General features: G+C 38.7%; 3 protein-coding genes, 2 non-coding genes and 1 pseudogene across 5 annotated transcripts; 2 read left to right on the top strand and 4 right to left on the bottom strand.

Annotated features, from left to right (window-relative positions):
• Positions 1-14,025: 14,025 nt before the first annotated feature.
• LOC126030053 (olfactory receptor 7A17-like) lies at positions 14,026-14,973 on the bottom strand. The gene has a single exon (XM_049788256.1). It carries the CDS (start codon positions 14,971-14,973, stop codon positions 14,026-14,028), a length of 948 nt encoding a protein of 315 aa, XP_049644213.1.
• Positions 14,974-15,280: 307 nt separating this feature from the next.
• LOC126031952 (small nucleolar RNA SNORA51) lies at positions 15,281-15,413 on the top strand. Its single transcript, XR_007503756.1, has one exon. It is a non-coding gene; the product is annotated as a small nucleolar RNA SNORA51 (small nucleolar RNA).
• Positions 15,414-30,150: 14,737 nt separating this feature from the next.
• Positions 30,151-33,530, bottom strand: LOC126030052 (olfactory receptor 7A10-like). The gene is made up of 3 exons (XM_049788255.1): positions 33,179-33,530; positions 32,735-32,893; positions 30,151-30,164 (listed from the first exon to the last, which is right to left on the bottom strand). Exons 1-3 carry the CDS (start codon positions 33,528-33,530, stop codon positions 30,151-30,153), a joined length of 525 nt encoding a protein of 174 aa, XP_049644212.1.
• A 12,422-nt stretch (positions 33,531-45,952) lies between these two features.
• LOC126031828 (U6 spliceosomal RNA) lies at positions 45,953-46,054 on the top strand. The gene has a single exon (XR_007503650.1). It is a non-coding gene; the product is annotated as a U6 spliceosomal RNA (small nuclear RNA).
• Positions 46,055-49,470: 3,416 nt separating this feature from the next.
• Positions 49,471-50,331, bottom strand: LOC126030050 (olfactory receptor 7A17-like). The gene is made up of 2 exons (XM_049788254.1): positions 49,984-50,331; positions 49,471-49,698 (listed from the first exon to the last, which is right to left on the bottom strand). The coding sequence occupies exons 1-2, from the start codon at positions 50,329-50,331 to the stop codon at positions 49,471-49,473; spliced, it is 576 nt and encodes a 191-aa protein (XP_049644211.1).
• A 6,815-nt stretch (positions 50,332-57,146) lies between these two features.
• LOC126030049 (olfactory receptor 7A17-like) lies at positions 57,147-58,002 on the bottom strand (annotated as a pseudogene).
• Between the last annotated feature and the right edge of the window lie 14,087 nt (positions 58,003-72,089).

Here is a 72,089-nt window from a genome sequence, read left to right as displayed (position 1 = left end):
AGGCTACAAAATTAACACACAAAAGTCAATGGCCTTCTTATACACTAATAATGATAGAGAAGAAATGAACATTAAGAAAACAATTTCTTGGGGCCGGGAAGGTGGCGCTAGAGGTAGGTGTCTGCCTTGCAAGCGCTAACGTAGGAGGGACCGCGGTTCGATCCCCGGTGTCCCATATGGTCCCCCAAGCCAGAGCAACTTCTGAGCACATAGCCAGGAGTAACCCCTGAGCACTGGGTGTGGCCCAAAAACCAAAAAAAAAAAAAAAAAAAAAAAAAAAAAAAAAAAAAAAAAAAAAGAAAACAATTTCATTAACATTAGTGCCCCACAAACTTAAATATCTTGGGGTGAACTTAACTAAAGAGGTCAAGGACCTATACAAAGAAAACTACAAAACCTTACTTCAAGAAATAAGAGAGGACACACGGAAATGGAGACACATACCCTGCTCATGGATTGGCAGAATTAATATCATTAAAATGCCAATATTCCCCAAGGCATTGTACAGATTTAATGCAATCCTTATGAAGATATCCATGACATTTTTCAAAGAAGTGGATCAAACACTCCTGAAATTCATTTGTAACAATAAACACCCATGAATAGATAAAGCAATCCTTGGGAAAAGGAATATTGGAGACATTACTTTCCCCAATTTTAAACTGCATTACAAAGCAATAGTGATAAGAACAGCATAGTATTTGAATAAAGACAGATCCTCAGATCAGTGGAATAGACTTGAGTATTCAGAGAACATTTTCCAGATATACAATCAACTCATCTTTGATAAAGGGGCAAGAAATCCAAAATGGAGCAAGGAAAGCCTCTTCAACAAGTGGTGTTGGCACAGCGGGTTAGCCACTTGCAAAAATGTGAACTCAGATCCCATTGCAACACCTTGCACAATGATCAAATCCAAATGGATTAAAAACCTTGATATCAGGCCTGAAACTATAAGATATACATAACAACACGTAGGTAAAACACTATATGACATTGAGACTAAGGCATCTTTAAGGAGGAAACAGCACTCTCTAAACAAGTGGAAGCAGAGATAAACAGATGGGACTATATAAGCTGAGAAACTTCCGCACCTCAAAGGAAACAGTTCCTAAGATACTAAAGACACATACAGAATGGAAGAAACTATTCACCCAATACCCATCAGACAAGGGGCTAATCTCCAAAATATACAAGGTACTAACAGAAATTAATAATAAAAAAAATAGCTCCATCAAAATGGGGAGAAGAAATGGACAGACATTTCCTCAAAGAAGAAATACAAATGACCAAAAGACACATGAAAAATGCAAATCAAAACAACAATGGGGTACCATCGCATGCCACAAAGACTGGTACACATCCCAAAGAACAAGAACAATCAGTGATGGAGGGGATGTGAAGAGAAAGGAACTCTTATTCACTGCTAGTGGGAATACAGTCTAGTCCAGCCTTTATGGAAAACAATATGGAGACTCCTCAAAAAACTAGAAATTTAACTCTTATATGATCCAGCTATTCCACTCCTAGGGATTTACCCTAGGAACACAAAAATACAATTCAAAAATCCCTTCTCACACCTATATTCATTGCAGTGCTTTTTACAATAGCCAAACTCTGGAAACAACCAAGATGCCCTTCAACAGATGAATGGCTAAAGAAACTGTGGTACATATATACAATGGAATATTATGCAGCCGTCAGAAGAGATGAAGTCATCAAATTTTTTATACGTGGAAGTACATGGAATCTATTATGTTGAGTGAAATAAATAAGATGGAGAGAGATAGGCACAGAATAGTCTCACTCATCTATGGGTTTTAAGAAAAAACAGACATTAATGTAATAAGGCCCAGTGACAATAGAGTTAAGGGCTGGAAGGGCCGGAAGGACTGGCTCACAATTTGAAGCTCACCACGAAGAGTGATGAACGCTGTTAGGGAAAAAGCTACACTGACAACTCTCATGACAATGGTTAAGAATAAGATATTTAGAATGCCTGTGGCGAATACAGGCGGGGGTGGGGAGAAGGGGGTTATTGGTAGTGGGAATATTGTGAACGGAGGTATTCTGTTTATGACTGAAACCCAACTATGAACATGCTTGTAATCATGGTGCTTAAATTAAGATTTATATAAAAATAAATAAATAAATATTTAAACAAACTTAAAACAAGCCTGTTGTACTGGTAGGCTTTGGAGTAGGTGTGGTGAGATGAGATGCACTCTGGGAATATTGGTGGAGAAAGGTAAACACTGGTGTTGAAATTGGTCCTTAAACATTGTATGTTTGAAACCTAACTATGATTCACTTTGTGCTACTTCTATGCTCTAGGATTATTGACTGCCAAACTGCAACTTTTTATATGCGTGTGGTCATTTTTGGAATTTTGGTAATTATTTTATAAAATGGGTTCACATAGGTAGTACAGTAAGGAAGGAAATTGTTATGCATGCAGCCAACCATGTACAGCATACAATCTGCCAAACCTGTCACACATGAATCATGAGCACAGAGGTAGGAATAAACCCAGACCACAGTCAGTTAAAGCTCATTCCACTCAAAATATTCTTGGCAGCAAGGTATAGTTTTTGTCTGTTTTTTATTGTGACCAATGAGAATTACAAGTCTTCCACAGTTATATTTAAGGTACAAAGTGACAGTGAATTAGGGCCATTCCCACCACCAGTGTTGTCTTCCCTCCACCCGTTTCCAGCATGCCTCCCATATCTCCCCCCTTTGCTCCCTAGACTGCTATTGTAGTTGATATCATTTATCTTGATGTAGATTGAATATCTTTTTTTTTCTTTTTTTTCTCTTTATTTGAATATCTTGATTACATAAATGATTGTGATAAGGTTTCAGTCATATAAAGATCACCCCTCTTCACCAGTGCAACATTCCCGCCACCAAAGTCCCAAATCTCCCTCCATCCCACCCCACCCCCACCTGTACTCCAGACAGGCTTTCCAGTTCCCTCATTCATTCACTTGATTATGGTAGTTCTCAGTGTAGTTATTTCTATAACTGTGCTCACCACTCTTGTGGTGAGCTTCATGGAGTGAGCTGGTGTTCCAGCTCTCCTCTAATTGTCTCTGAGGATTGTTACAAAAATGACTTTTATTTTTCTTAAAACCCATAGATGAGTGAGACTATTCTGCGTCTCTCTCTCTCCCTCTGACTTATTTCACTGAGCATGATAGATTCCATGTACATCCATGTATAGGAAAATTTCATGACTTCATCTCTCCTGACGGCTGCATAATATTCCATTGTGTATATGTACCACAGTTTCTTTAGCCATTCGTCTGTTGAAGGGCATCTTGGTTTTTTCCAGAGCCTGGCTATTGTGAATAGTGCTGCAATAAATATAGGTGTGAGGAAGGGGTTTTTGTATTGTATTCTTGTGCTCCTAGGGTATATCCCTAGGAGTGGAATAGCTGGGTCGAATGGGAGCTCAATTTCCAGTTTTTGAAGAAACCTCCATATCGCTTTCCATAGAGGCTGTACTAGACGGCATTCCCACGAGCAGTGGATAAGAGTTCCTTTCTCTCCACATCCCCGCCAGCACTGATTGTTCTCATTCTTTGTGATGTGCGCCAATCTCTGTGGTGTGAGGTGGTATCTCATTGTTGTTTTGATTTGCATCTCTCTGATGATTAGTGACGAGGAGCATTTTTTCATGTGTCTTTTGGCCATTTGTATTTCTTTTTTATCAAAGTGTCTGTTCATTTCTTCTCCCCATTTTTTGATGGGATTAGATGGTTTTTTTTTTGTAAAGTTCTGTCAGTGCCCTGTATATTTTGGATATTAGCCCCTTATCTGAAGGATGTTGGGTGAATAGTTTCTCCCACTCAGTGGGTGACTCTTGTATCCTGGGCACTATTTCTTTTGAGGTGCAGAAGCTTTTCAGTTTAATGTATTCCCATCTGTTAATCTCTGCTTCCACTTGTTTGGAAAGTGCAGTTTCCTCCTTGAAGATACCTTTAGTCTCAATGTCATGGAGTGTTTTACCGACATGTTGTTCTATAAACCTTATGGTATCTGGTCTGATATCAAGGTCTTTAATCCATTTGGATTTTACCTTCGTACATGATGTTAACTGGGGGTCTATGTTCGCTTTTTTGCAAGTCACTAACCAGTTCTGCCAGCACCACTTGTTGAAGAGATTTTCTCTGCTCCACTTAGGATTTCTTGCTCCTTTGTCAAAAATTAGGTAATTGTATGCCTGGGGAATGTTCTCTGAGAACTCAAGCCTATTCCACTGATCTGAGGGTCTGTCTTTATTCCAATACCATGCTGTTTTAATAACTATTGCTTTGTAGTACAGTTTAAAGTTGGGGAAAGTAATGCCTCCCATTTTCCTTTTCCCTAGGAGTGCTTTAGCTATTCGAGGATGTTTATTGTTCCAGATGAACTTCATAAGTGTTTGATCCACTTCTTTGAAGAATGTCATGGGTATTTTTAAGGGGATCGCATTAAATCTGTATAATGCTTTGGGGAGTATTGCCATTTTAATGATGTTAATCCTGCCAAGCCATGAGCAGGGTAAGTGTTTCCATTTCCGTGTGTCCTCTCTTATTTCTTGGAGCAGGGCTTTATAGTTTTCTTTGTATAGGTCCTTCACATCTTTGGTCAAGTTGACTCCAAGATATTTGAGTTTGTGTGGCACTATTGTGAATGGGATTGCTTTCCTGACTTCCATCTCTTCCCTATTATTATTGGTGTATAAAAAGGTCATTGATTTATGTAGGTTGATTTTGTAGCCTGCCACCTTGCTATATGAATCTATTATTTCTAGAAGCTTTTTGGTAGAGTCTTTAGGGTTTTCTAAGTAGAGTATCATGTCATCTGCAAACAATGAGAGTTTGACTTCTTCCTTTCCTATCTGAATTCCCTTGATATCTTTTTCTTGCCTGATCGCTATAGCAAGAACTTCCAGTACTATATTGAAGAGGAGTGGTGAGAGAGGACAGCCTTGTCTTGTACCCGAATTTAGAGGAAAGGCTTTTAGTTTTTCTCCATTGAGGATAATATTTGCCATTGGCTTGTGGTAGATGGCTTCAACTAGATTGAGAAAGGTTACTTCCATTCCCATCTTGCTGAGAGTTTTGATCAAGAATGGGTGTTGGACCTTATCAAATGCTTTCTCTGCATCTATTGATATGATCATGTGATTTTTATTTTTCTTGTTGTTGATGTTGTGTATGATGTTAATAGATTTACGGATGTTAAACCATCCTTGCATTCCTGGGATGAAGCCTACTTGGTCGTAGTGTATGATCTTCTTGATGATGCATTGGATCCTATTTGCCAGGATTTTGTTGAAGATCTTTGCATCGGCATTCATCAGGGATATTGGTCTGTAATTTTCTTTTTTGGCAGCCTCTCTGTCTGGTTTTGGTATCAAGGTAATGTTGGCTTCATAAAAGCTGTTTGGGAGAGTTCCCTTTTTTTCAATTTCATGGAAGAGTCTGGCTAGGATTGGTAGTAGCTCCTCTTGAACGATTTGAAAAAATTCATTAGGAAAACCATCTGGGCCTGGGCTTTTCTTTTTTGGTAGATGTTTGATTACAGTTTCAATTTCCTCAGTAGCGATGGGGGTGTTTAGATATGCTACATCCTCCTTACTTAAATGTGGAAGGTTATAAGTGTCCAAGAATTTTTCCATTTCTTCTAGGTTCTCATGTTTTGTAGCATAAAGTTTCTCAAAGTAGCCTCTGATTATCCTTTGGATCTCTGCAATTTCTGTTGTGATCTCCCCCTTTTCATTTCTAATACGGGTTATCAGATTTCTCTCTCTCTCTTTCTTTGTGAGTTTTGCCAATGGTCTATCAATCTTGTTTATTTTTTCAAAGAACCAGCTTCTGCTTTCGTTGATCTTTCGGATTGCTTTTTGGTTTTCCACTTCATTGAGTTCCGCTTTCAGCTTTATTATTTCCTTCTGTCTCCCTATTTTTGGTTCATTCTGTTGGTCATTTTCTAATTGTTTAAGCTGTGCCATTAAGTTATTCAGGTATGCTCCTTCTTCCTTCCTGATGTGTGCTTGTAGAGCTATAAATTTTCCTCTCAGGACTGCTTTTGCTGTGTCCCATAGATTCTGGCAGTTTGTGTCTTCATTATCATTTGTTTCCAGGAAAGTTTTGATTTCCTTTTTGATTTCATCTCAGACCCACTGGTTGTTCAGTAGCAGGGTGTTTAATTTCCAATTGTTAAAGTTTTTCTTCTGTGTGGCTTTGTAGTTCACATCTAATTTCAGAGCCTTGTGGTCAGCAAAGGTAGCCTGCAAGATTTCTATCCTCTTGATTTTATGGAGGTATGTTTTATGTGTCAGCATGTAGTCTATTCTGGAGAATGACCCATGTACATTGGAAAAGAATGTGTATCCAGGTTTTTTGGGATGGAGTGTCCTGTATATATCTACTAGTCCTCTTTCTTCCATAACACTTTTCAGGGCTAGTATGTTTTTGTTGGGTTTCAGTCTGGTTGACCTATCAAGTGTTGATAGGGCTGTGTTGAAGTCTCCCACAATGATTGTGTTATTATTGATTTCTTCTTTCAGATTTGTCAGTAATTGTATTAGATAATTTGCTGGTCTCTCATTGGGTGCATATATGTTTAATAGTCTGATTTCTTCCTGTTGCACATATCCCTTGATTAGTACATAGTGTCCATCTTTGTCCCTTACCACTTTTCTGAGTATAAAGTTGGTGTCATCTGATATTAATATGGCCACCCCAGCTTTTTTCAGGGTGTTGTTTGCTTGGATAATTTTCTTCCAACCTTTGATTTTGAGTCTATGTTTGTTCTGACTATTCAGATGTGTTTCTTGTAGGCAGCAGAAGGTTGGATTCATCTTTTTGACCCATTTTGCCACTCTGTGTCTTTTAATTGGTGAATTTAGTCCATTGACATTGAGGGAGATGATTGTCATAGGATTTAATGTCATCTTTGTAGATAAGTTTGCTGTGTTTGTTGGTCTCTCTTGTCTTAGAGTAGACCTGTCAGTTTTTCCTTTAAGGCTGGTTTATCATCTGTGAAGTTTCTGAGCTGTTGTTTATCCGTGAAGCTGTGTATTCTTCCTCCAAACCTGAATGTGAGTCGGGCTGGGTGCAGTATTCTTGGGGAGGCATTCATTTCATTCAATCTTGTCACAATATCCAACCACTGTCTTCTGGCCTTGAGAGTTTCTTGTGACATGTCTGCTGTAAGTCTTAGGGATGCTCCTTTGAATGTAATTTCCCTTTTTGATCTTGCTGCTTTCAGTATTCTATCCCTATCTATGGGATTTGTCATTGTAACGAGGATGTGTCTTGGGGTGTTTTTCTTTGGGTCTCTTTTAGCTGGTATTCTTCGGGCATGCAGTATTTGATTGCATGTAGGCTTTAACTCTGGGAGTATCTCTTTGATGATGTCTTTGACAGTTGATTCTTCTTGGAGATCTCCTTCCTGGGTTTCTGGGACTCCAATGATTCTTATGTTGTTTCTGTTGAGTTTATCAAAGACTTCTATTTTCATCTCTTCGCATGCCTTGAGTACATTTTCCATTGCCTGTTCGTTTGTCTTAATGTTCTTTTCCAATTTCTTCTGTTGTGTTGAGCTTTTCTGCATCTCATCTTCCAGTACTCCGATTCTCTCCTCAGCTGCTGATACCCTGTTGGCGAGGCTATCCATTGTGGTTTTCAGTTGAGCAACCGTATTTTTCAGATCTGTTATTTCAGTTTGGAGTTTTCTGATTTCTGTTTTTGTGTTCTCTTCAGATTGATCTATGCTCTTTTTGAGGTCTACAAACATATTCCATATTTCTACTCTAAACTCCTTATCTGAAAGGTTAATCAGGTGGTTGTAATTTATTAGATCAACCGAGCTTCCGTCTTCATTCTCTATGGATGGTGTTTGCCTACGAGTTTTCCCCATTGTCACGCTTGTAGTGTGGTTTTTCCTGCGTGTTGTGGTGGGGTTCATTGATTAGGAAGAGTTCGCGGCTGCAAAGGGAAGCGAAGCGGCTGAGCGCTTCTGCTGCCTCTAGTTGCAAGTCCTCAGAGTGAACAAAGACAGGGCAGGGCAGAGCGATCCCGCAGCCCCAGAATGCAGCTGCTCACCAGCTTCAAAATACAGTTTTTTTGGGGGTGCGCTCCCTAGGCCCCTGAGGAAACCTTCGGAAGTTCAGAAGCACAGTTTCAGGCAGACAGAGATAGGAGTTTTCCCCGAAGTCCTCAGAGTGAACAAAGGCAAGGCAGGGCAGGGCAGAGCGATTCCGCGGCCCCAGAATGCAGGCACTCACCAGCTTTAAAATGCAGTTTTTTGGGGGGTGCGCTCCCTAGGCCCCTGAGGAAACCTTCGGAAGTTCAGAAGCACAGTTTCAGGCAGACAGAGATAGGAGTTTTCCCCGAAGTCCTCAGAGTGAACAAAGGCAGGGCAGGGCAAAGCGATTTCGCGGCCCCAGAATGCAGGCACTCACCAGCTTCAAAATGCAGTTTTTTTGGGGGTGCGCTCCCTAGGCCCCTGAGGAAACCTTTGGAAGTTCAGAAGCACAGTTTCAGGCAGACAGAGATAGGAGTTTTCCCCGAAGTCCTCAGAGTGAACAAAGGCAGGGCAGGGCAAAGCGATTCCGCGGCCCCAGAATGCAGGCACTCACCAGCTTCAAAATGCAGTTTTTTTGGGGGTGCGCTCCCTAGGCCCCTGAGGAAACCTTCGGAAGTTCAGAAGCACAGTTTCAGGCAGACAGAGATAGGAGTTTTCCCCGAAGTCCTCAGAGTGAACAAAGGCAGGGCAGGGCAAAGCGATTCCGCGGCCCCAGAATGCAGGCACTCATAGATTGAATATCTTGATTCCATTGTTAATGACTTTGGGTTTGGTGTTTGGGTCTGATCATTGATTATTTCCACTCAGTGTTCATACGACTGTTTGCTCCTGGTATCATCCATTTTTACTTCCCCCTTCATTTACAAGGCAAAACAAGATGATCCAAGCCCTGTAGGTCTGTTGGAAAAAGGAAAAGAAAAAAAAAGGGATGCTGGGAGGGGATCTGTATAAGAGCTATCAATATCAATTTAAAAGGAGAAAAGGGGGGCAGAGAGATAGCATGGAGGTAGGGCCTTGCATGCAGAAGGACAGTGGTTCGAATCCCAGCATCCTATATGGTCCCCCGTGCCTGCCAGAAGCGATTTCTGAGCGCAGAGTCAGGAATAACCCCTGAGCGCCACCAGGTGTGACTCTCCTACCCTCCCCCCAAAAAAGGAGAAAAGGGAAAAAGAAAGAGAAAAAAAATAAAAAAGCGAGAAAGAAAAGGAAAAAAGAGAAAAGAACCAAGCACTGACAAGAAACATGACAGCAAAAATAAACACCAGCTGAAATAGCTACAACTGAGAGAAAGGAGGAAGGGAGGGAGGGAGGGGGAGAGAGAGAGAGAGAGAGAGAGAGAGAGAGAGAGAGAGAGAGAGAGGAGGAGAGGAGGGGGGAAGGTATCACAAGGTTTTGTGTCTTTTGGGGAAATTAGAAAGGAAATTTCCTTGACCTAAAAGATACCGGGTTCCTCCACTCTTTAAGAAGATTGTTATGGGAATGACTACAGACTCCAGGCAGAACCGCAAGACCCTTTTCTGATGTCAGAAAACGTTCTCTTCAGTTGTAGCTGACAAAATCAGTCCTTTGTAATTGGATATCTTGGTATTTGCACAGCTTATAAGACAAAGTCTAGGATCTAGTCTTCCTTTATGGTTCTAGGAGTTCTGCTCAGTCATGGTTGTTGTAGTCAGTCTTCTGTAATTATCTTGGTTTTTACACAGATCCTAGGACAAAGCCTAGGGCAGTAGTGGGCAACCATTTTTTTTAACCAAGCCAAATCTCATCAAAACCATGATTGAAATTTATTTTGAGAGCCACATTTTAAAAACCAAAAATAGGATGGTACACTGTTTTTAGTTTCAATAAATTTTTATTGAGAATATTCTGCATGCAAGTATCCACATAGGTCAGGAGGACACAAATAACACAACTAATAAAACAAAAACTTTAGAACGATATTATTTATCGATAACATTAATTTCCATAAAATTTACCTTACAATGTAGGAAAATTACATCTTGACGATGACTGATAAAGTCACAAGCACTAATTTAAACATTGGCCTTGCATTTCCTTGAATAGTTTGAGTAAGTCAGGTTTGTATGTCGTTATTTTTAATTTTAGGCATGATTCCAGGTTCTCATCGATGAGAAAATTTCTCAATTTACTCTTGATAAGATTCATGCTTGAAAATGATTGCTAGCATAAATATGTAGACCCAAACATGGAAAGAACAGCAAGCACTAGCTTTTTTAGTTGATTATATAATATATATAATGATTATATATAAATATAGTCAGGAATACTATTCCAGGTGTTAAAAATCAACATATCTTCCTTTTCCAGGAAACCCTACAATATGGAGATGAAACAGGTAAAAGAGAAAAACCTTTTAACAATCTTTAAAAGCAAGAACAGTATTCTAGAGAAAAGTAGTGATTTCACTAAAAGAAAAAATATCTATTGACACTTTAGTGTGTGCTGCAAGAAATCAAACTAAAATGCACACAAAAACAAAAACAGCACTTTGTTAAAGGCATATATCATATCATAAAGGAATTATGATAGAGTGCCTGAAACATTTTAAAAATAATTTTTATTTAAGCATATTTGTTACAAAATTATTCATACTTGAGTTTCAATCATAGAATTTACACCACCCTTCACCAGTGCACTTTCCCCACCACCAATGTTCCTTGTTTCCTTCCCCTTCACCCTTCTCTGCCTATGTCAGGGGCAGGCAATTTGCTTTTTTCTCTCTATCTCTCTTTTCTTTTTTTTTCCTTTATCTTTTTTTAAACACCATGATTACAAACATGATTATAGTTGTATCTATCTCTCTTTTCCTTTATGACACTGAGGTTTGAAAATTTTCCTTTATGACACTGTGGTTTGCAATATTGTTAATTAAAGGGTACCATGCATGTCATTTATCCATTTTTAGCATCCAGTTCTTGTCCAGAGTGTTAAGTTCCAACTATCAATGTCATAACGTACCTTTCTTTAGTCTAACTGAACTCATCACTTTTTATGGCTAGCTTCCTATCATGGACAAGTCCTCCTGTCCCTCATCCCTATTTTCTCTAGTTATTTTTATCATATTGCCATTTATTATTCTTATATGCCACAAATGATTATTCGTGTCTATACTTCTCCTTCTGACTCATTTCACTCAGAATAATAATCTGATGTGTTGATGTATGTACAGATGATGCACTGTGCATGGCTCAGTGTTTTTGAGTAGTCACAAAAAAAACCAGAAGTTGCACACCCGTGCATTGTATCCACTCATTGTATGATAGACTGGATTCAAAAAAAAAAACTCCCTGTTGAAATAAACTCCTTACAGATGACACAGTAAAGATAATTTGTGAAATTCACAATTGTGATCAAATCTAGGCTATTTACCACCCTGGGTGAGAGTATGGATGCCCACTACTAGCATCTTCTCCTTGAGGAAGTGAAGTGGCTGTTAAGGGGAAGGGTGCTCTCGCCTTTTTGGCAAGAGGGAGGAAGTAGTGCAGTTCCTGTGAGAGTAGAACTCTGACTTTGTACAGCCCCAGTTGGCCAAGGAATGGGTAACTAAGCTTGTGTATTTGGCAGACATTGTTCATTTTCTCTATGAACTTAATATTTCTCTGCAGGGGAGTTTCACAAGTAGTTTTTACAGTGAGAATTAAGATGGATGTGTTCAAAAAAAGAATCTGATTCTGGGATAGCTATGCCTGAGAAGGAGATATTGAAATGTCTCCACTCTTGCAAAAAAAAAAATCTGATTGCCACTTATATTATGCAGAAAGTCGTAATCAATATGAAAAACAGCATTTAAGGCATTAGCTTTAATCATAAGTACTCTGAATATTAGAACCCACGGAAAATAAAACTCTGGGTTGAGAATCCTTTCATGGAAGATGCCCACTCTTGTGCAAAATAAAATAAATGTTTTAAGATCACTCCAGGCACCGACCCAACCTGGTCTGAAGAAGCAGGGTAGCAGGGAAAAAATAATAAAACAAGTTAGCCAGAAAAGGATGATAATGGAGTCCACGGCCTTTTACCTTGTTCTCTCTGCTTCAAGCCCAAAAAACTAGAACACCTCTTTATTAAAACCAATTCCCGGGGCCGGGCGGTGGCGCTAAAGGTAAGGTGCCTGCGCTAGCCTTGGACGGACCACGGTTCGATCCCCCGGTGTCCCATATGGTCCCCCAAGCCAGGAGCAACTTCTGAGCACATAGCCAGGAGTAACCCCTGAGCGTTACTGGGTGTGGCCCAAAAAAAAAAAAAACAATTCCCAATACCAGGAGGCTTCAAGTCAAGAGAGAGACAAAAGTACATACTCAGTGGCCTTTTACATATCAAAGGAAGAAGGGGAACACCTTTGTTTGGGATTGATACTGGGTATCATCTTACACTCTTGGTGCCGGCCACAGGGGTTTCACACAGGGCACGCACTGACAGAGGCTAGGAGCAGAGTTCTGACTCCTGGAGCAGCAGCCCAGCACACAGAAGAGCCACATTAAAAAGTGTAAAGAGCCGCATGTGGCTCTCGAGCCGCAGCTTGCGGACCATTGGCCTAGGGTATTATTGTCTTTCCTTGTGGTTCCAGAAGTTCTGTTTAGTCACGGTTGTCAAAGCCAGACCTCTGGAATTAGAGCTCTTGGTTTTTGTATAAATCTTAGGCTAAAACCTAGGCTAGGGTCTTTCTTAATTGTCTCAGGAAAAGTTCTGCTCAGTCACGATTGTCAGTCTTCTGTAATTTGTGATCTTGGTTTTTGCGCATATCAAGAACAGAGTGTATTCTGATTTCATCTTACTGTTAGGTGATGAAGTAGGGCAGTCTGCTCTTAAGTCAAGTTGTTGCTGTTTCCTCATTGTCAGGATGTCATATCAACCTGGCGCGGGCTGTTGCCATAGCAGTATTAGGGACTGCGGGGGCGGGGAGGGGGATTTGATTCCTGGTGTTGTTTCAGGGAACTGTGTTGGCTTTATGGTTAGGATCTGGGGTTCAGGGTTGGATGGTCGCTGTCTGATCACATGGTCGAGTCCCCATGACAAATGTTCATGGTGGGAGTTACCCCTGTACTATAAAATGTATGGGTTCTTATCCCTAGTAGATAAGATCTTGTTTCTATACTTAAGATATCCCCCTTTTTTATTGTGCTTATGCAAAAGGGAACTTTGCCATATTATATTGCCGGTCCATTTGGGGGTAAGAATGACAGGCTGTACAACCTCTTTTCCTGGTTTAGACCTGAGCTTTTATCCCAAGCAAGACTTTTTCTTCTATAATTTCATACCAAGCAGAACCAAAACAAGCAAAATTAAAAAAATAGAGAGATAAAAATAAATAAAAAATAATATAATAATTCAAAAAATAAAAATAAATAAATAATAATAGTATATAAAAATGATGGAGGAGGCTACCTTTACTTTTGGTACTAAACACACTAAGAGGTATGACTATTGAGGTATTAAACATGCCAGGAAAATATAAATATCCCCATTAAGTCTTTTGAGATATTCTTGGGAGGGGGCTGAGATCCAGGGTGCATTTTAGCAAGGTATAGTTGTATTCATTAAGAGTATAAAGCCTATTACTGTGCTTTCAGTAAAAGTGCACAGAATCTAATTTGATTGCTTAATTGGAATAATTTATTCTCACAGCATCCTCATAACCCCAAAGCACTGCTGAAGAGCCCAAAACAACCTTTCAAAATAAAAACCTAAACATCATCTAAAATGCATTTGCAAACTTCTATTATTTAGATGCAAGTTAAAATTTTTTCAGAGTACTCAGAAAAGCACCTACAACTAGAATTCAAAAATCTAGATGAAATGAATTTTATATACAATATATTACATAAAATAAACAAATTATAAAATAAATTGAAGTACAAATTCATGATTTCTAATTATAATAATGCTCTGCACCATAAAAACAAATACATTACTTTATCTTCAAGAAAAGTGATGTGTTCTTCTTTCTTTGCCTAGGAGAACACTTAGAGCCTCTTTTATGTCTTTGTTCCTCAGACTATAGAGAAATGGATTCAGCATGGGAGTGACCACAGCATACATCACCGAGGCTCTTGCAGTGGAGTGTGAGCTGAGGGTACCAGCAGAGCTCAGGTACACACCTATGACTGAACAATAAAATAAGGACACCACAGAGAGGTGAGAGGCACAGGTAGAAAAGGCTTTATACTTGCCCTGAGCTGATGAGATTCTCTGTATAGAGGAAATAATCTTAGCGTAAGAGTAAAGGATACCTATCATGGGGCCACCACCCAAAAAAACAACCACTAAATACATCACCAAATTGTTCAGAAAGGTGTCAGAACAGGCAAGTTGGATCAGCTGACTGAGTTCACACCAAAAATGAGGGAGTTCCACTACTTTGCGAAAGGACAACCGTAACACCAACAAACTCTGTGAAACAGACAACAGGATGCTTATAATCCAGCATGTCAGAACCAGCAGTCCACAGAGCTGTGGGTTCATAATGACTGTGTAGTGCAGGGGGTGGCAGATGGCCACAAAGCGGTCATAGGCCATCACAGTCAGGAGAAAATCATCCAATCCAGCAAAGATGTTGAAGAAACACATCTGAATAATGCAGCCCTCATAGGTAATGCTTTTGCTCTCAGTGTGAATGTTGTGCAGCATCTTGGGGACAGTGGTAGAGGTGACACAGATGTCCACAAAGGACAGATTGGAGAGGAAGAAGTACATGGGGGTGTGGAGGTGAGAATCTGAGCTGACAGCCAGGATGATGAACAGGTTTCCAAAAACAGTGATCAGGTATATGAACAGGAAAAGCCCAAATATGAAGAGTTGCAGCTCTGAGTCCTCTGAAATTCCTAGCAGAAGAAATTCCGTCCTTCCAGTTACATTCTCTGGATCCATGTGTTGGATGGTACTATATGCCATGGGGAAAATAACGTAAGTTTTGTAATAAGTAATATATAAATTTAGTTGTATATTTTGACTTTTGATGTGAATTAAATTCATTTCATTGTGTTGTGGATGGATTTGGCTACCTCAAAAGAATTCCTCTAAGTATAAGAATTCTGAATTATTTTTCAAAATTAATGCCATTTTTTCTGCAATATTTTTTGCAATTTTTTTAAGAAATTTGGCCATGGGAATGTTGCACTGGTGAATGATATATATATATATATATATATATTTTAATCAAAAAAAGAAAAGATAAGACCTCCCAATTCTTACCACAGGCTGTGTTATTTACACTGACTGTATAGAAAGAGGAGGTATAGTAAATGCACCCCATATACACCTCAACACAGGCTCTTTGGCTGATCTGTATTGTGAATTGGGGGACAAAAAAAAGAAAGGAAAGGAAAGGAAAGGAAAGGAAAGGAAAGAAAGGAAAGGAAAGGGAAAGGAAAGGAAAGGAAAGAAAGGAAAGGAAAGGAAAGGAAAGGAAAGGAAAGGAAAGGAAAGGAAAGGAAAGGAAAGGAAAGGAAAAGGAAAAGGAAAAGGAAAAGGAAAAGGGAAAGGGGAAAGGGAAAGGGAAGGGGAAGGGGAAGAAGAGGAAGGGAAAGAAGAAGGAAAGGAAAGGAAAGGAAAGGAAAGGAAAAAGGAAAGGAAAGGAAAAAGAAAAGGAAAAGGAAAGGAAAGGAAAAGGAAAGGAAAGGAAAGGAAAAAGAAAGAAAAGAAGCTAGAAGGAAGGGAGGGAGGGGTGGAGGGAAGGAGAGAGAAAGGAAGGGAGGTAGAGAGGAAGAAAGGGAGAGAGGAAGGAAGGAGGGAAGAGAAAGAAAGAAAGAAAGAAAGAAAGAAAAAGAAAGAAAGAAAGAAAGAAAGAAAGAAAGAAAGAAAGAAAGAAAGAAAAGAAAGAAAGAAAGAAAGAAAGAGAAGAGAAGAGAGAGAGAGAGAGAGAAGAGAAAGAAAGAAAGAAAGAAAGAAAGAAAGAAAGAAGAAAGAAAGAAAGAAAGAAAGAAAGAAAGAAAGAAAGAAAGAAGAAAGAAAGAAAAGAAAGAAAGAAAGAAGAAAGAAAGAAAGAAAGAAAGAAAGAAAGAAAGAAAGAAAGAAAGAAAGAAGAAAAGAAAGAAAGAAAGAAAGAAAGAAAGAAAGAAAGAAAGAAAGAAAGAAAGAAAGAAAGAAGAAAGAAAGAAAGAAAGAAAAAAGAAAGAAAGAAAAGAAAGAAAGAAAGAAGAGAGAGAGAAAGAGAAAGAAAGAAAGAGAGAGAGAAAGAAAGAAAGAGAGAGAAAAAAGAGAAGAGAAAGAAAGAAAGAAAGAAAGAAAGAAAGAAAGAAAGAAAGAAAGAAAGAAAGAAAAGAAAGAAAGAAAGAAAGAAGGAAAGAAAGAAAAGAAGGAAAGAAAGAAAGAGAAAAGGAAAGAAAGAAAGTTACAAAGAAAGGAAAGAAAGAAAGAAAGAAAGAAAGAAAGAAAGAAAGAAAGAAAAGAAAGAAAGAAAGAAAGAAAGAAAGAAAGAAAGAAAGAAAGAAAGAAAGAAAGAAAGAAAGAAAGAAAGAAAGAAAGAAAGAAAGAAAAGGAAGGAAGAAAAAGAAGAAAGAAAGGAAGGAAGGAAGAAAAAGGAAGGAAGAAGAAAAGACTAGAAAGAAGAGAGAAAAAGAAAAACTGGTTTAAAAGATTTTCTTAGTGAGTACAATTTTAGGAGACATTTTCAGAGATCACAAGAAATACATGAACCAGAGGGGGACCTACAAAAATGTGTTCATAAATGCACCTGGATTACTCCAAACCTCAGAACAAGGAGATTGTTTCTGAAAGGGGGAAAGGAAGTGAATGGAAAGGAGTGTGATAAGAGATGGGATCCAGGGATGTGGAGAAAGGAAGCCATCCATCCACTGCTGCTGTGAAATTTTCCAGAAAGAGGGATTTCCTCACCCACATCGTGTTCTGTGTGCTCATTAATTTATTACCCAAGGCAGCTCGTGAACTAAATGAGATTCTCTCCTGAGTACAATCTACTGGTTTGTTTTTGCTCTCCATAAAGTGAATTATCTTTGAAGATAGAATCCAGAATTCTTCAGTTTGAAAAGGCCTTAATCCACAAGTTAGCACAGAAACATACCTTTATACATAAACTTATACTCAAAGTGGGACATGAGTCCCCCCCAGCTCTTTCCCACCATGCCTTTCCCACTCTAGTCCCAAACTTTAGACAATGAGTGGATTCGGTGCAAGTGGGTCAACCAGATACATGACTCCTAGGACTCACCTAGGTGGGGTTTCAGATACAAAATCATCTGATTTGAGACACAAATCCCTCCCTGGATGGTTGATGATAGAGACTGGTGTCCACAGAAGACAGCAAAAAGGGAAGAAGTATTGGTCCCTCCGAAGGAACCATACTAGAAATAAGACTTCACAGAAATGATGCTCCTCTGACCAGACCAGGTGGATCCAAGTGAAGGACTGTGCAGAGGAGATATTTAACAGCTCTCTTTGTCTACTCCTTAGGCACACTGCCATTTCATTATTGGAGCCACTGCATATGTGATTTCCCAATGGGTCCCTGCTCTGGCAAAAGCAATATTTGCCTCCTGGAACTCTGTTCCCTGGAGAGCAAATCAAAGTTGTTCAACTCCTCCATATATGATCCTATATTCCAAGAATCTGTCCACCCAGAAACATTCTACAAAATGAGTTTTCTCCAAAATCTACAATGTAGTGGTCTTTTTGCTAGCATTGTAATTATCTACAAAACACAACGTTGTTTTAAGGATCTAGTACATGATTTTGGAAATTGTTCCTTCCTTTCTTTGATAGGGAAATAAGAAGTCAGAAAATTCTCACTCTGTGTGATAATTGTGTGCTGAAAGGAGAGAAATGATACCCCTTCAACAACAGTATAGAAAACCACATTTTCAATAAGGAAGAAAAAGAGAAAGAGAAAAATGTCTTTTCTAGAGTCAAGTAGAGGAAAGAATGAAAGAAAAACTTGAAAATTCACTGGTGAAGAGTTTGGTACATTTTATGATTGAAACTCAATCATGAACAATATTGAAACTTTGAAAAAACTATGATGAACAACTTTGTAACCAAAGTGCTTAAACAAAATAATTATTTTTTAAGTCAGGGGATTCACTGAATTTATTTCTCCGGTGTGTTTGTAAAAAAAATTGATTTTATTATCTGTGCATTTAATTGAAAACGATAACTATATTTCGAACTATCCTAATAATGAGAATGTATGAAGGAAATAGAAAGCCTGTCTAGAATACAGGAGGGGATAGGATGGGGAGCAGGGAAACTTGGGACCTTGGTGATGGGAATGTTGCACTGGTGATGGGTGGTGTTCTTTACATGACTGAAACCCAAACAACACAATCATGTATGTAATCAAGGTGTTTAAATAAAAAATATATTAAAAAAAACTATTTTACTAGTTTGATTATTCATTAACTAAAAAGTCAAGAATCAGATCAGGTGAAATGGTGGTTTTTAACACAAATGCATTTTATAAAGCATAACAAAAGAAATTAACAGAAACAAACTATGCATGTATGTAAGTTAATTTCAAACCAAGACAACAATGAGATATTATCTCACACCAGTGAGATGCTACATATCAGTACCATCTGATGTGTAAAAAAAATAGTAGGAATGATCTGTAGTGTCAGGGATGTGGTGCAAAGGAATTCTCATCGACTGCTGAATGGAATATTTTCTGGTTCAAGTCCTTGGAAATGGGAAGGAGAGTTCTCAGGAAATTTAAAATTGAGCTGCCATATGATCCAGAAATTTCACTTTTGGGTATCTATTCCCCATTCATTCAAGGAGCTAGAGCAATAGCACAGTGGATAGGACATTTGTTTTCCAGGAAGCTACCCCAGGTTTGACCCCAAGCATCCTATGTGGTCCCTTGAGCCTGCCAGAAGTCATTTCTAAGTGCTGATCTGGAGGTAACCCATGAGCACCACTGAGTGTGGTCCCCAACAGGCAAAAGGATATTGGTGTCTTTTTATGACTGAAACCCAACTACAATCATGTTTGTAATCATGGTGTTTAAAGATATTATTTTAAAAAATAAAATAAATAGTAAAAAAAAAAAAAGAACGTATGTACACCATTATACATTGCTGCAATGAGTACAAAAGCTAATACGTGGAATCAACCTAGATGTCCAAAGACAGATGAATGGATTATCAAGATGAAGATGTGGTGCATGTAAACAACAAAATAATATGCAGCTACAAGGAACAATAAAATCATGCAATTTGCTTCAGCCTGTCTGGAACTGTGAGATATGCTGAGTGAAAAAAGCAAAAAAAAAAAAAAAAAAAAAACACAAGATGATATCATGTATCTGTGGTATATAAAATAATTATATTAGGAAATGTCATGTAGTGAATGGGGACTGTCTAGATCGCCCTTGACCACAAAACCTAGGGAGGAAAATAACAGAGAAGAAACAAAAGTTAAGTGGGAAGGAAGAAAATGAAGATGATAAAGGGAAGTATGGGAGAACAGGAGTCTGGATTTCAGTTATGATGGGGATGTGAGAGCTATATATTTAAAGCACAAACTCAATAATGCTGAAAACATGAGATCAAGGTTTGAAAGCACCAAACTTTAATGTGCTTGCCAAGATAGCAAGGTCAGGGAGTGGTAGAGGTTGGCTGTGGGGTGGGAGATGACAGATTATGAAAGCACTGGTTATGGGTGTCACACGGGTTTTGAGACTGGTGCTAAATTATGATATATCTAAAACACAACTGGGTCACACCAGGCAGCGCTCAGGGGTTACCCCTGATTGTATGCTCAGAAATCTCTCCTGACAGACTTGGGGGACCATATGGTATGCTGGGATTAGAACCACTGTGTTCTGCATGCAAGGCAAATGCCTTACCTCCATGTTATCTCTCCAGCCCTTAAACCACAATAATTTAATTAAATGAAAAGTGTTTTAAAATGTGTGTAAGTCACAGAGACTGACACATATCACAAAGAACAAGAATAATCGGTGCTGGTGGGGATGTGGAGAGAAAGGAACTCTCATTCACTGCTGGTGGGAATGCCATCTAGTCCAGCCCTTATGGAAAACAATATAAAGATTCCTCAAAAAACTGTAAATTGAGCTCACATATGATCCAGTTATTCCACTCCTAGGGATATACCCTAGAAACACAAAAATACAATACAAAAATTTCTTCCTCACACCTATATTCTTTGCAGCGCTATTTACGATTGCCAGCCTCTGGAGACAACCAAGATACCCTTCAACAGATAAATGGCTAAAGAAACACATATACACAACGGAATGTTATGCAGCCAGCAGGAGATAAGAAGCCATGAAATTTTCCTATACATGGATGTACATAGAATCTATTATGCTTAGTGAAATAAGTCAGAGAGAGAGATAGACACAGAATAGTCTCACTCATCTATGGGTTTTAAGAAAAATATAAAAGATTTTTTGTAATAATTCTCAGAGACAATAGAGATAATGGCTGGTAGGTCCAGCTCCTGATATGAAGCTCACCACAAAGAGTGGTGAGTGCAGTTAGAGAAATAACTACAATGACAACTATCATAACAATGTGAACGAATGAAGTAGAAAGCCTGTCTCACAAATCCCACAGAAAGAGATAGAATACTAAAAGCAGCAAGATAAAAAAAGGAAATTACATTCAAAGGAACATCCCTAAGACTTACAGTAGACATGTCACAAGAAACTCTCAAGGCCAGAAGACAGTGCTGGGATATTGTGACAAGACTGAATGAAATGGGTGCCTCACCGAGAATACTGCACCCAGCCCAACTCACGTTCAGGTTTGAAGGAAAGATACATAGTTTCATGGATAAACAACAGCTCAGAAACTTCACAGATAAAAAACCAGTCTTAAAGGAAAAACTGACAAGTCTACTTTAAGACAAGAGAGACCAACAAACACAGCAAACTTATCTACAAAGATGACATTAAATCCATTTACAACCATTGCCCTCAATGTCAATGGACTAAATTCACGAACTAAAAGACACAGAGTGGCAAAATGGGTCAAAAAGATGAATCCAACCTTCTGCTGCCTACAAGAAATACACCTGAATAGTCAGAACAAACATAGACTCAAAATCAAAGGCTGGAGGAAAATCATCCAATCAAACAACACCCTTAAAAAAGCTGGAGTGGCCATATTAATATCTGAAGACACCAACTTTATACTCAGAAAAGTGATAAGGGACAAAGATGAACACTATGTATTAATCAAGGGATATGTGCAACAGGAAGAAATCAGACTATTAAACATATACGTACCCAATGAGAGACCAGCAAATTATCTAATACAATTACTGACAAATCTGAAAGAAGAAATCAATAATAACACAATAATTGTGGGACACCTCAACACGGCCCTGTCAACACTTGATAGGTCAACCAGACTGAAACCCAACAAAAACATACTAGCCCTGAAAAGAGTAATGGAAGAGGACTAGTAGATATATAGAGAGATATATATATATATATAGGACACCCCACCCCAAAAAACCTGGATACACATTCTTCTCCAATGTACATGGGTCATTCTCCAGGATAGACTACATGCTGACACATAAAACATACCTTCATAAAATCAAGAGGATAGAAATCTTTCAGGCTACCTTTGCTGACCACAAGGCTCTGAGATTAGATGTAAAATACAAAGGCACACAGAAGAAAAACTTTAACAATTGGAAATTAAAGAGTCTGCTACTGAACAACTAGTGGGTCCGAGATGAAATCAAAAAGGAAATCAAAACTTTCCTGGAAACAAATGATAATGAAGACACAAAATCTATGGGACACAGCAAAAGCAGTCCTGAGAGGAAAATTTATAGCTCTACAAGCACACATCAGGAAGGAAGAAGGAGCATACCTGAATAACTTAATGGCGCAGCTCAAAAAATTAGAAAATGACCAACAAAAGGAACCAAAAATAGGGAGACAGAAGGAAATAACAAAGCTGAAAGCAGAACTCAATGAAGTGGAAAACCAAAAAACAATCCAAAAGATCAATGAAAGCAGAAGTTGGTTCTTTGAAAAAATAAACAAGATTGATAGGCCATTGGCAAAACTTACAAAGAGAGAGAGAGAGAGAGAAAGAGAGAGAGAGAGAGAAAAACCTGATAACTCGTATTAGAAATGAAAAGGGGGAGATAACGACAGATATTGCAGAGATCCAAAGGGTATTAAGAGACTACTTTGAGAAACTTTATGCTACTAAACATGAGAACCTAGAATAAATGGATAAATTCTTGGACACTTAAAACCTTCCACAGTCAAGTAAGGAGGATGTAGCATATTTAAACACCCCGTCACTATTGAGGAAATTGAAACTGTAATCAAGCATCTGCCCAAAAAGAAAAATCCAGGCCCAAATGGATTTACTAATAAATTCTTTCAAACCTTTCAAGAGAAGCTACTACCAATCCTAGCCAGGCTCTTCCATGAAATTGAAAAAAGGGGAACACTCCCAAACAGGCTTTATGAAGCCAACATCGCCTTGATACCAAAACCAGACAGAGATGCTGCCAAAAAAGAAAATTACATACCAATATCTCTGATGAATGCAGATGCAAAGATCTTCAACAAAATCCTGGCAAATAGGATCCAATGCATCATCAAGAAGATCATACACTATGACCAAATAGGTTTCATCCCCGGAATGCAAGGATGGTTTAACATCCATAAATCTATCAACATCATACACAACATCAACAAGAGTTTATCATATCAATAGATGCAGAGAAAGCATTTGATAAGGTCCAACACCCATTCTTGATTTTAAAAAAAACTTTCAGCAAGATGGGAATGAAAGGAACCTTTCTCAATCTAGTTAAAGCCATCTACCACAAGCCAATGGCAAATGTTATCCTCAATGGAGAAAAACTAAAAGCCTTTTCTCTAAATTCTGGTACAAGACAAGGCTGTCCTCTCTCACCACTCCTCTTCAACATAGTACTGGAAGTGCTTGCTATAGCGATCAGGCAAGAAAAAGATATCAAGGGAATCCAGATAGGAAAGGAAGAAGTCAAGTTCTCACTGTTTGCAGATGACATGATACTCTACTTAAAAAACCCTAAAGACTACCAAAAAGCTTCTAGAAAAATAGACTCATATAGCAAGGTGGCAGACTACAAAATTAACACACAGAAATCAACAGCCTTTTTATACACCAATAATGATAGGGAAGAGATGGACAGGCAATCCCATTCACATTAGTGCCACACAAACTCAAATATCTTGGAGTCAATTTGACCAAAGACATGAAGGACCTATACAAAGAAAACTATAAAGTCCTACTCCAAAAAATAAGAGAGGACACACGGAAATGGAAACACATACCGTGCTCATGAATTGGCAGGATTAACATCATTAAAATGGCAATACTCCCCAAAGCATTGTACAGATTTAATGTGATCCCTAAAGATATCCATGACATTATTCAAAGAAGTGGATCAAACACTTATGAAGTTCATCTGGAACAATAAACACCCTCGAATAGTTAAAGCACTCCTAGGGAAAAGGAAAATGGAAGGCATTACTTTCCCCAACTTTAAACTGTACTACAAAGCAATAGTTATCAAAACAGCATAGTATTGGAATAAAGACAGACCCTCAGATCAGTGGAATAGGCTTGAGTTCTCAGAGAATGTTCCCCAGACATACAATTACCTAATCTTTGACAAAGGAGCAAGAAATTCTAAGTGGAGCAGGGAAAACCTCTTCAACAAGTTGTGCTGGCAGAACTGGTTAGCCACTTGCAAAAAAGCGAACATAAACCCCCAGTTAACATCATGTACAGAGGTAAAATCCAAATGTATTAAAGACCTTGATATCAGACCTGATACCATAGCAGTGGTCCTCAAACTATGGCCCGTGGGCCACATATTGTATTTGTATCTGTTTTGTTTCTTCATTGCAAAATAAGATATATGCAGTGTGCATAAGAATTCGTTCATAAGTTTTGTTTTTACTATAGTCAGACCCTCCAATGGTCTGAGGGACAGTGAACTGGCCCCCTGTTTAAAAAGTTTGAGGACCCCTGCAAGGTATATAGAACAACACATTGGTAAAACACTCCATAACACTGAGACTAAAGGCATCTTCAAGGAGGAAACTGCACTTTCCAAATAAGTGGAAGCAGAGATAAACAGATGGGAATACATTAAGCTGAGAAGTTTCTGCACCTCAAAAGAAATAGTGCCCAGGATACAAGAGTTACCCACCATGTGGGAGAAACTATTCACCCAATACCCATCAAATAAGGGGCTAATATCCAAAATATACAGGGCACTGACAGAACTTTACAAGAAAAAAACATCTAATCCCATCAAAATGTGGGGAGAAGAAATGGACAGACACTTTGATAAAAAAGAAATACAAATGACCAAAAGCCACATAAAAATGCTCCTCATCACTAATCATCAGGGAGATGCAAATCAAAACAACGCTGAGATACCATCTCACACCACAGAGATTGGCACACATCACAAAGAATGAGAACAATCAGTACAGGTGGGGATGTGGAGAGAAAGGAACTCTTATCCACTGCTGGTGTGAATGCCGTGTAGTCCAATCTTTATGGAAAGCAATATGGAGATTCCTCCAAAAAACTGGAAATTGAGCTCCCATTCGACCCAGCTATATCACTTCTAGGGCTATACCCTAGGAACACAAGAATACAATACAAAAATCCCTTCCTCACACCTATATTGCAGCACTATTCACAATAGCCAGGATCTGGAAGCAACCAAGATCCCCTTCAACAGACAAATGGCTAAAGAAACTGTGGTACATATACACAATGGAATATTATGCAGCCGTCAGGAGAAATGAAGTCATGAAATTTTCCTATACATGGATGTACATGGAGTCTATCAAGCTGAGTGAAATAAGTCAGAGGGGGAGAGAGAGATGAAGAATAGTCTCACTCATCTATGGGTTTTAAGAAAAATAAAAGTCATTTTTGCAACAATCCTTAGAGACAATGAGAGGAGGGCTGGAACTTCCAGCTCACTTCATGAAGCTCACCACAAAGAGTGGCTAGTGCAGTTATAGAAATAACTACACTGAGAACTACCATAATCATGTGAATGAATGAGGGAACTGGAAAGCCTGTCTAGGGTACAGGTGGGGGTGGTGTGGGATGGAGGGAGATTTGGGACATTGGTGGTGGGAATGTTGCACTGGTGAAGGGGGTTGTTCTTTACATGACTGAAACCTAATCACAATCATATTTGTAATCAAGATGTTTAAATAAAGAGAATAAAGTTTTAAAAAAGAAACCAATGGAAAAATAAAAAGAGAAAAATAACATAATCACAATCATATTTGTAATCAAGATGTTTAAATAAAGAAAAAAGATAAAAAAAATTAAAAATAAAGTTCTGAATGAAAAGAAAGAAAGTCTGTCTCAAATATAGGCAGGAGTGGGGTGGGGAGGAGGGATATTTGGAGCATTGGTGATGGGAATGTTGCACTGGTGAAGGTGGGTGTTCTTTATATGACTGGAGTCCAACTACAATCGTGTTTGTAATCAAGGTGTTTAAATAAAGATCTAAAAATAAAAGTTTTAATAAAAATCTAAAAGAAGAAATAAATGTGTGTAAGTAAATAAAATCAACATGGATGAATAAATCAAAAAGGTAAACATAGTCATATACAAAATGTAAAAAAAATGGTTTGGGTTTTCTTTTCTTTTTGGGGGGGTCACACCCTGTGACACTCACGGGTTACTCATGGCTCTGTGCTCAGAAATCACTCCTGGCTTGGGGGACCATATGTGATGGCAGGGGATCGAACCGTGGTCCATCCTAGGCTAGCGCCAGCAAGGCAAACACCTTACCACTCTTCTCCACCGCCCCAGGTCCTAAAAATGTTTTAACTAATTAAAATTAATTTAATTAAAACTAATTAAATTTAAATTATTGTTTAAAACTTAATTTAAATTTTTAATAAATATCAAAAATAAAATTATTATTTTAAAAAATATCTATTATAGTTTAGATAATTGAGAATCAAAACATTTGATAGAGAAGAATATTAGTGTGTGACATGAAAGGAAAGCCTCTTCAATAAGTGATGTTAGGAAAACTGATCAATTACATGCAAAAGAAATGAACTCAGACACCTCTTTAATGCCATGCACAAAAGTCAAGTTAAAGTGAATTATAGACCTTGGTACCTACCTGAAACCTTGAGGTACATAGAAGAAAATGTAGGCAAAACAATCTATGACATTGAAACTAAAGGCATCTTCAAGGATGAAACACCACTGGCCAAAAAGTAAAAGAAAAAATAAACAAATGAAACTACTTTACGCAGAGAAGCTTCTGGACCTCAAAGGAAATGGTTACTAGGAGAAAAATACTGCCTATGGAATGGGAGAAACTATTCACCCAATACCCATCTGATAAGGGTTTAATATCCAATATTTACAATGCACTAGTATATTTAACAAGAAAATAAGGGACAAGAAATAAATAGACATTTCTTTAAAGAAGAAATACAGATGCCCAAAAGACACATAAAAAATGTCCCATATCACTAACCATTAGGAAGATGCAAATCAAAATAACAATGAGATATCATCTCATACCACAGAAACTAGCACACATCACAATGAACAAGAATAACCAGTGCTGGTGCAGATGTGGGGAGAAAGGACTCTCATTTACTACTAGTAGAAATGCTGATTAATTAGGCCTTTATGGAAAACAATATGAATACCCCTCAAAAAAAACCTAAAAATTGAAATTTCATATGACCCAGAAATACCATTCCTAAAAATATACCATAGAAATCTAAAAACACAAGGTAGAAAATCCCTCTACATTTCTATGTTTGTTTCAGCATTATTCACAATAGCCAGAAACTGGAAACAATCCAAATGCCCAACAACATATAAGTAGATAAAGAAACTGTTGTGGTAAATCCACATAGTGGAATATTATGTAGCTGTTAGGAAAATGAAGTCATGAAATTCACTTATATATGGATGGATATAGAGAACATTATGTAAAACAAGTCAGAAGGAGAAGGAAAGACATTGAATAATCCCATTCCTTTGTGGGATTTAAAAAAGGTAGTATGTTCCGACCTGCCTGAGATGGGTTCCATGATCCGTGCACCCTGGCCTGATGGAGATGGATTCCATTATCTATACATTCCATTCTACTTGCTGATGGGTCCTGTTATCTGGACAATATAGCCTGTTCAATGTATCCATTTCCTATCAACATATTTACAAGCAGAACTGTGCTCACAAAAAGTATATAAGCCGGGTCTTGAGTTTCAATAAACAAAATTGGATTTGGATTTGGCTGGAATCCTTTTCCCAAAGAAAAAAAAAGGTAGTGTAGTAATAGTATTCAGAGATAATAAATACCTGGGGCAAGAGAACAAGTTCATAATAGGACTTGCCACAAATAGTGAGAGTGCAGTTAGGAGAGAGAAGAGATCCCTATGACAAGGAGAGTTGGAAATTATCACTTTGGACAAGAACTGTGCTGAACTAAAATAAAGTGATAGGCATGATACCCCTTCAGTAAACATATTTCAAATCATAGTGTCTGAAAAAGAAGAAAAATAAAGAGAAAAGAAAAATGTTTGTTCCAGAGAAAGGCAGATGGGAGAGCAGGAGGGGAAATTGAGAAGATTGGTGGTGGGAAGTAAATTTGTTTGTGCCTGCAAGGAGGCAGGGTACGTGGTATGTTGGAAATTGGGGACACAGGAGAAGGAAAGGTCGTAGTGGTAGTGAGATTGGTATTTGAACATTTAAAGACTGAAGTAACTGTATAGTGAACAACTTGGTAAATCGTAGTGTTATAATAGAAATGTGTACAAATGAAAAAGAAATGGTGTGAAATGTCCACCTCTGTGCAAAGAACAAACTTTATTCATCTATGTAATATCAAATGCAGAATACTCAGGAACCAGCATTTTTCAGAGCCAACAGTCTTCAGAGCCAGGCTTCATGATGACTATGTGGAACAAATGACCACCCAGAAAAGGCCATCATGGTCAGGAGAAAGTTGTGCAACACTCGAAAAGATAAAAGAATTAACATGGGGATTGGGCATCCTTTGTTAATGATGACTTTTCTCTGTATCTGGATGTTCATGAGCATCTGGGGATGATGAAGGTGAAGCAGAGAACCACAAAGGACAGGTTGGAGAGGAAAAAGAACACAGGGGTGTGGAGGTGGGAGTCTGAGCTGACAGTCAAGATGATGAGCAGGTTCCCAAACACAGTGATCAGGTATATAGAAATATCAGTTGGATGGTTCTCCTCTGTAATTCCTCTTAAAGTCCAAGAAGTAATTCTATAATTTGAATTTTTTTTGCTAAACGGACTACACAAGTATTTTTTAAAATAAAAAATTTTGTATATGAGATATATGTCTATATGATTCTAATATGATATGATAGAATCATATGATATATGATTCTAAGCAACTTTTGTTTTCCAATTTGTTCTTTTGGGTGGGCACATCTGACAGTGCTCCTGGGTTACTTCTGGCTCTGCACTTAGAAATCAATCCTGAAAGACTCAGAGGACCATATGAGATGCCACAAATAAAACATGGGTTTGTAAGTCAAGTTCTTTTTCACTATTCTCTCTCTCAGGCCACTAAGCACCATACACTGTTGTTTGTTGTGAGGTCTACCTATGCCCAGGAGTTACTTATGACTCCTCACTCAGGAATTACTCCTGGTGGTGCATGGGATCCATATGGTATGTCAAAAATCAAACTCAGGTGAGATACATGCAAGGCAAGCTTCCTACATACCATGCTATCACTCAAGCTCCAAAGAGCCGTTTTTATTTAATGTATTGTGATTTACGAAGTTATTCATAATTAGGTTTTCAACATATAATCTCACCACTAGTCTCAACTTCCTTCCACCAATATTCCTAGAATCCATCCCCTGCCCTAGCCTGCCATCATAACAGGCCTGTTTTTAAAGTTGGTTGTCCCCACTAAAACTTTTGAGGCTAACTTAAACTAGTAAGCATGTGCATGGAACTAGAGAAATGTACTTTGCCCTCAATGTTTAAGGAGTTACATAAGTCTAATGTCTTTAGATTATATTGTGTGCTGCTAAGAAATAGTATGTACTACAACTGGGGATTTGAGGGACAAAGTAACTGTATTGTACATGGGTTCAGTTTTGTTTTTCTTAATGTTCTTTGGCTGAAAGTTCAAGGCTGGGATATCATCGATGGGACTACCGAGAATTCTGTTTATGGGTGATTGGGCTTCCACTGTAACTTTACCCTATCCTCTTTCTTTGCATCTTTGTTGTCATAATTAAAATTTAAAAAAAATACAGTGAAAAAAAAATAAATAAAGTTGGTTGTCAAAGTTTGGGTGTCAAGATTTCATTGCTGTTGGCTCTGTAATTTGGATATTTCGTTCTATCCTTTCTTTCTTTTTATTTCTTTACTTATTGGGGTGGGATAGGGCCATACCCTGGTCATAGTTCTGCCTTTCTTTTTTGTTTGTTTGTTTTTGTTTTGTTTTGTTTTGTTTTAGGGTCACACCCAGTGGCGCTCAGGTGTTATACCTGGCTCTACGCTCAGAAATCACTCCTGGCAGGCTTGGGGGACGATATAGGATGCCAAGATTCAAACCATCATCCATCCTTGGTCAGCTGCATGCAAGGCAAACTCCTTACAACTGTGCTATCTCTCTGACCCCAGTTCTGCTTTTCTTAACACCAACAATTCACCTGAGTCCCTTTGAACCTTGTCCCCCATTATTTAACATATGTCTTTCTCCTCCTCCACTTTCCTTCTCCTCACTATACTCTGGGGCCAAGAGTGTTCTCAGCCATCCTCATTTAAATTTTTGCATTCCTTCATGCAATTAATATAAATACCATATGTAAGTAATATCATTCTGTATTTACCTTTCTTCTGGCTTACTTCATTTAACATTTTTATTTCAAAATGGAACTTCAGTGTTTTGTGGATGAATCTTTTATTCTTTAAGGAGGTTCCTCTTAAAGTTTGAATATTTATCCTAAAAAACACATGTTCTTCCATTTTTAACATGAAACTCAAGTTTGTGGAGATATTAATTGACTGCAAATTGTTCCTAGGACTATCTAGCGGTAGGATGCTGAAGGGAAAAAAAACAGTTTACAAAATTAATATGAAAAACTCCTGTCATCACTCACACATGTTCAGAGATAACTTTAATGTCAATAGAATTAAAGGAAACATCTTGATACCAAGCACTGTTCTTATTCCAATTTCATTCTCTTTTATTTTAAATATCTTTATTTAAACACCTTGATTACAAACATGATTGTAGTTAGGTTTCATTCATAAAAAGAACACCCCCTTCTCCTGTGCTACATTCCCATCACCAATGTCCCCATCTCTCTCCTCCCCACACCTGCCTGTATAAGAGACAGGCTTTCTACTTTCCTCACTCATTGATAGTGTTATGATAGCTCTCAGTGTAGTTGAGTCTTATGACTCATATAAAAAGTACCTTGGCCCATGGGGCTGGAGAGATAGCATGGAGGTAAGATGTTTGCCTTTCATGCAGGAGGTCATCAGTTCGAATCCCAGTGTCCCATATGGTCCCCTGTGCCTGCCAGGAGCAATTTCTGAGCATGGAGCCAAGAGTAACCCCTGAGCACTGCGGGATGTGACCCAAAAACCACAAAAAAAGTACGTTGGCCCAAATATGCTTCCATTTCTTTCACTTTTATTCTTTTTGGAATTTTTTAAATTTATTTAAATAAACACATCACACAGTTGACATAGTAGATTATAATACATTTGTTTCTGATAGGTGAAAGCAAAGTTATTTAAAATAGAAAGAAAAATATAAAATGGAAAAAAAGAATGTTTTAAAGAAGAAAAGATAAAAAGTACAATAGCAAGCACATTTGTAAAAATTATTGTATCTCCAATTAAGTCATAAATACAATGGCAGAAGGTTTAGTAAGCTCTTGTTAGCTGTCCATTCTGTTAAATTGGTGTGTTCTTATAGGGATAACAGCCTCAAACAAATAAATAAAGTTGTCTAGAAATTCAAAGTAATATTACTGATGCTATGACTTTTAGGGGTATGTATCCAGCTACCAGACCTACTGAAAGAAGGAAGATATGGGGTGAAGGTACTCACACTCACTCCAAAAATATCAACTCCTGGTGATATCAGCCCAAAGACTGACATACCTGAAGTTTGATCAGGTCAGTGTCCCCAAGGGGAATCATAGAGGATCAGAGATGAGGCAGGGCCAATGGGAAAATAGTGATTCTGGGTGATGGAGGCAGCAAGTATGACTTTGGCAGGACAGAAGACTGATCCACCTTCTCCTCTCAAGATGGCTACTTTTCTGCTGCTTGGGCTGGTGTACCCATGATCTTTCACAGCTCAGGTTACATATCGTTTGAGAAAAGAATGAGTCTATGGAGCTGTCCCAGTTCAAACATGATGACTGCATTTGTGGCATGATTATAGTTGACCTTAATTTCTAATTGCTTGTTATTAGGCTACATCTGGATGCTCAGTGCTCACTCATGTTTTTTGTTCTCAGAGATTAGCCCTTCTGAGGATCATATGAAATATAAGTTTCAAACCCAGGTTGGCCACAAGCAAGTCAAGCACCCTACATGCCATACTATTTTTCTGCCCTACTTCCAAATTCTTGAACTGATTACATGACCTATTTTCTCTTTATTCCAGAACCATTATTACAACAAATATGGTCTTAAAATAATATTTTTAAATCAAGAATTTTGATGTCTCTCATTATTATGATTCTTTCTGCTCCAGAATGACTGGCTACCAACATACTTTTTTTTGTATATTTTGATCACTATTGTAATTTTGGTAACAGTTTTATAGGTTAGTTACAGAGAAAGAATACAGTGGGTAAGTCACTTACCTTGCATGAAAACAATGGGGTACCACATACAGTCCCCCAAATCCTTTCAAAAGTGAGTCTTAAGCAGTCAGGTAAGGATCTGAAAAATATTTCTTCACTAAACTCGTTATATTTTTATATTTATATTTGTATTTTTATACTTTATATTTAGTATATTTCATATTTCAATTATCCCAATAAAGGTGGGAAAACCTACTTTGATCTACTCAATTAGAATAAGTTATTCTCAATATATCTGCATAGCCCTTGAGCACTGTTGGAGGTTGCCCTAACTGCCCCCATCAAAAAATCAAAAATAATTGTAGCTAGAAAGATATATATTACATGTAAGTAACTTGTCTTGCATGTAGCCCACTGAGTTTTATTCCAGGCATTCAATATGATTCACTGAGCTAACCAGGAGTGCTTCCTGAACACAGCAAGAAGTAATCACAGGGACTCACTTGATGCAGCCCAAAAGATAAGTTTACACACATAATCCAAACGAAATATTCAAGCTTTCTATATTTTAGATCCAAGTTTTAAAAAATTAGAGGAGATAATTACAAAGAAAAGCCTTTCGCACTACAGATAGAAAGCTTACGCAAACCAATTTTATAAAATATAGAGAACAGTTATATTTTTACAAAAGCAAGTTGGAAAGTCACTCAAATAGTAAGCTATTCAAAATTCAAATAGTAAGATACAACTCTGGAAAGAAATCATAGTTTTAGTGTTCAGATTCTATAGCATCATTAAAATAATTAATATACTCTTTCTTTTCTGAAAAGAAAACACAGAGCACCCTTTATGTCTTTGTTCCTTAGACTATAGATAAAGGGATTCAACATGGGAGTGACCACAGCATACATCACTGAGGCCCTTGCAATAGAGTGTGAGCTGTGAGTAGCAGCAGAGCTCAGGTACACACCTATGACTGAAAAATAAAATAAGGACACCACAGAGAGGTGAGAGGCACAGGTAGAAAAGGCCTTATACTTTCCCTGAGCTGATGATATTTTTAGTATGGAGGAAACAATCTTAGAGTAAGAGTAAAGGATTCCAGCCAGGGGACCACCACCCAGAAAAATAGACACAATATACATCACCAAGTTGTTCAGAAACGTATCAGAACAGGCAAGTTGGATCATCTGATTGAGTTCACAAAAGAAATGGGGAAATTCCACTTTTTTGCAAAAGGACAACTGTAACATCAATAAACTTTGTGAAAAAGACTGCAGAAAACTTGTGAGCCAGCACATCAGAACCAGCAATGCACAGAGCTGGGGGTTCATGATGACCATATAGTGCAGGGGATGGCAGATGGCCACAAAGCGGTCATAGGCCATCACAGACAAGAGAAAGTTGTCCAATCCAGCAAAAAGAAGGAAGAAAAACATCTGTGTGATGCAGCCCTCATAGGTGATGGCTTTGCTGCGTGTCTGGATGTTCACCAGCATCTTGGGGACAGTGGTGGAGGTGAAGCAGATGTCTACGAAGGACAGGTTGGAGAGAAAGAAGTACATGGGGGTGTGGAGGTGGGAGTCGGAGATGACGGCCAGGATGATGAGCACATTCCCAAACACAGTGATCAGGTACATGAACAGAAAAAGCCCAAATATGAGGAGCTGTAGCTCTGAGTCCTCTGAAATTCCTAACAGAAGAAATTCCGTAATTGCAGTTACATTCCCTGGATCCATGTTGTGGAGGAAACTATATGGCTTAAGAAAAATAACATGATTTTTTTGTGATTCTATTTATACTCTCTCAGTTCATGTTATGAGGTAGACTGAAGGGCTTGAGGAAAATAATTTTAATAGCCAATACATATACTAAGTGATACATTACAACCACTGTGTGAAATAAATATATTTTAATGTTGTGATGTATTTTTGTTATCTCAAAGGAACAATCTCAGTAGTATAATTTTTAATCTATTTCAGACTTTATACCATTTTCTCTACAATATCACAATTAGCTGACCCCAAAACCATGTTTCCAAGATTATGAGTCAATGAATATGAGCCTATAAAGTTAAATGACAAGTTTCAGCATATGAAAAATATCTCAACAAATAAAATTTTGACTGGATTGTTTGGCACACTTGGCAATGGAAATGACTTACTCCTGGCTCTGCTCTCAGCACCTAGTGGTGTTTAGAGAACCATACGGGGTGCCAAGGAACAAACCTGGATTAGTCGCAAAGTAAACATCCTATCCACTGTACTATCTCTCCTATTTCTCAACTACTAAAAAAATATTTCATGGGAGAGGATCTCTGAAGAAAAATGAAACAAGTTTCATGGAAGACTATGTGGTGAGTATTAGGTTTAGGACTTTTTGTTCAGTGATCATAGGAAATACAGGAACCAAATGGAGACCTACCAAAATGTGTTAATAAATGTTTAGGGGATACATGGAAACCTCAGAGCTAGGAACTTGTTCAAAAAATATGGAAAAGGAATAAACAGAATGAAACAAGATGAGGGATGGGGTCAAGGAATATGTACAAAGGAAGCCATCCACACATTGCTGCTATGGAAATTTCTAGAATCAGAGCTTGACAAACACACACACACCATGTCCTACTTGTTTCTTATTCATTTATTACCTGAGAAGCTCATGAACTGAATGAATTCTAACTACCATCTGCTGGTGATTTTTTGCTCCTAGTAATGGAATTCATCTTGGAAAATATAATCCAGATACTTTGCAGATTGAAAAAATCTTATTCCATTAGGTTGCTACATGAACATACATATATTCATCCCATCATGGGAACATGCCCACCCAGATCTTTACAACCATGCTCTGAGCATTCCAGTGCACCATGTTAGGCAATGAGTGACTTTAGTGCAAATTGATCAGATACAAGGCAGGTAAACTCACCTGGGTGGAATTTCTAATACAAAATCTTGTGAGTTAAAACACAAATCTCTCCCTGGGTGGATGGTAATAGATACTGAAGTCCAGACAAGACAGAAAAGTGGTAGGGAGCACTGGTCTTTAGATAGACCCACGACTCCACAGAAACACCTCTCTGACCAGCTCAGGTTGATCCAAGTGAGGGACTATGTAGAGGAGATATTTACAGCTCTTTATTTTTCTTTTTTTTTTTTTTTTTGCTCATTAGGCACAGAGCCATTTCATTGTTGTGGCCAGTGCCATCATGATTTCCCTATGGATCATTGTTCTGGACAAGACTAAATTTTGCCTCTTGAGTCTCTGTGCCCAGAGGAACAACACTGCATTTCTCTTTCATAAATTTCTATATTCAAGGTATCAGCTCACCTAAAAAATTTCTCCAAAATTAGTTTTCTACAAAATCTGAAGCAAAGTGGTCTTTTACTTGCTTTGCTTGTATTTTGTTTTATTGAATCATCAACCTATCTTTTTTTAATTTTTTATTTAAACCATTGTGATTTGCAAAGCTCTTTCTAGTTGTTTCAGAATCCCAGCATATGAAGGCCAGTCCCACTACCACCACCAGTGACAATCTCCCTCCACCAACATTCCCAGAATGCATCCCATGCCACCATCCCTACACTCACCCACAGCCTGCCATCATAACAGGCCCATTTTAAGATTTGCTTGTCTAAGTTTGGGTCTCGTGATTTCATTGTTGTTGACTCTGGCATAGATATTTAGTTCTATCCTTTGTAAATACCACCAATGCACCTAAGAGCACTTGGCCCCTCTCCCCTACCCTTTCATATTTTTGCTTTTATTTTGAAAGCATTAAATTATCCTAGATACCCAGAACATAAATTCTAAATATTCTCTTTTTTCTTTTATGAGCTTGGTAAAAAAATTTCAGAAAATTCATTGATTTCTTTCCCTCGTGTATTTGTAGAAAATAATGTTGATATCTCTGCATTTAATTGTTTAATTTATGAACTTGGGCTTTTCTAATAAAACTTAAGTATAACTAAGAGGAAAAGGGACCAACAGGTAACCAGTTCTCCTCAGCATCCACCAGGGAACTCTCTCACTATATAGTGAGTATCCCCTGCCCTGAGATAGAGACCAACAACTAACTTCCTCTGTGTCTGCCCAGACATCAATTGCAGTGCAGGTCAGCACTGTCCTACCCAGAGGGGAAAAGAGGATCTGCTAACAAAATCAGAAGATTCTCTGCTCCACTCTGGCTTTGCACTTGTAGTCAATGAACTCCAGCATGGCATGCAGCATGGCACACACTACGAGTGTGATAATGGGGAAACAATGCAGACCCCCATCATGCTTAGAGAATTAAGATGGTAGCTCTGAATACCTGACAGATACCAACTATTTATTTAGCCTCTCAGATAAGGACTTTAGGGAAGAAATATGGAAAATATTCAAATAACTCAAAGAAACCATGGAACAAACTGAATGAACCACAAATAATAATCAAGAAAATGTGAGAGCTTCGTGAAGGATCTCTCCTTCTTGGGAGCCGGCAGTCTAGCAGGAGGGGGTTTGGCAGGCTCCCGCCATGCCAGAGGCCTTCCTAACCAGGCCTAGTGGGGGTGTGGGACTTGGGTAACCCCAGCACCCCTCTACCACCTTGCTCCAGATCTCCAGGGCTTCCCCGGGCCACATACCTTGGCAAGCCGGTGAGTTGGGTCTCTTGGTGGAGCTCGAAGGTACCCTAGGCTTTCCCCCATTATCCATTCAGCTCCTTAGGGAGGGTCTGGGTGGGGCCCTGAACTTCTGGCCTCCCAGTTTCTTGAAGTCACTGGTAATCTCTGTCCAGTCTATATTTTCAAAATTGCGCAGGGGCAATAGCCCCACGCGCACAAGAATCATTAATAGTACTATCATTGAATTATGTTTTTATATATGCAGAATGTCCATTTTGTACTCTGCCCTTTTGCATACCCCTTCATAAGATCATATTTCTCTTTAACTTCCTTAACTCCTATCATTATTACTCCTCGTTTACCCTTTCTAACTTAAGTACTGTAGAGTCCTAAGTCACATATCAAAGTGGTGCCCTGGAGTTAACACCCACCCAACTATTTTAAAAGGCATAAAAAAGACACTTATGTCTCTTCAACATTTTATGGGTGTTTTCTTTGATGGCTATAACTTTTGCTGAATATTTTCTTATACAGTGACAAACCCCCCCCCCATGTTTTTTATCTTCTCTTTGTGAACTGCTCAATATGAAATTTGGTGTGAAAGAATCCCTCAGTTTAATGCTTATGTTTGAACCAAGTCATGGGTATTGTTGGAAATGTTCTTACATCCCCATATATCTGATAGCACCACGTGGCTTTATTTCTTGTTTGCTTAGGCACACTAAAATGGGAAAATACTATACATACCAATAAGTTCTTATCTAATAGAGATGGGAACACACAAATCTTGTAGTGCAATGAGACCTTATACCCTGAACATAGACATAAAGACCTGGTACAGCCTCAGAAGAATGGGCATTCTCCATTCACCCCTGATCTAGAGAAGACATCTACAAAACATCCAAGGTTGTATATAACATCACCTGGAGGCATTCCTCTACCAGGGAAGACCCTACAGCTGCTCTGACATCGATCTACTCAAAAGAGACTTCCCTTAACACTAAGAAGACTTAACAAAAACAATGACCTGCTTACTGGACAGGGCTTGCTGTATTGCCCCTTAATTGTGAGGTTTGTCTATAACATCACCTGGAAGCAATCCTCTACCACGGAAGACCCTACCATTGCTCAGACATCGTCCTGCTGAAAAGAGACTTCCCTTAACACTGAGAAGACTTAACAACAACCTGCTTACAGGACAGGGCTTCCTGCATTGCCCTTTCATGGTGAGGTGAAACGAGAAGACACTCCACATCATTACTTCACTTTAGGATATGCAGATTCCAGAATATTTAATACAGAAACATGATACCAACAGCAGAGACTGTGTGAAAAGTGTGTTGGCACTACTGACAATGTCTTGGATTGGACGATAACTTGCCTGAAGTCTAGAGTTGGTCTTATGCCAGGAAACTTCAGGGATAGGATCTCTTTGTATTTAGGCCAAGGTTATTCCTTTCCATGCCTCTCATATTTTGGTGGGCCTATGCAAACAACAATTGCCACTCTAACACCGTTTTTACTGTGCTCCTTTGACTCTAATCCTTAAAATGCACCCACTTAAAATTTGAGGTTAAATGCACCCACTTAAAATGTGAGGTTAACTTAAGCTAATATGCATGTACATGGAAATGTAAAAAGTACTATGCCTCTAATGTTTAAGGAGTTACATAAGTTTTATGGCTTTAGATTGCCTTGTGTGTTGTTAAGAAATATTATAATGTGTTCGGGGTTGGAGAGATAGCATGGAGGTAAGGAGTTTGCCTTTCATGCAGGAGGTCATCAGTTCGAATCCCAGCGTCCCATATGGTCCCCCGTGCCAGCCAGGAGCAATTTCTGAGCGTGAAGCCAGGAATAACCCCTGAGCACTGCTGGGTGTGACCCAAAAACCACAAAAAAAAAAAAAGAAATATTATAATATGCTACAATCTGGGGACTTGAGGGACAAAGTAATTGTACATGGATTCTGTTTTATTTATCTTAACGTTCTTTGGCTGAAAGTTCAAAGTTAAGATATCAGCAAGGGTACTTCTTCTGAGAATTATGTTATGGCTGATTGTCCTTCCACTGTAACTATACCTTGTCCTCTTTCTTTGCATCTTTTGTTCTCATAATTCAAAATAAAAAAATTAAAAAAAGAAAAAAGAAAATATGAAAGTAGAAATGAGAAATTTTCAAACTGAAAAAGTAGGGCTACAAAACTTTGTAGGAGAAAGAGCCTTAAAATAAATTACCAATTGGGAAAGACTGAGGGACCTGTCACCTGTGCTCATTTCTCTACTGTTTTGTCTCCTGAACCTCTCCTGAGTGGGCCTAGAAGGGCCCAGAAAAATCACTTTCCTAGAGGCTCCAGAACAGCACGGCCGCGAAGCTAAAACTGCGTGAGATCTTTGTAATGAATGAACCCCACCATAATACACAGAAAAAATCACACAACAAGCATGACCATATGAAAACCTCTCAGGCAAACAACATGAACAGAGACTGAAGATAATAGCTCTGATGAACCAAAAAATAACAACCATCTGATTAATCTCTCAGATAAGGAGTTTAGAATAGAAATATGGAGGATCCTCCTAGAATTCAAAGAAAACATAGCTCTAGCTGAATAGAACACAAAGACAGAAATCAGAAAACCCCGAACTGAAATAACAGATCTGAAAAACATGGTAGCTCAACTAAAAAACTCAATGGAAAACCTCTCCCGCAGGGTAACAGCATCCAAAGACAGAATCAGTGAATTGGAAGATAAAATGAAGAACAACTCCATACAGCAGAAGAGATTTGGAAAAGAACCTTAAGGCAAATGATCAGACCATGGAAAAGTACTCAAAGAATGTGAACAGATGAAAATAGAAGTCTTTGATAAACTCAACAGAAATAACGTAAGAATCATTGGAGTCCCAGAGGCCAAGGAAGGGGATCCACAGGAAAACAGTCAAAGACATTATCACAGAAAACTCTCAGAGACAAAGAAAGCATGTAATCAAATCCTGCATGCCCATAGAGTACTAGCTAAAAGAAATCCAAAGAAAACACACCAAGACATATCCTAGTCACAATGAAGAATCCTACAGAGATAAAATACTGAAAGCAGCAAGATCAAAAAGGGAAATTACATTCAAAGGAGCATCCATAAGATTTACAGCAGACATGTCACAAGAAACTCTCAAGGCCAGAAGATAGTGGTAGAATACTGGAATAAGATTGAATAAAATGGATGCATCACCTAGAATACTGCACCCAGATCGACTCACATTCAGGTTTAAGGAAAGATGCATAGCTTCACGAATAAGCAACAGCTCAGAAACTTTACAGATGCAAAACTAGCCTTAAAGGAAAAACTGAACTTACTCTAGCAGCCTGGGGGGTGAGGGTGGGGGAAATGGGACACAGGATGGGAACGGGGATGGAGGAAGGACAAATTTGGTGATGGAAATTCCTGTTTTAATGTTAATGTGTACCTAAAATACTACTGTGAAAGATATGTAAGCCAATTATATATATATAAATTATATATAATAAAAAGGGAAAAAAATAAAGAAAGAAAGAAAAAACTGAAAGGTCTACTTTAAGACAAGACAGACCAACAAACAAGCCAAACCTATACAGAAAGATGACATTAAATCCTATGACAATCATCTCCCTCAATGTTAATGGACTAAATGTACCAGTTAAGAGACACAGAGTGGCTAAATGGATCAAAAAGATGAATCCAACCTTCTGCTGCCTACAAGAAACACACCTGAATAGTCAGAACAAACAGACTCAAAATCAAAGGCTGGAGAAAAAACAAACAATACCTTTAAAAAAGCTGGGGTGGTCATATTAATATCAGATGACACAAACTTTAGACTCAGAAAAGTTGTAAGGAACAAAGATGAACATTTTGTAAAATCAAGAAATATGTGCAACAGGAAGAAATGACATTACTAAACATATATGCACATATACACAATGGAATATTATGCAGCTGTCAGGAGAGATGAAGTCATGAAATTTTCCTAAACATGGATGTTCATGGTATCTATTATGCTGAGTGAAATAAGTCAGAGGGAGAGAGATAGACACAGAATAGTCTCACTCATCTATGGGTTTTAAGAAAAATAAAAGACATTTTTGCAATAATTCTCAGAGACAAAGAGAGGATGGCTAGAAGGTCCAGCTCACCACATGAAGCTCACCACAAAGCGTGGTGAGTGCAGTTAGAGCAATAACTACACTAAGAACTATCAAAACACAGAACCAAAGGTGGTTGGTTCGAATCCCGGTGTCCCATATGGTCCCCCGTGCCTGCCAGGAGCTATTTCTGAGCAGACAGCCAGGAGTAACCCCTGAGCACCGCCGGGTGTGGCCCAAAAACCAAAAAAAAAAAAAAAAAGAACTATCAAAACAATGTGAAGGAATGAGGGAGGTAGAAAGCCTGTCTAGAGTACAGGTGGGGCTGTGGTGGAGAGGAGGGAGATTTGGGACATTGGTAGTGGGAATTTTGCACTGGTGAAGGAGGGTGTTCTTTATATGACTGAAACCCAACTACAATCATATTTATAATCAAGGTGTTTAAATAAATATTTTTATATAAATATTAAAAAAAGAAATGTCCATTGCTTTCATTTATAACATTTTTAAGTCTAAAGTCTGTATCATCTGAAATTAGTATGGCCACTTCAGCCTTTTTAAGGGAGTTATAAAATAAAAAAAAAAAAAAGAATTGTTTAAGTTGCGTTTCTCCCTTAACAAGAGAGGCCACTCCTGCACAAGTGGAGCTGACAATACAGCTTCTACAAGAGCTGGGATAAAAAGGGAAATTTTATCTCTCTCTCTTTTTTTTTTCTTTTTTTTTTTTTTAAATGTTTGCCCTACATATATATTTGTGGGCACATACACTTTTATTTCTTTTTTTTTTTTTAAATCGTTTTTGGGTATGCGACCTATTTTTGTTACCCACTCTGTCCAATCCAAATACACCGACAGTATAATGGAGCACCACTTCCCTCTGCAAAGGCACACTAAATAAAGGGGAAATCTTACATATAAAAAAAAAAGAGAGCTTATCTACTAAAGATAGGAACTCATAGTTGTTTACAATACAGGGTTATCTCCTACCTTGAAAATATGTCATGTGGAATCAACTTAGACCTCAGGTGATTAGACACCACTCAACCAACCTTGAACCCTGGATCCCAGACATAGAAACGGCACAGCTCTTCACAACAGCTGCAAGAAACAAACTCCATCTGGGACAGCATTAGTACTGCAGGGTCAACAACAAGGGCCAGCCTAAACACGATATCCCGACAATGAGGAAAATATGAACAACTTGACCTCAGAGCAGTTTATCCTACCTCACCAGCCAACAACAAGACAAAACCAGAAGACGTGGCACCCTTTGGTAGGTCCAAAAGCCAAGATTGTGTTTTACAGATGACTGGATACGAGAACCACGACCAGACTGTATACATCTTGGGACCAATAAAAAAGCCCTAGTCTAGGGTTTGAACTAAGACCTGCACAATAAGCATGATCCTCAGTCCCAAAGATCCGACAGAGACAATTGTAACGGAAAGGGGCTTCTGGAAGCACAAAGAAAGACGCTATCCTAGATGCCATCCTAGGTTCAGGGCAAAGACTAAGATCACCAACCACAGAAGACGGATTAAAATGGCACTGAGGTAACAGAACCTCTAGATTCACAAAGACTGACTTCACCATAAGTCCCATCTCAGGATCTGTACGGATACTGAGACCTCTAAACACAGAGCTCTGATTGCATCACCCTGGACAGAGCAGAAGTCTTCCACACACCAAAAAAAAAATAAATAAATAAAAAAACCCACCACCGGGAGAGTAATGATCCTGAACAAAGACTAGAGTTGATCCCATGACAGTATACTCCAAGGACGGAGAAACCCCATATCGCATAGGGCAAGTGAATTCCTTTTAGAATGACCCCAATATTTACTGTGCCAGGGCAGAAGGGAAAAAAAAAAGAAAAAAACACAAAACCTTGGACATTTATATATATATATGTATATGTATATGTATATATACATTACCTTCATTTATTATTGTTATTATTATTTTTATTTACCTAGCTATTTTGGTCGATTTCTCTGTTTGGATGTGATTATTGAAATCGTTGTCCCCAGATATCCTTATTTATTTATTTATTTACTTTTCTTCTTTTCTCTCTTCCTTTTCTTTCGAGAGGGGCTACGCCAGGTTTCTTATTTCAAGACCACGGCGTGTTTTTTGTTTTTTTTTTTGTTGTTGTTTTTGGTTTTTGTTTGTTTTGTTTTATTTTGTTTATCTGTCTTTAGTGGTGCTTATCGATATAGCTGGAGTCCTCACTGGATATTTGACACTTTTTTTTGGTACTGGTGGAGTGTTTCACATTCTTTCTCTCACTCATTTCCCAAATCGATGATGAGAACCTCTAGAAGGATTCTGCCCATCTTCGGGGTATTAGACTTTTACCCCCAGTTTATATATTTTCACCTTTTCAGGCAAAACCACGCAACTTGAACTAGCTAGCCCTGCCCCCACTTAGAGGGGGAAATCAGGGAGACATCAAGACCAAACTGATGCAAGACTACTAAGTAGTAGGTTAGATACAGAGGGGACCACATATTCTAGACGCCCTGGGGGAGAGGGAAGAGGAAAAGGGAGGTAGGACAAAAACGGAGGTGTAGGGAGGACAATTTAGGGATGGGAATCCCCCCGGATTTTATGTAAATATATACCTAAAATATTATCGTCAACAATATGTAAGCCACTATGATCAAAATAAAAATTACATTAAAAAAAAAAAAAGGGAAATGGCCCTTTTCCGGTGGGGATGATAATTCTGCTCGACTTGTCCCCACCCATCTTCTCCAGCCTGGTATGACACTGCGGGTAGAAAAATTACCATGATGCAAAATGCATCATGGTTTGCAAAAGCAGTGACAAAATACACAAGGGGTCAGTCCCTTGGTACATGCAAGCCATGTCCCATTTGGTCCCCAGTGGGAATTACTTCCCCATGCAGCTATATTGGCCTCTTCAGTCTCATTTCTAAAGCCCAGATAAGAGGAGGGAACCCTGTAGCCCCTCGAGGGCTGGGTAAGAGGAATGTTCGTGTGCCTTATATACCTGCCCGGTGATCTTCCAGGGGCAGTCAGAGTCTGTTTGCCGAACCACTGCCCCCATTACTCCCACTCCCATGAAATATGGGGGTCTAAGGTCCAATAAAAACCAGCAATCTTTGGCCAGCCCTGGCCAGCACACCCACCATCTTTTCCAGCAGATAAACAACCCAACTCCTCTCAAACTCTAAATGGAACATAATAGCTGCCACCTCTTCCCAAATACTTTGGGCTGACATCTCTGAGGCATTCACAGAAGGTGTGGGTACAGATTCCCCTTTCTACATAAAGCAACAGTAGTCCAGCACCACACCTAAGCCCTCCTACAGATATGATCCAGAAGCCAGAGAGATAGCATAGAGGTAGGGCATTTGCCTTGCATGCAGAAGGACGTTGGTTCGAATTCCGGCATCCCATAGGGTCCCCTGAGCCTACCAGGAGCAATTTCTGAGCACAGAGCCAGGAGTAACCCCTGAGTGCTGCCCGGTGTGACCCCCCCCCCAATAAAAAAAGAAAGAAAAAGAAATAGTCCAGCTACACAACTTAACATTATCAAACTGCCAAGTTACCAAATTTATTTCAGATCTATAAATCCTGGGATATGAGGCCAACACCTCAAAATTCATTATAGTGCCATCCCAGTAGTATTATATGGTGTAGCAGTAGTCACACATGATCAGAAAATTACAGAAATATCAAGCTCAGAGAGCCTAAATGGCAACACAGAAGGCTCAACTAGCACCAGCAACAGCCCAGTAAACTCTTCGACAATTAGTTTAGTAACACCATGGAGAGATATAAAAATTATTTCAAATTGACCCTGTTGATCTATGTTTTGATCATTCCATTTGCCTTTGTTTTGTAACAAACTATATGCAGTCAATTAATTTGTGCCTGCAAGGGGGAAAGTTAGTGGAAAGGGGTGGTTTTGGGAAAATTAAAAACACTGGTGGAAGAAAGATCACATTGATAGTGGGATTGGTGTTGGAAAATTTAATGCCTGAAACAATGATATTATGAATAACTTGGTAATTCACTTTATTGGTGTGATAACTTAAAAGAAATAAGAAAAATAATTCGTGCTGAATTTCCACCTTTATGAAAAGGACAATTTTGACTCTATTAATTAATTAATAGTTATTTATATGTTATTCCTCGAAAATACAAGAAGAGGTTCTATGACTCCTGATTCAATACTGTTGAGTGGACTAGAGGAGTTTTAAAAATTAACAAGTTTTGGTATGCCTGGAACCCAGAGTCTGTCTTATGCCAATAAACTTCTGGGGTGAGACCTTTTTGTAATCAGGTCAAGGGCTTTTTTTCCATTTTCTTCATTTTTCTGGACCTATGCAAACATTGGCGATTACCACTATCACACCTTTACTATTTTTTTTTTACTCTTATCCTTTAAGGAAAAAAAATACAACTTACTGAACTTAAATTACTGTAGTAGAATGCCTGTCTCGAATACAGGTAGGGGATGGGAAGGGGGGAGGGGGTAATGTTGCACTGGTGAAGGGAGGTGTTCTGGTTATGACTGTAACCCAAATATGATCATGTTACTTAAATAAAAAAATATATTTAATAAAAAATTAACAAGTTTTGAATTTAAGACATGTATAAATATGTACAGATTTAAGATATGTAGAGTTAAGATATAATGATTGAGTCTTAATTCTATTCCATTTATCTTAGTGTATATTTTATTCCAATATCATTCTTTATATTCTAGAGCTTTATAAAATAGTTTAAATGGGAGCATATGGCCTGTAGTATGCTTCAAGAGTGGAGAAACCAATTATCTCTTAGGCCAAAAAAATTTTCTTTCTAATTTTCCCAATACTTACTGTGCCTATGCAAAAAAAAGAAAGAAAACAAAAGAAAGAAAAAAACCTTGCCACACCAGCCCTCCTTCTTTTCTCTCTTTTTTCTTTCATGTTGTTTTCTGCTGCTGTTGTGTTTTTTTGTCGTTGCTTGTTTTGTTTTGTTTTTTCCTTTCTTCTTTTAAGTTGATATTGATAGCTTCGAGACAGACTCCTCCCAACTTTCTTTTTTTTTTTTAACAGAACCACAGAACTTGAATCATCTTGTTCTGCCTTAAAAATTGAGTGGGGGTGGAAATGTGGAAGATATCAGGAGCAAAGAGCATGAACACTGAGTAAAAATTAAAAAAAATGATCAGACCTAGACACCAAACCCAAAGTCAATGGAACAAAATCAATTTATATACAAAGGGGACTTGTTACACTAGCAGTCCCAGCATCACACATGAACTCTGAGCCTACCAGGAGTAATCTTGGTACAAAAATAAATAAATAAAAATTAGTTCAAGTGCTCACTTCAGCAGCACTTATACTAAAATTGGAATGGTACAGAGATTAGCATGGCGTGTGCAATGATGACATACAAATTCATGATGCATTTCATATTTTTGGTTGGTACACAGATTGTGTTGGAACTTGAATAACCAAAACCCTATTATGAATAACTTTTTTACTTGGTATTTCACAATGATTTAATTTTTTTAAAAAAAAGTTGTTCAACAATTATAAATAGTTTTTATGAAAATAAGCAGAGGGTAATATAATATGAATGTTAATAGAATTGAAGAAACAAAAGTTCTAAGCTGTCATATAGTCTCCTTGTACATATGGAAATGACTCCAATAGAGAACAGCTAGATGGTTGTTTGAAATAGTATTCCCTTTAGAGAAACAGATTTTGGAGGCCTCGCTGTATTCAAAAGTATGCAATTTGGGGAGCTAGAGTGATAGCACAGTGGGTAGGGTATTTGCCTTGCATCCAACCAACCAGGGTTCAAACTCTGGCATCCCATGTGGTCTCCTGAGCCTTCCAGGATTAATTTTTGAGTGCAGAGCCAAGAGTAACCCTTGAGCACCGCCAAATGTGATCCAAAAACCAAAGAATAAGTATGCAGATTTGGATATCTATAGAATATAGAATATAATATAGATATAGAGAATATATCTATATAATATCTCTAAGAATATCTATGAGACAAAATTATACATATCTAGTAAACCCGCAAATGTGTCCATCAGGGCAGAATGAGATAAGTTAGAAAGAAGGCTAATTTTCCAGTTAGGGTATTTTGTTTGCACACAATTAATATTCATTTCCCAGCAATCTATATAATTCCCCAAGTTCCACCAGGAGTCATTCCTGAGCATAGAGACAGGAGTAATCCCTGAACACCACAGGGTGTGGCATCCAAAAAAGGGTAAAAAAAAAATTAAGCTAATTTTATTACCTGGAAGTCCCCAGTATTACATGACAACATTACTTGTTTGTATTATGTAGTACTGATACACAATAATATCATCAAGCATTTCTTAGTCTAGAACTTTCTCATCTCTTGGGAAACATAATCAAACATGTCCTTTCTCAAAATAAGATGCTGTTTCACTACAGATTCTCTAATGTTGTTATGACATTTTCATATTCTCATCAGTTGCAAGTTTTCTTGCACTTCTGCTCCCCTTTTACTATAACCAGGCTGGAGTGATAGGACAGTAAGTAGGGCACTTGCCTTGCACATGGCTAACAGGATTAAATCCTTGACATCCCATATGGTTCCCTAAAGCTGCTAGGAGAGATTCATGAGCACAGATCCAAGATTAAGCCCTGAACACATCCTGGTGTGGCCCCAAACAAGAACATTCCCATTCCCTCCTATATTTTTTTCTAGTAATACTATTTTATTATCAACATTTCCCCCCTCCTTTCATGGTCTATTTAGCAATCATTTCTATTTGATTCACATAGGCAGGCATCAATTAATCATGGAACTATCAACCAATAATAACAGCTATTAGTTCTGACTAGATGAACTTTAAGGTGATTATGAGTAAATGTTTCATTCTTTCTGCAGCATATACATGACATTTGGGCTCGTCGGGGAAGATGTGAGGTAAAGACTTTAGCTGGCAATGCAAGTTGAAAGCCTTTTTTTTTTTTTTAAACATTGTTGGAACTAAGGCAGACGTTGCTAAGGGAAGAAAGTCATCAAAAGAAAGACAAATATATATTATCTCAGCCCTCTCTGTAATATAACAAGCAAATCTAGGAGAAAAAAAAGAAACCTTTGCATTCTCAATGAGAGACCAAGGTCACAAGAGCTAGCAAGTGAATAGCAGAAATTCAGTGGACAGTGGAACAGTCAAATTGGTACTTAGACAGTGCTTTGGGGAGGTAGCCTGCATTTTGAAAAGCTGTGAAATTATGTGTATGCAATTTATGAGTCTATATAAACTCCTTAAAAATATAAAATAGTGAAAAAAACTTTAGGAGCTGGAGTGATAGTACAGCAGGTAGAGCATTTACCTTGCATGCAACCAACCAGGGTTCAATCCTAGACATCCTATATGGACCTTTGAGCACCACCAGGAGTAATTTCCTAGTACAGAGCCAGAAGTAACCCCTAAGCATACAGGTGTAGCCTAAAGACCATATATAATATATTATATATAATTGGCACTGGTGAGACAGTACAAAGGGTAAGGTTCTTGCCTTGCATGTGACCAACCCAGGTTTGATTCGTGACATCCTATCTGGTCATCTGAGTCATGCCAAGAGTGATTCCTGAGTGCAGAGTCAGAAGAAAGCCCTGAGCATTGCCATATGTGGCCCAAAAATATATAAAAGAAGAAAAATAGGGGCCGAAGTGGTGGCACTAGCGGTAAGGCATTTGCCTTGCAAGTTCTAACCTAGGACAGACAGTGGTTCGATCCCCCAGCGTCCCATATGGTCCCCCAAGCCAGGAGAGATTTCTGAGCACACAGCCAGGAGTAAGCCCTGACTGTCATCGGCTGTGGCAGAAGAAGAAGAAAGAAGAAGAAGAAGAAGAAGAAGAAGAAGAAGAAGAAGAAGAAGAAGAAGAAGAAGAAGAAGAAGAAGAAGAAGAAGAAGAAGAAGAAGAAGAAGAGAAGAAGAAGAAGAAGAAGAAGAAGAAGAAGAAGAGAAGAAGAACAAGAACAAGAAGAAGAAGAACAAGAACAAGAAGAAGAAGAAGAACAAGAACAAGAAGAAGAAGAAGAAGAAGAAGAAGAAGAAGAAGAAGAAGAAGAAGAAGAAGAAGAAGAAGAAGAAAAGAAGAAAGAAGAAAAACAAGAACAAGAAGAACAAGAAGAAGAGCAAGAAGAACAAGAACAAGAAAAAGAAGAACAAGAAGAAGAACAAGAACAAGAAAAAGAAGAACAAGAACAAGATAAATATAACAACAAAACATGGGTCTGAAGAAATAAAAAAGTGGTTAGGGCACTTGCTTAGTGCATGGTGACCCAGATTCCATCCTTGACACCCCATAAGGTCCCCAGAACACCTCTTAGAGAGACCCCTGAGCAAAGAGAAAGGAGCAAACTCTAAGCTCCACTGGATGTGGCCAAAGAATCAAAACATTATAATAAAATTAAGACCAAAACAACAAATACATTTTAATATATTTAGAAGGAAAAGAAATTAATGAGGGGTAGTAAAGATAGTACAGGAGTGAAGGATTATACCTTCAATGCCAACCCCAGGTGGATCACTAGCACCACCTGGTCCCCCAAGCATCTCCAGATACAACCATGGTGAGACCTCAAGCTTCTCTAGAATAGCCCAGGTAATCCCCAGCATTTCAGGATCCTACCAAAACCACATTCTCAGACCTATACATTGCAGGTGGTTTCTGAGAATTTACAGGACTTCAGAAACACTACTTTAAAGACATTCCAACTCCTCCCCCCGCCAAAAAAAAGAACAAAATAAAAATGTCAAAATATAAATTAAAAGTTATACTACTACCATCTGACAATTCTGGTTCTCGAGTGAATGTCTGTAGTCACTGCATTATTTCAATGCCAAGAAAACTGGCCCCTTTAGAAATGCCATCCCAATGACATTTTTCAGTGCTCTCTTGATGTCTTTGTTCCTGAGACTATAGATGAAGGGGTTCAGCATGGGAGTCACCACTGTGTACATCACTGAAGCGATTGCATTAGACTGTGAACTATGAGTAGCTGCAGAGCTCAGGTACACGCCTATACTTGTGCAAAAAAATAAGGAGACCACGGAGAGGTGAGATGCACAGGTGGAAAAGGCTTTATACTTGCCCTGAGCAGAGGAGATTGCACGGATGGAGGAGACAATCTTTGAGTAGGAGTAAAGGATCCCAGCAAAAGGACCACCACCCATCACCACCACAACCAAATATTTGACCACATCGTTAAGAAAGGTGTCAGAACAGGCAAGTTGGAGCACCTTATTGAATTCACAAAAAAAGTGGGGGATTTTCAAGTCCATACAGAAGGACAATCGCAAAATCAATGCATTTTCTAACAAGGAATTTAAGGCACTCAGAATCCAGGAGAGCAGAAGCAACAATCCACAGAGTCTGGGGTTCATGATGGCTGTGTAGTGCAGGGGGTGGCAGATGGCCACATAGCGGTCATAAGCCATCACGGTAAGTATAAAGATGTCCAACACTGCAAACAGCAGGAAAAAATACATCTGTGTGATGCAGCCCTCATAGGTGATGACTTTGCTTTGTGTCTGGATGTTCTCCAGCATCTTGGGGATAGTGGTAGAAGTGAAGCAGATGTCCACCAAGGACAGATTGCAGAGGAAGAAGTACATGGGGGTGTGAAGATGAGAGTCTGAGCTGACAGCCAGGATAATGAGCAGGTTCCCAAGCACAGTGATCAGATACATGGAGAGGAAAATCCCAAAAATGAGGGGCTGCAGCTTTGCTTCCTCTGAAATTCCCAGAAGAAGAAAATTGGAAACTCGTGTGTGATTCCCTGTTTCCATGTTGAAGATACTGTCAGGAAAGAGGAAATTATCAGAATGAATGTTCACATGTTAATTACCTACTAATTGATGATTAATCTTTTATGTTCTTCAGTCTAGAAATTAATTTCTCAATCTGCTGCATAGCTGAGTCTCTTAGCGATTCCATCTTGGTGCATGATAAGAACTGAGTCCCCACTCTCAAAATTTTTCTCCCAAAAAAACTACATGCATTTACTGCCTTGTATTGCATTGAGGTTCATTTCATCATTTTCAAGAAATATACATTGAAAGTTCAGATATCTTATATGAGCTTATCGTATAAAGTATTGAAGTCAGACAGTAAGTTGCTGACCAAAATGTCATTCTCAAAATACATGCATATAGTGGCAATAAAATAAAAAAGGCACAAAAATAAAAACTCCTGGGGCCAGAGTAATAGCACAGAGGTAGGGTGTCTGCCTTGCATGCAGCTGATCCAGGACAGATGGTGGTTTGAATCCCAGTGCCTCATGTGGTCCCCCAAGCCAGGAGAGATTTCTAAGTGCATAGCCAGGAGTAACCCCTGAGATTCACCAAGTGTGGCCCAAAAACCAAAAAAAAAAAAAAAAAAGAATAAAAACTCCTGACACCATAATGTAAGGACAATTACAGACCATTTTCAACATAGAAAATAATAAACAATAATCAACAATATATTCCACTTCACACAAAAAAGGAGGTTTGCTGTATAAAACCTTTCACTTACTGATTAAATTATTTTCCTATTCATACTCAGATTGTAAGAAGATACTGAGAAATTAATAATTCTTAGGGCTAATAGAAAGTATAGCCATTAGTACATGTGCCAGACATGGGTTCAAGTCCAGAATCATATAATTCCTAGAGCATCACTCAGTGCAGCCCTGGAGAAGAGCAGAATACCACCAGGATTGACCTGCTGCTCCCTAACACCATTGGGCTCCAGCATTTAACTCAATTTGACCTAATGTCACCAGAAGCATCCTCTGGGTCCCCTGAAATTATTAAGGATTCCCTAAATCCAAATCAATGTGTCTCCTGAACTAGTGATGCCCTAATATTTGCAGTTGATGTGAAACTTTGCCATCAAAGCCAAACATCATCAAAATTAAAATGCTATTTCTTCCCTCCCCTGAATAACCCTCTACACTTATAGTTTCTTCCTCCCATTAGTTGCAGGGCTGTAAGATTAGTTGCAGGGACAAGATCTGTTTATGCTGGTAGATAGTTGTTCTACCATTACTTTTCTACTTAAACTTCTTTCTGCACTCTGCAACCACCCACTTGGGTATTTTTTTGGGGGGGGGCCACATCCAGTGACACTCAGGGGTTACTCCTGCTGCGCGCTCAGAAATCGCTCCTGGCTTGGGGGATCATATGGGACGTGGGGGATTGAACCGCAGTTCATCCTAGATCAGCCGCATGCAAGGCAAAAGCACTACCGCTGCGCCACACTGGACACAACTTATCTTTTAAATTTCATTCATTCCCAATATTCTATCAATTTGCAAGAAAACCAGAGAGATTGCTAGTTTCTTTTTTTGTTTGTTTAGTTTTTTTGTTTTGGGGTCACAACACCCAGCAGCGCTCAGGGGTTACTCCTGGCTCTGCATTCAGAAATCGCACCTGGCAGGCTAGGGGGACCATATGGGATGCCAAGACTCAAACCACCATTCGTCCTGGGTTGGCTTTGTGCAAAGCAAATGCCCTACCACCATGCTTTCTCTCCAACTCCAATTTGCTAGTTACTGAGCTAGGCTGGAGGCTGCCAAGGGTTCTCACGTAAATATGATTAGTTTTGATTCTCTCTGACTCTTTCTACCGGTTCTAATGAGTCACTGGAATCACCTTAGTGAGAATCCTTAAGAAATTGTCCAGTAGAAGTTCAAATTATACCAGGATGATTGATGATAGAGGTTGAAGCTCTACCAGGAAATCTCTGTCTTCAGCTGAAAGAGATGAAACATCAAGCCCCTAGCAAAAAGCAATGACCACATCCCATCCAGTCCAAGACTGAAGAGAAGATATATTAACAGCACTCCATGTCTGCTCATTAGGTGTTTTTCCCTCTGGTTACCCCAACCTCCTCCATGCACATGATTTCCCTATGGACCCCAGTTTGGACCAAAGGAAATTTTTCCTGGAGAATCTGTATTCCCAATAGACCAGGTGAGAATTCAGAGAAGTCTTGTTGTTATTATCTTTCCTCCTGACTTCCTCTCTTTTCCCAAGTTCTAATCTTCCAGATCTTTCTGTAATACTTCTCTTAAATTTTTCCACAGAGAGGTACTGGAGCAATATTTTAGTGGGTAGGGCAATTGCCTTGCATGCAGCCAATATGGGTTCAGTCCCCAGTACCCCTATATGGTCTTCAGAGTCTGCCAGGAATGACCCCTGAGCCAGGAGTAAGTCCCGAGTACTGACAGGGGTAGGCCAAAAAGAAATATAAATAAATACATGTCAACTAATCTACTTTGAAAAAAAAAAGACTGAAATGAGTTGTCAAATTGATTGGCGGTTGAGCAATTACAAACAGCAATGGACCACACTAATTTGTGAGGGGATGGGAACCAATTGGATGGCAGCTGTTGGTTAAAAAAAAAAAAAGCGGGTGTTCAACTTCAGGCCCCAGAGTATAGTGAGGAGAAGGAAAGAAATTGAGTGTGGGGCCAGAGAGATAGCATGGAGGTAAGGCATTTGCTTTGCATGCAGAAGGACAGTGGTTCAAATCCCACATCCCATATGGTCCCCGGAGCCCGCCAGGAGCAATTTCTGAGCCGAGAGCCAGGAGTAGCCCCTGAGAGCTGTCAGGTGTGACCCAAAATCCAAAAAAAAAAAAATAGAAATTGAGTGGATGAGCCAGAGTGATAGCATAGTAGTAGGGTGTTTGCCTTGCATGCAGCCAACCCAGGATGAACCCTGGTTAGATCTCCAGCATCCCATATGGTATTCTGAACCTGACAGGAGAGATTTCTGAACACAGAGCCAGGAATAATCCCTGAGCAATGCTGGGTGTGGCCCAAAAAATATGAGTGGAAGAGAAAGATAAATATGAAAAAATGGGGGACATGGACCAAGGGGGTCTCAGGTGCATTAATGGTGTTAAAAAAAAATAACTAGGGGCCGGCGAGGTGGCACTAGAGGTAAGGTGTCTGCCTTGCAAGCGCTAGCCAAGGAAAGATCACGACCACGGTTCTATCCCCTGGTGTCCCATATGGTTCCCCCAAGCCTGGGGCAATTTCTGAGTGCTTAGCCAGGAGTAACCCCTGAGCATCAAATGGGTGTGGCCCAAAAAACAAAACAAAAAAAAAAACTAAATATTCAAGCCAGAGTCAACAACAATAAAATCATGAGGCCCAAATTTTAACAACCAATCTTAAAAAGGTGCCCGTTTTGATGGCAGATTGGGGTGGATGAGTGGCATGGGATAAACTAGGGAAAAATGGTGAAGAAAGATTGACACTGGTGATGGGCTTGGTATTGAAATATTTTATGTCTAAAACCCAACTATGAATAACTTTTTTAGTCACATGGGTTTAAATTTAATTTTTTTAAATAATTTTATACTTTTGTTTTGTTTTGTTTTGTTTTGGAGCCACATCCAGCAGAACTCAGGGGTTACCCCTGGCTCTGCACTCAAAAATTGCTGCTGACAGGCTCGGGAGACCATATGGGATAACAGGGATTGAAACAGGGTTCATCCTGGATTGGCTACGTGCAAGGCAAACGTCCTACCGCTGTGCTGTCACCCCAGTCCTAATTTTATACTTTAAAAATGCAAATATGAGACCAGAGCGCTGGGCACGCGCTAGCCTAAGACCACGGTTCAATCCCCTGGCGTCCCATACAGTCCCCCAATCCAGGATTGATTTCTGAGTGAATAGCAAGGAGTAACCCCTGAGTGTCACTGGGTGTGGCCGAAAAACAAAAATAAAAAATAAAAATAAAAATGTTCATTGACTCAGGGTTTTCTCCATCTGGACTCTATTAACATTCAACACAATGTCAGAATACTTTGTGAGAGGAAATAGCCTTAACTATTATGCTGTTCACATTCAGCACAATGTCATATGTTTTGCTGATAGCATGCTAATAACACAAAATAGTACACAGAATAGCACAACATGCTAATAACATAAAGTGTTATTAACGTTCAGCAGAACAGCAAAATGTATTTTGAGAAAAAAATGAACAAATATTTCTCAAAGAAGACAGGTGGCCAGTAGACATATGAAAAAATGTTCACACTCATTTATTATCAGGAAAATTCAAACCATTGTGCCAATGAGAGATCATCTCATACCAGTGAGATTATCAAAAAGTCTAGAAACAAGGGCCAGAGAAATAGTACAGTGGGTAGGGCATTTGCCTTGCTTATAGCCTAACTTTTTGGGAGGTGGGGGAGTTGAATTTTTTTTTTGCTTTCTTCAGTATATCTACTGTAGGCAAGATTGTCTTTATTGTCTTCTGATTTATTTATCTAAGCAAGACCCCCTCAGTTTCATTATGTTTTATGAAAAGGTTCGGATTTTACTTTTCCAATAGCTGACTAGTATTTCACTATGTTTATACACCACAACTTCTTTGTCTGTTCCTCTGGCTTTGGATTCTTGGGTTCTATCAAGATCTTGGCTATTTTAAATAATGCTGTCATAAATAGGTATATTTCTTTTCTGTTCTTGAGAATCTAAGAGTGTAAGTATATCACTTGGGAGATCTAATTTTAATATAAATATTTTGAACTAATTGGTTTTTGTTGGGATAGCATTCATTTACAAGAGTACAAATGTTTGTCCACTTTAGGGTTACAATTTTGTCACATCACAAATACCACCAAAGTACCAATTTCCCTCCACCAGAGTCCACCGGACACTTTCACTCATTCACTACTTCTGTGGTCTAAGGCCTAAGAAACTATTATTGCTGGACACTGGAACTTTCTTATATTTTTTAATTTGAAATATTTATTTATTTTTAATATAAATCTTTATTTAAGCACCATTATTCCAAGTATGTTTCTTATTTTGTTTCTCTGAGTGAGAATGCCTAGCATTTGTCCTTATCCTTCTAACTTATTTTATTTACATCACCTCTTTCTGTTGCATGTACCAAACACAAGATTTTTCTATTTTCTAGTGACTGATTGGTATTCCATTGTGTAATACATTGTCCTGAACATGCTCATGAATGGGGAACACTTGGGTGACTTCCGATTTGATCTAAATATAGTAGACAACAATGGGGCTTTCCAAGAGGGGTAATATGAAAAAAAACATAGACAATGTCAACCAAGCCTCATTCCATAGTACAGTTGCTTCCCTGATGACGCCAGTGTTCCTTGCATCCCTAAGGCCAAGTTCATCTCAAAAGCAAATGTATTACACAGTAATACAAAGTTCCCTCAAGGTTTTGCTTCAAAGTCATCTTTAACTTTGAAGGTTGCATGTCTACCTACTTGTTTACATTGCAAAAATTAGTAGAAAGAGCAAGAGAGACTCCACAGGCAGACATATATATATATATACTATTTTTAAACTATTATAGCAGGCAGTATGAGCAGAGAGCCTGAATGTAATTAAGGTATCCTAATGATAAAAAATAAACCCAGCGACATTTTTATAAGGCCAGGAAATTACTACCACTTCTTATTACAGGAATGTCTATTGCAATGGTGATATTTTTTAAATGTCAGTGATACAAGGACACAGCCATAATCTCAGATTGTCCTCTCCTATATAAAGAAATGGGTTCTTGTCAAGATTATATTTCTTTTTAGGTTTTTGGGTCACACCCGGTGGCTCTCGAGGGCTACTCCTGGCTAAGAGCTCAGAAATTATTCCTGTCTGGCTTGGGGAATTATGTGAGATGTCAAGGATCAAACCCAGATCTGTTGTTGGCAAGGCAAATGCCCTACCCACTGTGTTATTGCTACAACCCCAGAAATTTAGTTTTTTCCCAATGGGGTGCAATGACTATCAGAATATTTCTCAGCAAAACTCAGGACCTACTTGTGGATAATATAAATATATTTGGGGGAACCACACCGAGATATGTGTAAGGCTTACTCCTGGCTCTATATTGAAAGATCCCTCCCAGAGGGCTTAGTGGACCATATCAGATGCTGGGAATTGAATTTAGGTTGATTAAATGCAAAGTAATTATCCTCCTGATACACTATCACTCTTGGCCCCTAAAATATATTATTGTGGCAAGATGTGGTTCAGTTATCAAGTCCATGTATTGCAAGTGTGAGGCCCCTAGTTTAATATTCAGGAAAATTATTATTGTTGTTATTATAAATATTAAATTGAGAAGGACAAAATTATTCTTAAGAAATCCAAACAAGGGCCCGGAGAGATAGCACAGCAGTGTTTGCCTTGCAAGTAGCCGATCCAGAACCTAAGGTGGTTGGTTTGAATCCCGGTGTCCCATATGGTCCCCCGTGCCTGCCAGGAGCTATTTCTGAGCAGATAGCCAGGAGTAACCCCTGAGCACTGCCGGGTGTGACCCAAAAAACAAAAACAAACAAAAAAAATCCAAACAATTCCATTGGATACTAGGATTTTTAATGCATATGAAAGGTTGGAAATATATTTGGAATAAGTAGGGAGGTACAAAAATTTCAGTAAATAAAGAAGTTTTATTTCTACAATTGCATTAGAGATCATACTTCTTCACTCTATGCTTTTTGAGGTCCTGTGATCTCCAGCATTTGGTTAGAGCCAGTAACATTGGCCTTTATGGAGTTTTCCTCCCAATGAAACTTTTCAGTGCCTTTTTGATGTCTTTATTCCTGAGACTATAGATAAAGGGGTTCAACATGGGTGTGACCACCGTGTACATCACTGAGGTGATGGCACTAGAGTGAGAGCTGAAAGCAGCTGCAGAGCTCAGATACACACCTAGAGCTGTGCAAAAAAATAACGAGACCACGGAGAGGTGAGATGCACAGGTGGAAAAGGCTTTATACTTGCCCTGAGCAGAGGAGATTGCACGGATGGAGGAGACAATCTTTGAGTAGGAGTAAAGGATCCCAGCAAAAGGGCCACCACCCATGACCACCACAACCAAATATTTGACCACGTCATTAAGAAAGGTGTCAGAACAGGCAAGTTGGAGCACCTTATTGAAATCACAGAAAAAGTGTGAAATTTCCAAATGTTCACAGAAGGACAATCGCAAAATCAATAAATTTTCTAACAAGGAATTTAGAGCACTCATGGTCCAAGATCCCAACACCAGAAGTCCACAGAGTCTGGGGTTCATGATGATTGTGTAGTGCAAGGGGTGGCAGATGGCCACATAGCGGTCATAAGCCATCACAGCCAGGAGAAAGATGTCCATTGCTGCAAACAGTATGAAAAAATACATCTGGGTGATGCAGCCCTCATAGGAGATGACTTTGCTGTGTGTCTGGATGTTCTGCAGCATCTTGGGGACAGTGGTGGTGGTGAAGCAGATGTCTACAAGGGACAGGTTGGAGAGGAAGAAGTACATGGGGGTGTGGAGGTGGGAGTCTGAGGTTACAGCCATTATGATGAGCAGGTTTCCAAGCACAGTAATCAGGTACATGGAGAGGAAAATCCCAAAGATAAGGGGCTGCAGATCTGGTTCTTTTGCAAGCCCCAGGAGAAGAAATTCTACAAATCCTGTATGGTTGTGTGCTTTCATGAGGTGACAAAGACTGCCAGGAAAAAGGAAGATAATAATTTGTTTTAGATTATTAGCATTACTGCCTCATCTGAATGTTATGAAGTATACTTTGCAATCAAGACATTAATTTCTGTCTGTGGTGTAGAAGAACCGAAATTCCATTCCTAGTGAGGATTTATGTTTCACTCCACTCTAAATTTGTTCATTCCCCCCAACCCCAAATTCAAGCATTTGACTCATTTATTGAAGATACCACATATGGTTACATCTATATCACACTAATATTGTCTGATCTCAAAAGCTAAGCAGGGTCAGACCTGATTAGTACTTGGATGGGAAGAAACCATTTATAAGTGGAAAAACAACACAGGAATTAAAGTTCATGCCTTGCATACAGCCAGTCCTGGTCAATTTCTGAAACTATATGTGATTTGTAAGCACCCACAGGGGAACTTTAAAACACCATTGGAATGGCCAGAACAACCCCTGACCCTGCGTAGCCCTAGAAGCAAACCCTCCTTGGTTCCTTGCCTTAAACTGCCTTAAGCTGCTAGCCCAGTTAATGTCTGTGTGTAACCTCAAGGCCTCCTGGACACCACTTGGGAGAACAAAGGAAAAGAGAAAACATTGGGCTGGGAGACAATAAAGGGGAGAAGACACTTGCATTTTGTGTGGCTGACCCAGGTTTTATTCAAAGCTTCACAGGAGTAATTTCTGAGTGCAGAGCCAGAAATGAGCATTGTTGGGTGTGGCCCCCCAAAACAGAAAATATATTTAATATTTTTACATAATATCTCTTGGGTGTCAATCACATTCAAGAAACTCTCCTATATTGAATATAACGTACTGAAACTCAAGCCCTTAGATCTTGATGATAGAGCATGAAAGAAGGTATTTGGATGCCATGTTCAAATGGTGACCAGTAATCGAAAGCAAGGAAACAGAAGTCTATAGGAAAGTATTGGAAGTGTTTGGTTTTTTTTAGCTAATTTCATTGATTCTCAGGTCATATCAGGACATGTCAATGAAGATCTCAATGAAAGAAGACAGGAGTCACCAATGTATCTAAGGGATTTTGTGGGCAGCAAAGAGAATGGTAATTGCAGAGACCTAAATTCTTCACCCACACTATGCACCTTTTACACTTTAGAAATCTTATTACTGTGGCTGAAATAATAATTATTTCATAAGGTCAACCCAGGTTTCATCCCAGCACCCAATAATATGTCCTGAGCACTACTAGGAGTAATCCCTGAGAGCAGAATGAAGAGTAAGCCCTATGAAGTGTGGCCAAAATAAGGTTTTTAACAAAATAATTATTTCTAATGTGCTCTGCTATAGAACTCTTCCTTAATACCATTTGTGGATTGGCTTTGAGCATCTATTTTGTTACAAGGGGTCATACTGAAATATATGAGCCCAGGTACCTAAAGGATTGCTGTTACCCTCTCCCCACAAGACAAAGGCTATGCTCAACTAGATGGTGAGACCCTCCCACTGCTGGGAGGGGTCTTTGTTGGTAATTAAGAGTTGCCTTGGAGGGGGAGGGAAGAGAGGCAGAGGCAGCAAGGAGAGATCAGAGAGGATGGATGCAGGGCAGCTGATGGAGGCTGCTGAATAAAGCTTAACTTAGAAGTCACATGGTGGTTAGGGCTTTGTAATAAAACTGGATGTCTCCTGAAACTTCATCTGACTGCCTGTGGATCATTTCTTTGCTGTCACCCTGTTTCTACCGACTGCAGGCACTGAGCTGAGCCAAGAAAGGCCTGACCATCCAAACTACTAGGACTCATTAATAAATAATTAATATAACAGATTGCTTTCATTCACATGACATTTACCATCACTGAGAGAATGTGAGAAGTGGACAGACAGATGGAAATCAGGGATAGAAGAAAAATCTTTAAACACATGTTCCCTGAGACTGAGTGGAGAAAAGCTTCCTTTATTCTAGAAACATTTCATCTCTCTTTCTACGCCCATAATGCTCAGGAAAATAGAAAAGAAGGAATATTAGTTCATCCAAACCATGTAAAAATTTTAGGGTAACAAAGACCACAGGTTGAAATATCCCAAACCAAGGAAATAAAACAACATTCATAAAAGGAAATAGGTAAAGCACATAAAAGGTTGGGAGATTTTAATGGAATCTCAAGACCACTTTTTCTGAGTTTGTTCTATTTATCTATTTATAGATAAATACCTATTTATCTATTTATCTGAAAAACTAAGATGGAGGTGACCACATGCTATATGGTCAAGTTCCTTTCTCAGTTTTATTACATAGCACATTTTTTGTGGTTACTCAGATTGGGTCATGATCTCAACTTTGACTTATTCACTGAACTCAACCCTTGCTCTGAGTTGGCCCATTACTCTTTAACTCCTACACATGCTATTAAATAGGGAATCCCACCTTTTTTATAGAAACTTGGGACATAGATCACTTTTTTTACCTCATATTTCTGCATTTTTTTTTGTAAAACTAAGAAGAAAGGATGGAGACCAGGTGCCATGAGGTCTCAGGTGCATTGGTAGAGAAAAAGGACAGAACAAAATATCTAAGCCAAATTAACCAACAATAGAATCAGGAGACCTAAACTTCAACCATCTAAACTTGTATGGACCAGTTATACTGGCAGGCCAGGGATCATTGGTGGATGAAAGTTGATACTGATGGTAGAAATGGCCCTAATTCACTGAAATCTGAAATTCAACTATAAATTATGAAAGATTTTGTAGATTACAATGGTTTTGATAAAATAAAAAATTTTGAAAAATAATCCTTTTAGCAGGCCGGAGAGATAGATGGAGGTAGGGCATCTGCCTTGCATACACAAGGATGGTGGTTGGAATCTCAGCATCTCATAGGGTCCCCCCCAACCTGCCAGGAGCGATTTCTAGGCATAGAGCCAGAAGTAACCTCTGAGCGCTGCCGGGTGTGACCCAAAAACCAAAAAAAAAAAAATCCTTTTACCCACCAGACATTGCATACATGATCCATGCCTGAGAAACACTGACACATATGTGTTTCTACATATTATGTTTAGACATACATATATTATTATCTCTAACTTTTCCATTATAACTCAAAATCCTAATAAGTGGGGATGATTTTACCTGATTTGTCTGTATTTTATAATGCAGTGTGAATTACATGCCTCTCTTTAGAATCAAATTTAGGCAGATGGTAAGTGATGAAATGAAATAAACTACAAAAATAATAGAATCAGATTAAATTGTTTAATACAACTGTACCTCAAACAGAACTGAGAAACTGCAGCAGAAATGAACACTACAGCCAAGTTAAGAATATGAACATGGATGAAAATAAAATGAGTAAAGATAAAGGGATAAAGCATGTACCATAAACTATTAATATAATTTTTCACATGAGCCTTACAGTGCAGAAACATTCTGCTAAATCATCGTGCACTGCTATTTGGGAACATTTGCTATTTGTCTAGATCAGAAGTTCCCAAGCTTCTTTTTTTTGGTCTGCTGCTCACTTTTCAGGAAAAGAAACATTTTCTCAGCACCCCCTGGAATGTTACCTTCTTAATCTGAACAGAATGCAATTGCTTTCTGAACATTCAGAACACAATTGCACTCACAGCTCCTATTACCATCCTAGACCATTCTAACATCCACCAAAATGCAATATCGCCCACTACAAGAAGCACTAGTCTTTATCTTGATACTTGGTTTTGTTCTTGGGTCAGACCCAGAAATGTTCACGAGTTTCCCCTGACTCTGAACTTAAAAATAACTCCTGACAGTGCTCAGAGGACTCTATGGGTGCCAAGGATTGAACCCAAATCAGTGACATGAAAGGCATTTATCCTACTCACTGTACTATCTCTCTTCAGTCCCTCTATATTTTTTCCAATATGCTTTTCGATATGTCCTCTCTTAGCAATAATTATAAATTCCTTCTTTTCTCTAGGATCGTTCCAGACTTCTCTTTTCCTCCCTTAAATTTCTAGATTCCTCGGATAGAATTTTCTCTCCTTTTATTTTTATATTTGCTTTGGGGCCACACCCGGTGACGCTCAGGGGTTACTCTGGGCTATGCGCTCAGAAATCGCTCCTGGCTTGGGGGACCATATGGGATGCCGAGGGATAGAACCGTGATCCATCCTAGGCTAGCACGTGCAGGCAGACGCCTTACCACTTACACCACTGCTCCAGCCCCAGCATTTTCTTTTTTATATTTCTTCCTCAAAATGAGTTTCACTCAGTATACCTATGTCTTTCTGAATTCATTCATCAAGCAATAATTAGACAGCAGCAAATGAGACCAGTGGTTTCCATTCTAGGCTGAGAATTGACAGGTATAATCAGTTCTGTGTGATTGGCTCTGGATCTATTCTAACTCATTCTTTAGCATCTGCTGACCATTGGGCCCACCTGTACAGGAGCTGATGGGAAGCTCTCTATGTGGAATTCAATCTCCACCTGGATAGCTGACAAAGAGCCTGAAGGTGCCTTCCAGACAATTTCACTGTCTTTGGCAAGAAGAAATGAAGCAATAGTCTTTCAGCCAAATGCAGCAACCCCTCCAATCTAAGACTGGGCAGAGCAAATATTTACAACATCTGCTCATTACATGCATTTCCCTCAGTTGTTCCAACCTCTGAGCAGATGATTTCCCCATGGACAAACAGCCTGGACTAAAGGAAAGTTTACTGAGAGTTACTTTTGTTCCCCAGAGATGAGCTTAGAAGCAGGTGGATTTGGTTTTTATTCTTTTCTTTCATGAATTCTTCTCTTTTCAGAAGTTCTAACTTCCTAGAATCCTCTCCTGAAGTTGTCTTCCAAGACAAATTAGCTGAATGATATCCTTTAAGTCTTCCAAAATATTGACTTTTGGAGGATGGATTCACAAGCACTTACACATACTGGAAAATATTTCTGTTTGTTTTTTTGTTTTTGTTTTGGGGCTATACCCGTTGACGCTTAGGAGTTACTCCTAGTTATGCGCTAAGAAATCGCTCCTGGCTTGAGGGGACCATAGTGGACGCCGGGGGATTGGGGTTACTCCTGGATAAGCGCTCAGAAATTGCCCCTGGCTTGGGGGGACCATATGGGATGCCGGGGGATCGAACCGTGGTCCTTCCTTGGCTAGCGCTTGCAAGGCAGACATCTTACCTCTAGCGCCACCTCGCTGGCTCCTAGGCTAGGGCTTTCAAGGCAGATGTCTTATACTTCTAGCGCCACCGCTCCGGCCCCCATCCTAGATATTTATCCTCTATTCAGCAGGGGAGAAAATTTATTATCTTTGACAAAAATCTTGAGTACTGGGCCGGAGAGGTGATGCAAGCTGTAAGGAGTCTGCCTTGCCTGTGTTAGCCTAGGACAGACCTCGATACGATCCCCCGGTGTCTCATATGGTCCCCCAAGCCAGGAGTGATTTCAGAGCTCATAGCCAGGAGTAGACCCTGAACGACAATGGTGTGACCCAAAAACAAACAAAATAAAAAATCTTGAGTACTACTCACCTAGTCTTTATGACACAGATACCAAAATAATTAGAAATTTCACACTTATATCAAAGGTTAGCTAGTGTCATTTATTTCATTGATTGATAAATACAATTTTATACAGTTTATTGAATTTAAGAACTAAATTGAGGGTTGCACTTAAGATTAGAAAAATGCAACAAATTGGTCCTTCTCTGTAACCTTAAATAAAACTTAGCTCTACATACATCAATACTTTAACCCAATTAGAACTATTTCAGGCTTCTGACTTTCATAATAATACACCATCATATATTTCCTTCAAATCACTAAGTGGGTCATTATACACTAGTATTGAAAATTGGAAAGGACGTTTATGCAATCAATCTTTGTTCACAAAATTGTTCAGTTCATTCATTTATCTTCCTCTGAGTAAAAACACTTTACCCTATAAGCCCACATAATTCAAAGAAGAAGAAATTGAGATGTCAGTGTGAAGAGACAGCCTCTTCTTTGGAAGAAAATTTGGGGATTTTTTTACTCTCCATGATCAGAGAATGACCCACAGCAATAAAATAATGACCCACAATATAAGCAAAGAGTATAAGCAAAGAACATTTTCCTGAAACTTGGGTGGAAGGGGGTACAATCCTATGTAAAGGGAGCCAATAGGAAAAAGAAAAACATCTAATGATCGCCTTTATATGCAGGATATAATTGAGGGGGTTAAGAAGAGAAACAATGGAACTTAAAGCCAGCCTTGATAGGAAAGCCAGTGGAATGGGGATGAAGATAAAGGGAAAAAGAAACCTTGATGGTGGGTTAGTGAGAGGCAGCATGGGAGCCTGGACCCTGAATATTCACACTATTATAAATTATGCATCTTGATGCCTCAATACAAAATTGTATTATAAGATCACTAAGTGTCAAAGTCATAACATATTAAAATTGTTGACCTTGGCCAGAGCAATAGTACCATGAGTAGGGTGCTTGCCTTGCACACAGACAATCCAGGTTCAAATCCTGGCCCACTTATAATCTCCTCAGCACTACCAGGAGAGATCGCTGAGCAAAGAACCAGGAATAAGCTCTGAGCACTTCCAAATATGGCCCAAAAACAAAGAAAATATTATCAAACAAAAAATATCTTTCATCTAGGGAAGGTTATCTTTAAGATATGCATAAAATTAAAAATTTGGGCCCAAGGTACAGTACAGCAGGAAGGGTGCTTGTCTTGCACACAGCCAACCTTGGTTTGATCCCTGACCCACAAGCCCACCAGAAGTGGCCCCTGAGCAGAGAACCAAGAGTTAGCCTTCAGCACAGCTGAGTGTGATCCCCATACAAAACAAAATTAAAATTTATTCAAAGCATTTCCAATCCATTTAGAAATAATTGGGGAACATGAAAAATGGACAGAGACAGAAGAATGAGGTCTAATGCTAATTGTATAAAGAAGTGAATGACATTACCAGCCTAATGGCAGAACAAACTGATGCCCTTCAGAGGGAGACAGAGTGAATCCCCTGCCCTACTGAAGCCCTGAAGACTGCACACACAGATTCACCCTAAAACTGCTCTCACACCAATGGTCTAGCTCAGGAGTGGAGAACAGGATTTTTACCCTCACTCAAAATGGCAAAATGCAATATGTGTTTAATATATTATTGTTAAAATTATATTTTTTGTGTGAGTGTTTGTCTGTTTTGTCAGGTCACTGGGTAGTGTGGCTCTCTGACTCTCACAGTTTAAAATTTTGGCTCTTTGTGTCGAACGTGTTCGTCACCCCTCTAGCTTCAACACTTCTCCACTCATTTCCCTAGACACTCCTCACTGCCTAACACTCCAGCGGTGCCAGTTTTGTGGCTCACATCACCAGGAACCTTTAGAGCAAGACTAGGCTGCCTCCTCCATACCTTTGAACTTTGATCACTGGCATCGCATATGCTCCCCCAAGCCCACCAGGAGTGATTTCTGGATGCAGAGCCAGGCAGGACTAACCCCTGAGCACCACTGGGAGTGGCCCAAAAAAAAAAAAAAAGAACAGAAAGGACAAAAAACAGAAAGGACAAGCGAAAAATCCAAACCAGAGTCAGCAACAATGAAATCATGAGACCCAAACTTTAACAACCAAATTTTAAAATGGGCCTGTTATGCTGGCATGCTGGGACAGGGGATTCAGGCCTGGGATGGACTCTGGTGGAAGGAGACTGACAGTGGGGGTGGAAATGGTGCTGAAACATTGTATGTCTAAAACCTACCTGTGTAAGAACTTCATAACTCACAATGCTTTAAATTTAAAACTTTTAATAAAAAGTAGTTGAGATCCAAAAATTATAAACAACTGTATTATAAACTCTGTAAACCACATACGTAAAATAAAGAAATTTAATTTTTTAATGAAGCAAATGATGAAGGACTTAAAATGCCAAGAAACACATTGAAAAGTATCTTCTGCAGCACAATCCCTGTTTCCAATTATTTTTCTCTTCCACTCTCATGAGCTTGTCGAACCCAGGCCACTGGGTCCTTTCAGAACTGCCATCACAAAGACTTTTTCAGAGCCCCCTGTATGTCTTTGTTCCAGAGACCATAAATTAAGGGGTTCTGCATGGGGGTGCAATAATTGTGTTAGTTGTGAGAAAGAGATGATCTCATGTACATTCTAAGGATGATACCAAAAAATAAGGACCACAGAAAGGTGAGATACACAGGTAGAAAAGACTTTATACTTCCCCTGAGCTGATGAGATACTCCATATGGAAGAAACAATACTATAGTAAGAGTAAAGGATCCTACCAAGGGCACAACCCACGAGCAAAGCCAATAGAAAATACAAGAGCAAAGTATGAATTAAATTTTCTAAATAGACCAATTGAAACATCTGATTGAGATCACAGAAAAAGTCGGGGATTTCCGCCTATGTGTGATCCCTGAGTAAAGTGCCAGGAGCACTGTTGGGTGTAGCCCAAAAACCTAAATAAATAAATAAATAAATAAATAAATAAATAAATAAATAAATAAATATCTTTCTCACTGACCAGCCCTGGGGGGAAAAAATCTTAAAAAGTTATTACATCATGGTTATCACATACTGTGTAGATGTAAGGAATGATGCAATAATATAATTTGCTGCAACATGAATGGAACTGGAAGATATTATATTAAGTGAAGTAAGCCAGAAGAAAAAGGATAAATACAGAATGACATCACTTATATATGGTATTTAGAATAACTGCATGAAGAAATGCAATGGTGGGCCGGAGAGATGGCACAACGGCGTTTGCCTTGTAAGCAGCCGATCCAGGACCAAAGGTGGTTAGTTTGAATCCTGGTGTCCCATATGGTCCCCCGTGCCTGCCAGGAGCTATTTCTGAGCAGACAGCCAGGAGTAACCCCTGAGCACTGCCGGGTGTGACCCAAAAACTAAAATTAAAAAAAATGCAATGGTTTAAATGGGAGTTGTCTCAAACACTCTTGGCCCCAAAGTACAGCAAGAAGGAAAGAAATTGAGTGGAGAAGGGGAAACATAAATATGAAAGGATGAGGGATAGGGGCCATTCATCCATGATGTTAAGAAAGGACAGAATTAAATATCCAAGCCAAAGTTAACAACAATGAAATCATGAGACCCAAACTTTAACAATCAAATTTTAAAATGGGCCTGTTATGCTGGTGGGCTGGGGAGCAGGGAGGTGGTGTGAGATGCACTCTGGAAACTCTGGAGGTAGGTTGACTCAGATGGTAGAATTGGCCCTGAAACATTGTATGTCTGAAACCCAACTATAAAGAACTTTGTAAATCACAATGGTTTAGGGGCCAGAGATAGCATGGAGGTAAGGTGTTTGCCTTTCATGCAGAAGGACGGTGGTTTGAATCCCAGCATCCCATATGGTCCCCTGTGCCTGCCAGGGGCGATTTCTGAGCATAGAGCCAGGAGTAACCCCTGAGCACTGCCGGGTGTGACCCAAAAAAAAAAAACACAATGGTTTGAATAGAATTTTTAAAAGTTATCACATTAAAAAAGTCATCACATCAATTGCAGTTTAACTCCAATTTACCACTGGATGTTCTACATTTTGCCACCATTGTCGGTCACCATTGTAATAGTTTTTCCTCAATCTTTGCTAAAGTGACATTGCATTATAGTATTATGCATTTCAAATGTATATTATTATTGATCCATGGCCCAACTGATTCACTCTAGTTCTAATCATTGTTCAATTAATAACCACCTCGGGGCATGCTCTAGCCATTACTGAACACACCATGAATAATGTAAAATTTTATACTTATTAAACTTTATTTTATCTAAGTACACTGTATTGTACACATCTATTTGGTATAATGGCTCAAGTTTCAAAAGAGCAAGAATTGTACCTGGTTTTTGTGGTTCAGGACATTTATATGTACATATTTTTTAAAAAGGGGGAACAGATAGATGACAGTATGGTAGAGAAAGAGGTTGATTATATGATGTCAGAAAATGTTGACTTAACATAAGTTTCCCTGCCACGGTTGATATTTCAAGACAAAGAGACCCTTGTCATTTATTGTTACATGCATTATTGAATGTCATAAGGCAACTTGAAACTTGCTTTGGCTCCTCTAATTCTGCCTACATTTTAGCTGGAATTTTAACAATTGAAATTTTTGTGGGGCACATCTTAGAGTAGTGAACCTCTAGGTGCCTGTGCCCTTAGGACTATTTCTGATACACACACATACAGAAAAACACATAGAGCAAAGCATACAATGGACTCCAGCTATCACGTGTCTCATGCTTTCCTCAATATGAGCTAGACCCAGTTTGAAAGAAACTTTTAAAAAAAAAAAGTTGCCAACATCCAATTATCTTTACTCAAAAGAATATAAATCAAGTTAACAGACCTCCCATAGGCATCTAAAGAGGGGCACCACTAGAGTATGGTCATTATATACCATATGCTTTGTTAAAATGAGAGAAAAGAACTTAAAAATTTGAGAAGAAATAAATGGACACAAGGGAAAAAGAAGACTAATAAGCAAGATAGTCCCTGCGAGATAATGAGAAAAAAAAGTTTTCTTGTATTGGCAGCATTCCAACCCCACTTCTCTCCCTAGAAAGCTCAGAATCACTAATAAGGTAGCAAAATTTTTAACTAATATATCCAGTAAGAAGGGAGTGTTCTTTTGTGAGATTGAGACACTTTGTTAAAGGATATGTCTAGACAATAAGGCCAGGACTATATATTAAATATATTGTATATTAAATACTATATATACTATAAATACTATATATTAAATACTTAAACACAACAGTTCTTAACATATTATTCATATGCACAACAGTATTCACATTAATCATAAGTAAATGACTCAAACTTTCCAAAATAATCATCATTGTCATTATGATCTAGAAGAGCATGGTTTGGCTGTGACGTTCATTTTTTTTGTGTGTTGTTAAACAGTAATCTAGTTTGACTTTGGGAAGTTGAAATTTGGACTATTTGTGGGGGGTGATACATATGCTTGCCCAACTTTTCTAATATCACTTGTTAAAGCTTTTTATTCTCTATAATAATATATTTGGTAGTAACATTTTAATTTTTTATTATAACAGTGATTTACCAGCTATTATAATACCATCACTTCAGGCATTAAATGTTCAAACACCAATCTCACCATCAGATGTTCTTTCCTTCTCCCATGTCTCCAATTTCCCATCCAACTTCATAACCTGCTTCCTTGCAGGCACAAATAAATTCATTCCTATTGTTTGTTGCAACATAAAGGTAAATGAAATTACCAAATTTTAGATCAACAAGAGTCATTTGAAATAATAGTTATATCTCTCCATGGTGTTAATAAAGTCAATATCTAAGGATTTACTGGGATATGGTTAGCAATAATTGAGCCTTCTGTGTTACTGTTTAGGCTCACTAAGCTTGGTAGATTACTATGGAACTTTCCCATCAGATTTCCTGTGATATTATTGGGTTAACACTACTATAAAATTTTGAGATATTGCATGGCTACTTTGAGTCACTCAATCCAGGATATAGAGATCTGAAGTAAATTTGATGCAAAATGAACTGTTTCAGTTAGAAGGTGTGGGGTGTGGTGCTGGGCTGTTGTGGTTCATGCAGAAAAGAGAATATATCTCACCCCCTTTCTGAGATTTCCACAGAGATATCAGTGCAGACCAGACTTCTGGAAATTATTGGCAGAGGAGCTGGGACATTTTTCTGTCTGGAAGATGAAAGATCTGGAAGTCTTGATCACAACTTTTATTTTTATATAGATGTGGACTTATTTTGGGGATCTCTATTCTACTTCATTGGTCTGTTTTTTTCCAGTACCATACTACTTTAATTACTATTGCTTTGTGATCAAACGTGATGTCACTTCATATATGTTGGGAATGATCTTTATAAAAAATATTAGGTGGTCCAAAATGATAACATGCTTGACTTGCATGTGACTCTCTCCCAGACATCCCATATGGTCCCCAAGTCTACCAGGAGTGATTGCTGAGCCAGGAGTAAGCCTTGAGTACATATGTACATATATTAGAAATAGCAAGTATTTAAGAAACAAAAATTATTGGCCACGATATGTGGAAAAGCCCAAGCATTAGTAAGCAGATAGAGAACTTACTTGCACATGGCCAACCCAGGTTCATTTCTGGCACCCTAAGAAATGCCAGCAGTTATCCCCTGAATGAAGAGGAGGAAGTAATCCCTGAATACAGTGAGAGTGGACCCAAAACAAAGATATGGGTTAAAGGGATTCCACTATTCTTGGAAATGTAACCTGGTACAACCTCTGTAAAATACTGTATGAATTTTCTTTTTAATCAATTATCATGTGATACAGAAATGCCTCCCCTTAGGAATTTGTCTAAATTATATGGCAACACTAATTCAGAATGGGAACCATGTTAATGAAATTCAGACTGAGTAAACAAAGTCCCTGTGTCTGGAATCAGGGCAAATTCAAACAAAGGAGACTCGCTATAGATGTAATAAATGGTGACGATTTCTTTTTGTAATAAACCAACACAACTAAATTTTCTTTTTTTATTTTAGAAAAAATACTTTCTTTTTAATAGTATCTTTATTTAAACACCGTGATTACAAACATAATTGTAATTGGGTTTCAGTCATAGAAAGAATACACCCTTTCACCAGTGCAACCTTCCCATCACCAATGCCAACATCTCACTCCTCCCCCAACCCCTGCCTATATTCGAGACAGGCTTTCTACTTCCCTCACTCACTGACATTAAGATTATTCTCAGTGTAGTTATTTCTTTAACTGCACTCACCACTCTTTGTAGTGAGCTTCATATCTTGAGTTGGTCCTTCTGGCCCTCATCTCTGGGAATTATTTCAATGTCTTGTATTTTTCTTAAAACTCATAGATGAGGGCCTGGAGAGATGTTTGCCTTGCAAGCAGCTGATCCAGGACCAAAAGTGGTTGGTTCGAATCCCGGTGTCCCATATGGTCCCCCATGCCTGCCAGGAGTTATTTCTGAGCAGACAGCCAGGAGTAACCCCTGAGCACCGCCAGGTGTGACAAAAAAAAAAAAAAAAAAGCTCATAGATGAGGGGCTGGAGAGATAGCATGGAGGTAAGGTGTTTGCCTTGCATGCAGAAGGTCATTGGTTCGAATCTCGGCATCCCATATGGTCCCCCGAGCCTGCCAGGAGTGATTTCTAAGCATGGAGCCAGGAGTAACCCCTGAGCACTGCCGGGTGTGACCCAAAAACCAAAAAAAAAAAAATCTCATAGATGAGTGAGACTATTTTTTTTTTGACCATATTGGTTTACATATCTTTCACAGTAGCATTTTAGGTACATATTAACATTGTATCAGGGGAATAGCCATCACCAAATTTGTCTTCCCTTCACCTCCATTCCCTTCCTGCAATCCATATCCCCAACCATCACCCCCCAGGCTGCTAGAGTCCCCTCTGTGTCTAGCTGACTACTAATAATTATATATCTGTTTGTTTCTGGTACCCTCCCTTTTTTCCCCCTCTATTTGAGAGGCAAATTTAGATAGTTTGAGTTATGTGGTTTTGTTTGAAGGAAAGAAAAGTAATAGAATGGGGTAAAAAATCAAATAAGCTGAAAATGGGCAGAGTCCTTCTAGAGGCTTTCAGCCTCAGTTTAAGAGAGGACAGAAAAAAGGTAATTGAAACACCTCAACCATACAGAAAGAAATATAAAATAAAATATCCAGTGAGCACTACAGCAATAAAGACAAGCACCACACAATAGTCCTGAGATCAAACCATGCCAAGTGCAAGAAAAAAGAGAAAGATAAAATAAAATAAAATAAAATAAAATAAAATAAAATAAAATAAAATAAAATTAGAGACATCAACTTCTATATTTACACCAAAATAAAGAAGTCAAAAAATCAATCAATAAATAAATATATATGTGGATAAAAGGATTATTATTTTCCCCTGCATAGGCACAGTAACTATTGAGGACATTATAGAGGGAATTTCTTTGGCCTAGGAGATGCAGGGTTTCTTCACCCTTGAAGTAT

The sequence above is a fragment of the Suncus etruscus genome, chromosome 15 (genome assembly GCF_024139225.1).
Source record: "Suncus etruscus isolate mSunEtr1 chromosome 15, mSunEtr1.pri.cur, whole genome shotgun sequence".
Lineage (NCBI taxonomy): Eukaryota > Metazoa > Chordata > Mammalia > Eulipotyphla > Soricidae > Suncus > Suncus etruscus.
The sequence above is the reverse complement of the archived record's forward strand: the minus strand, read 5'-3'. Positions and strand labels throughout refer to the sequence as shown.

What these genes read in the sequence shown, in the direction of transcription:
- LOC126030053 (XM_049788256.1), bottom strand. Translation starts at nt 14,973, where the DNA reads ATGGATCCAGAGAATGTAACTGGAAGGACGGAATTTCTTCTGCTAGGA.
- LOC126030052 (XM_049788255.1), bottom strand. Translation starts at nt 33,530, where the DNA reads ATGTACCTGATCACTGTGTTTGGGAATGTGCTCATCATCCTGGCCGTC. An exon ending in GGTTCTGATGTGCTGGCTCA is followed by an intron (nt 32,894 to 33,178) that starts CAAGTTTTCTGC and finishes CCTCTCACCTCT; the next exon opens with CTGTGGTGTCCTTATTTTAT.
- LOC126030050 (XM_049788254.1), bottom strand. Translation starts at nt 50,331, where the DNA reads ATGTATCTGATCACTGTGCTTGGGAACCTGCTCATTATCCTGGCTGTC. An exon ending in TGTTGCTTCTGCTCTCCTGG is followed by an intron (nt 49,699 to 49,983) that starts ATTCTGAGTGCC and finishes TGTGCATCTCAC; the next exon opens with CTCTCCGTGGTCTCCTTATT.